At 33.2% G+C, this 72,089-nt stretch overlaps 2 protein-coding genes across 3 annotated transcripts in view; both read left to right on the top strand.

Moving 5' to 3' along the window:
- Positions 1-33,549, top strand: part of LOC132733000 (acyl-coenzyme A synthetase ACSM3, mitochondrial-like) — a 40,407-nt gene extending 6,858 nt beyond the window's left edge. The window contains exons 4-17 of one of the 2 annotated variants that reach the window (XM_060719558.1): positions 741-853; positions 1,584-1,702; positions 7,497-7,555; positions 9,963-10,017; positions 12,084-12,205; positions 12,901-13,057; positions 16,885-17,019; positions 22,754-22,828; positions 23,267-23,347; positions 24,233-24,334; positions 25,309-25,436; positions 28,435-28,534; positions 29,236-29,355; positions 30,633-33,549. In XM_060719558.1, the coding sequence (XP_060575541.1) occupies positions 741-853; positions 1,584-1,702; positions 7,497-7,555; positions 9,963-10,017; positions 12,084-12,205; positions 12,901-13,057; positions 16,885-17,019; positions 22,754-22,828; positions 23,267-23,347; positions 24,233-24,334; positions 25,309-25,436; positions 28,435-28,534; positions 29,236-29,355; positions 30,633-30,725 (1,459 nt within the window). In that variant the 3' untranslated portion in view covers positions 30,726-33,549. Of the gene's footprint in view, positions 1-740; positions 854-1,583; positions 1,703-7,496; positions 7,556-9,962; positions 10,018-12,083; positions 12,206-12,900; positions 13,058-15,376; positions 15,506-16,884; positions 17,020-22,753; positions 22,829-23,266; positions 23,348-24,232; positions 24,335-25,308; positions 25,437-28,434; positions 28,535-29,235; positions 29,356-30,632 lie in introns of both variants that reach the window. The other variant, XM_060719560.1, reaches the window with a different exon arrangement.
- A 4,354-nt stretch (positions 33,550-37,903) lies between these two features.
- Positions 37,904-55,530, top strand: LOC132733001 (melatonin receptor type 1B-A-like). The gene is made up of 8 exons (XM_060719561.1): positions 37,904-38,065; positions 44,190-44,490; positions 44,707-44,984; positions 45,867-46,030; positions 46,919-47,125; positions 48,149-48,350; positions 50,186-50,314; positions 52,951-55,530. Exons 2-7 carry the CDS (start codon positions 44,256-44,258, stop codon positions 50,282-50,284), a joined length of 1,185 nt encoding a protein of 394 aa, XP_060575544.1. The 5' UTR covers positions 37,904-38,065; positions 44,190-44,255; the 3' UTR covers positions 50,285-50,314; positions 52,951-55,530.
- Positions 55,531-72,089: the final 16,559 nt, after the last annotated feature.

Here is a 72,089-nt window from a genome sequence, read left to right as displayed (position 1 = left end):
GGGTTATATTTTATATACAGAACTACTTCTTTCCGTACACAATAATGGATAATTCCGGTACCCCTTTTGAGGCCTCATAACCAGGGGTTATACTATGTTTAGAACATAATGGAATTTCCATAATTTGTGTGACGAGCCGAATATTGATGTGTAACAATTAATTTTTTGGTGTGTGAGCGTCATAAGAAATAATTTTTAAGAAACTATGATTTTTGTACTGCTCGCATGCCAGTATGTTTTAATTTTTATGAAAGACAAATTTGGGGAGCATCCCTTGATGCTGTGTTGCCAGAAATCAATTTGCTTTGGATAAATGTTTTTAATTACGATAATATTAAAAACAAATCATCATGTGCCCTTCTCTATCCTATGTGTAAAAGGTGTCAAAATTGTGTGATTGTTATGGAAAATGGGACTATTACATAAGTGATTGGTTTTCTGAATAAAGTTGATTGAATTCTGTGAAAAAAATATGCAGTTGAGCATGAATACAGCTTTATGCAATCAACAAGAAAGATGCAGTCTATCAAAATAGCACACTGTTGTCATTTTCCTTTTATTGTAAACTGTGACTTTTTCAAATGCATGTAGAAAATCAAAGCAAATTTGAAAGAAAATAATATTTTTCATCTTTTTAGGAATGACAATGTTAGTCTGAAAACTTTTTGGCATTAAGTAAAGAAAGGTTCACTGTCATTTAAGTGACTGTACTTAATATTAGAACATGTTTTTTGTTTCAGTGTTGCCAATGTATTAAAGGAAGCATGTAAGCTGGAAACCAATGATGTTGTCATAGTGATATTACCCAGAATACCACAGTGGTGGGCCATAAATGTAGGAGCTATTCGAGCTGGTAAGAGTTTACTTGGCACTTACATGCTGATCGTAGTTATAGAGCAAGGCCAGCCTGCACATCCATGTTGTCTTGTCCACAAGTGCTTGATGTATAACACCCCCCAGCGTACCTCTATATGTAAAATAAACACTGTTTATTATAGATATAAGAAGGTAAGAAGGGTATATTAGACATCAGGCATCTGTGGACTGGTCAGGTTCTGTGTCGATGCTGTCAACTGCATAATCTTATTACTTTGCTATTGCAATCTTTTAAAGACTTACCTGTGAGTGTTTGAAATGAGTAGTTGTTGTAAATAGTTTATGACTATAATGATAATTAGTTATAATAGTTATGTTACTATTTATCAGTGGTTAGGTGGCATTTGAAACGGTATTTTGTGACAAAATGATTAGGCACTATAAATAGAATGGTTAAAAAATCATCTTAGAAGTAGAAATTTTCTGAGCATGTAGAAAAATTGATATTGTTCCTATTTTGAGCAGAAAGTGAGTAATTCCAATGCATATGCAAATCTTTTGTAGTATTTTGTTTACTTTTGCTCGTTATAAATAAATCCCTCCATTGACAAACCCATCCACTCCTATATATATTATAATATATATAAATCAGCAGAAAAAGTAGAAATTAAAAGGACTTGTGAATCTGTGCAAGATAAAAGTACAATTGCGACACATACATGTAGAATTATATGTTATAATGTTTTAACATGTATATACTATTTCAGGTATAATTCTAAGTCCAGGAACAACTCTACTGAGATCTAGTGACATAAAGTACAGAATAAATGCCTCTAATGCTAAATGTGTCATCACAAATGCTGAATGTGCAGGACATGTTGATGAGGTGAGTAAAATATCTGTATCTTGTTTTATTACATGGTATTTAACCCTTACTACCCTAAATAACTTAAATGGACAGATCCATCCTTCAGTCTGGACGAAACCGCCTCTGTGGTCCAGGGGTTAGAGTCGATGACTTCTAATCCAGTTACCTCTCTGGCGTGGGTTCGATCCCTGGGAGATGCTTTGGTGGTTTAGCGTGGAGGAAGGTTAGCTAGTACTGGTGTAACTCTCCAGGAATGATGGTTAGGAAACTACCCACCTTTATGACTGAAATACTGTTTGGAAAAAGGCGTAAAATGAAACAAACAGTCTGAACAAAACCATTTACCATTGTCAGAGAATATTAAAAAAACCCAGTGAACTCCACTTACGATATTGCTTATGACATTTTACCACTTATAACAATGCTATAGCACCCGACTCATGTTTTCAAATTGGTTACCTCTTGGATCCAGATTTAACAATATAAATTCAGCAGTCCTCTGAATATTGCAGGCAGAGTTTACTGTATATGCTAACTGAATAGCAAACAGTGCAGACCATGAGCAGACGGCACAAATAGGCTACATTTGTACGTCATTTTGCATTGGTTGCATATAATCAGTTGCCGTGAGTAGGCTAAAGTTTAAAGCAACATGCCTCTTGATTTGTGTTTATGTTTATGAAAACTTTGAAATTGTTCTTAGGAGTAAAAATGATATCAGGTGAAAAATCTAAGTGATTTAATCTAGGCGTAGCCACTATCTGCAAAAATTACTTCAAACATGTCTCTTGGACGCTTTTTATTCCTTTTGCTTAGGTGAGCAATTGAGGCCAATTTTAAGCTCCTCCTACTCCCACTTGATTTTTTTATCGATTTAGCATCCATGATTTGCTTGGCCATTAGTGGCATATGAACACATGTCTAATCTTTTATCATGGCTATTTTTTCTGTGTGTTTAGATTGGATATCAATTTGATAATGAATATAATTATTTGCTAAATTGCTATTGATGTCAGCACAGTAAGAATAGTTACCAGCAATTCTCCCCTGTTTGTCTGTAGTTAGTTATAATTATTATGCTAATTTCAGCAATTATTTCAGGCATCTTTATGTAAATTCTTTATTTTGAGGTAAAATTTGCTATGGTGACAAGCACTATTATAATAAAAAGCAATTTAAGAAAAATTTGCTAACATACCAGTTTGTATATACAAAGTGTGTATAGTAAAAGTACAATTAACAAACTCTTAGTTAATACTTGCCAAAATTTAAGTCACATGTTTAGCTTTTTTTTTAGCTCAACTGAGCTCATAACTGCTCTTGAAACCTTTTAGAATAGATGGCCATTGTCTGTTGTCTTCAATTTGTTTGTTGGTATAATAGCACCTTTATCTTTTATTAGTCCCCTACCGGTTTACCGGAGGGGACTTTAGGTTTACCCTCCGTCCGTCTGTCCGTCCGTCTGTCCGTCTGTCAGTCCGTCAGTCCGTCCGTCCACAAAACTGGATCCTGCGATAACTTCAAAAGTACTGAAAATATTTTTATGAAACTTGGTATATGGATAGATGGCAGTATGGAGATTATGCACGTCTTTTTCTTTTCTTCCTATGTTGAAAATTCTGGTTGCTATGGCAACAAATAGGCTGAAAATATGGCAAATTTTACACATAAACTGGATCCAGTGATAAAGCAAAAAGTACTGGAAATATTTTTATGAAACTTGACATATGGGTAGATGGCAGTCTTGAGATTATGCACGTCTTTTTCTTTTCTTCCTATGTTGAAAATTCTGGTTGCTATGGCAACAAATAGGCTGAAAATATGGCAAATTTTACACATAAACTGGATCCAGTGATAAAGCAAAAAGTACTGGAAATATTTTTATGAAACTTGACATATGGGTAGATGGCAGTCTTGAGATTATGCACGTCTTTTTCTTTTCTTCCTATGTTGAAAATTCTGGTTGCTATGGCAACACATAGACTGAAAATATGGCAAATTTTACACATAAACTGAATCCAGTGATAACTCAAAAAGTACTGGAAATATTTTTATGAAACTTGACATATGGGTAGATGGCAGTCTTGAGATTATGCACGTCTTTTTCTTTTCTTCCTATGTTGAAAATTCTGGTTGCTATGGCAACAAATAGGCTGAAAATATGGCAAATTTTACACATAAACTGGATCCAGTGATAAAGCAAAAAGTACTGGAAATATTTTTATGAAACTTGACATATGGGTAGATGGCAGTCTTGAGATTATGCACGTCTTTTTCTTTTCTTCCTATGTTGAAAATTCTGGTTGCTATGGCAACACATAGACTGAAAATATGGCAAATTTTACACATAAACTGAATCCAGTGATAACTCAAAAAGTACTGGAAATATTTTTATGAAACTTGACATATGGGTAGATGGCAGTCTTGAGGTTATGCATGTCTTATCTGTTCTTCCTATTTTGAAAAAATATCAGTTGCCTTGGGAACAAATAGGCTTAAAACATGGCAAATATAACAATATTTGTGATTAGTCAAAAAGAGCTGAAAATTTTTATGAAATTGCATCTTTAATTCAAGAGTTATCTCCTGTTTAAGAATTTTGCTTTTAAAATGTTATATTTTGGTAACAGGGATGTTTCAAATATTAACTTTAGAGTGTCCTTCAGTCCGTCTGTCTGTCTGTCTGTTCATAAAAGCTGTTTCCTGTGATCACTTTTAAAGAACTTTTCCAACAAATTTACTTAAAATAGAGAAAAATTGAAACATTAGTGAATGGCCCTTCAGAATGTTGATGGGGTTCTAACCGGTAGGGGACTTATGGATTGCTTGCAATACTATGATAATTGCTTGTTTCATTTTATTCATACATGTACATGATTCATTTCAATATTAGATCTAACGTCTTTTTGAAAACAGCCTGAAACCATCATATATAATAGATTCATGGACCCTTAGAGTTAGAAAAAAAAGCCTGTTGTTACTAAGGTGTTGCCGTTAATGGTTGAGGTATAAGAATTGCAACCGTTTAACAGTGCATGATCTTAAGAGCAAACTTAAAAGGTTGGAATTTCTGGAGTCTATGTATCCATTAGCTCAAGCAGGTGAGGTGGTTTTGACCCGCTGGTGTTGCTTTCAAGTTTGTAAGGCACAAGGTCTTGCCAAAATAATCTTTCCTGTTTCAGCGACATATGACTTACACTGTGTTGGTGCACCGTGAAACTAAACAAACAGATAGTTTGAAAACAAAAAACATGCTTAAACTTTTTTTTTGATACATGAAAGCAGTTTCTTCTTTTATTTGATCTGAAGAAGGTTTTCACACCAGTATATCTCACTTTCTAATTAAAAGAAGCTTTAGAGGGTTTTGAGCATATATTCCCTCGGTTTCATTTGAACTAAACTTGCACAGAACTTTTGTCACAAGTTAGTCATGGATTCTGACTTTAAAGGTCTAATTTTCATCATGCTGTAAAATAGCCGAAATAAATGCCATAATGATTATAAATGTGAAATATTTAAAAGTCGTCTTCGGCCTATAGTTTTGACGTTTGGCATAAAGCCCCATTTAATGTTTTTTTCAACCAAATTTGTTTAAAAGTGGATTGGTCTAAAATATAAGGTTTGTCCAAACTTTGTTGTTCAATAAATAATTATGTTGATAGTATTTTGTATCAGACATAACAAACCACAAATTAATAACATATGGATGTTGTTTACAAGTTTGAAATACATATATGTTGTAAGATACAGCATTGACTGCTACCATCTCCTTCCTCAGGTGGGTGCCATATTCATTGGACGTTTCGGCGCTTCCCACTATGCCCTCCTTTGGTGCGCAGACTAGAGTGATATCAAGCTCTAGCCAGGAGATGGTAGGCTTCAGCTTTCCGTGCTTCATCTGTCTTGAAGGGAGTACTGCCTAACTATTGGTTTTTCGACCCTCCATCCATGGCTCTTCTTTCTTGCGCCAGATCCACAATGAGGCTTACTCTACTTCATGTGCTATGTTAGATATGGCTTTGTTGCGCACTTGTCCTGTCTTACCAATGCAACCAAATACTCGCCATAGTGATCCCACTGGTAAGCCCCTACTTGTTTGCTCGCTGAAGACCATAAAACAATATCTGGTCTTGGTTTGGTCACAGTTATCTCTTCCGGGAATTTCAGTTTCTTCTTCAGGTCAACCTCCATCTGCCAGTCCTTAGCAGTACTTTGAATCCCCTTTCTAGGATTTCCTGCTCGTCCACATTGACCTTCTGTCACAAAAGGAATGAATAGAACACCTTTTTCCTTATTTTTCTTAAAACCTCTTGCATGTTCCAATGGCTCTGCTATTGATGCCAGAACTCTGTCATGACGCCAAGTGTACCTCCCATTTTTGTGTCGCCTCTACGGAGTAGTGGCGACATATAGGGATCACTTCTCCGTCGTCTGTCTGTCCGTCTGTCTGTCTGTCCGTCACAAAACTTGTCCGGACTACTCCTCATAAACTACTGGTGCAATTTCATCCAAACTTTACAGGAATGATCAGTACCAAGTCTAGTTGTGCATATTATCAGCATTTTCCGGTTCAATGATTTTTGTCAGAGTTATGGCCCTTTAATAATTTTTATTTTTAAAGTTTGTCCTGACCACTTCTCTTATACCACTAATGCAATTTCAATGAAACTTTACAGGATTGATCTGTAGCTCAAGTCCTTGCGCATATTGCAAGGGTTTTCCGGTTGAATGATTTTTGGCCGAGTTATGGCCCTGTGATAAAAAGGTGTTTTTTTCTGTGTGTTGCCAGATACGCAAAAGCTTGTCCGGACTACTCCTCATTAAACACTGGTGCAATTTTATCCAAACTTTACAGGAATGATCAGTACCAGGTCCAGTTGTGCACTGTCCGTCTATATGTCCGTCTGTCACAAACTTTGTCCCAACATGAAATTGGCCATCATGAGGCGACACATGTGATTATTGATCGCTCTTGTTCAAGAAGGTGTTGCACGAGCTGAGTATATCTATATACCAGATAGAAAATTATTCAGGACCAAAATAGTATTATTCATCATATAAATGTTCATTCTAAATCTCTTCAACTTTATTAAAAGTTTTTTTTTTTCAAACAGTTGTTAATATTAATATCAGCATGATACATTTCAATTGTTTTTATCAATATTTGAAATACTTTCGGAAATGTGCCCATTGTAGACCAATCCACTTTAAATATTTAATACATGGTCACGGGATCACCAAATTTATTTTAATTTATATAGTGAAATTTTTAAAAAAATTTTTTAGTCATTATCCATAAAGACAAGAAGCTTTATATTTAACATGTAGCATAAAGATAGTGGTCCTCTATACAGTTTTTGCATGTACATATTTTTCACACTTTGGTCAAAATAAGACCTATCTAAAGCTCCAAAATCTTCGTCAAGAACTGCTGGGTAAACTAAAGCTATACTTAATATTTTGACATTAGGTACATTTGCATGTGAATATACATTAGCCTTGATTAAATATAGCCTTGACCTTTTGACCTACTTATGCATCTTTCAGACTTTAGCCTTCGAATTTAACACAAATAGAGTTTTATTTGTGGAATGATACTTGGAATTTTATGTGACCTTGAACTTAATCCCATGTTAACCTACTTTTGAAATTTTTGGCTTTTGCTCTTAAATTAAGTTTCTCTATATAGATTTGCATGCAGTATTGAACTGTGACCTTGGACAATCCAGTTTCCTATAACAATAAACATCAAGTGAGCAATCCGTGGCCATTATGGCTCTCTTGGTTACATAAAGTTCTTTGTTTGTTTCAGGTAGCAGAGTATTGCCCATCACTGCAGTCAAAGATTATAGTTGGGGAAGGACAAGTCAGGTAAGCAATGATTTCTTACTGACAGGTCATTTGACTGCTAGGAAAATGAAGGTTAGCTTGGTTTCATTTCAGTATACCTATAGTGTTATATGGTGTATTTAAGTCCTTTTTTAACTCCACATTTTGAAGGGGGAAAAATTGGAGGTATTACAGTGATCGTTTCGTTGGCATTGGCATTGGTTTACCTTCTCTGTAAGATCCATTTTCTCAGAAAGTATAAAAGCTATTCCACGGCATACATGGTTCTTGTCATAAAAGGAAACTACTGTATGTGTATTTAAATTCGCGGAAGCAAATTTTCGCAGAAAGATCCACTTTGGGGGTCTATACAAATATTTGCGCTATTTTGAATTCAGGGAGGTGACTGCCGAAAATCATAAATTTGCGTTGACCACTCAGGTTAAAAAATAAGGAAAGTTACTGTGATCATCACGGGAGTTGACAGTTATTTTCAATACCAGGTGTCACAACAATACGCTATTGTACAAAAAAAAGACATTGTCTAGCGGACAGATTATAACAAAACAAAAGAATGCCAGTTTACTTGCATAATTTTTTCACAGTTTGCGTCATACACGTCTTGACAACTGATCAGATCATGTTTTGTTTTTTTCTGAACAAACGATACAAAAAACACAAACATACACGATTTTAAATGATAAATAACTTAAAAAACAAACACAATTACTCAGTAAACATTTAGATAAAAGTGTGAAAGCATATCACACATTGATATACATTGTTCTATAGAAGCGCGAAAATATGACTATTAAGAAATTATTGGTGTAGAAATATTCGCTCTAAACATGAATTCGTGGATCGAATGTCACCGTGGAGATCGCAAAAAATTGAAGCCCGCGAATATTTCTACACATACAGTATTTCAAAAGGGCAGATGATCCTAATATTAGTCTTGGCAAAGTAATGCCCTTTGATCATCTTAGAGTTTTAGCCCTGGTTCAACTTTTTGTTAAGATCCATTTTCTCAGAAACTATGAAAACTATTCACATCAAACATAGCTTCATTTCAGAAGGGCAGATAAAATTCATTTTTGCAATGGTATATCCTTTTCTTTTTTTTTGTTTGTTTCTAGGGTCAATTCATCAAAAAATGTCAAAGTAAATCACTTAAAGACCAAGTTTGTTCAAATTAATGCCCTGGGGTCAAAATTGGCCCTGCTCCAGGGGGTCATTGTTTTTCCCTTTATGTATATAGTAAAAACTTGTTCTTTAAAAACCCCAAAGAGCTAGATTTAAAAATCTTCTTATAAAAAACTCAAAGAGCTAGAGTGTAGATACTAAGCATGAAATATCTTTTAGTGAGTGTCTACCAAGTTTGTTAAAAAAAAAGCCCTTGGCTCAAAATTGGCCTCTCCCATTGGGAAGGGGGAGGGGGTCATTATATATGTATATAGTAAAAACTTAAAAATCTTCTTAATAAAAAATCCCAAAGAGCTAGAGCGAGATATTGATCATGAAACATTTCCTAATGGGTGTTCTACCAAGTTTGTTTTCAAACAAATGCCCCTGGTTTAAAATTGGCCTTGGCCCAGGGGGGCCTATTTACAGGTGAGTAATTTCAGGGCCATCATGACCATCTTATTTTTAAATATCCAGTACAGATAAGTCTATTCGCAGATAGGTCTTGTTTGTTTTTTGTGGTGGTTGTTTTTTTTGCTTATGTAACTTAGGAACTGTCTAGGGAGATGTTGTTATTCATCATACACACGCACAAGTCACAACCATGTATGTAACATGTTTACATAATTATTCATTTTTTTGTCTCAATTTGCAGATAAGTGGTAATGTTTCAGTCATACTTACCTTAAATTTTGATGTAATTACTATACTTAAGTTACAATTAACTATTTGGAAAAAGTACTTACGTGTTATCATTTGCAAAATAATTGAAAGATAATTGCACCTTAAAACGCAATGTTGCTCAATTATTTGAGGAATATTTCCCCAAGTATTATCTCCTCTATCATTTTGTGTTGTGTATTTTTCATAATTACCTGATAAATAGATAAATACATACATGTATATACTATGTTGCTGAAGGGAGAAGTTTTCTAAATGAGCCGTGTCACGACAAAACCAACATAATGGGTTTTCGACCAGCATGGATCCAGACCAGCCTGCGCATCTGCGCAGTCTGATCAGGATCCATGCTCTTTGCTTACCAACCCTATTACAAATAGAGAAACTGATAGCGAACAGCATGGATCCTGATCAGACTGTACAAATGCGCAGGCTGGTCTGGATCCATGCTGGTCGCAAACACATTATGTTGGTTTTGACGTGTCGCGGCTCATATATTCTTTTTATTGAAATGATTTTCATATAGGATGCTTAAGAACTACTATATACATGCAGTATATTTCATGATATGTATTTTTATTTTCAGATCTGGATGGCAGAATTATGAAGAACTGGTCAGAAAAAGCACAGACAACTTTCAGGTAAGTTCTTACAAAGGTGTAATAATGCAGAAATATATTCAAGCCTCATAAATGTTTCTTCACAGTTTCTTTTTATTGGTAACATATTGTGTCATTATTACAATCTCGAATTGCAATAACCTGTGTACAGTGACCATTCATGAAAAATGTGAATGGAAGTCTCTATTGAGAAGTGGTCTCACAAAAAGAGTAGTTTTCATACGAAGAAAACTGAAATGCTGGTCTTTGATGATAGGTTTATAGCTTGGGAGATGAGGAGAGCTGTTGTAACTCACCCAAGAATTTGGCACAAATTTTAAGCATGTTAAGACGATAATGGATTTTAAGAAATATTTTATTCTTTAAAAATCTGGCTGAACTTGAGTTATTTCATAGGTCTTGCTCCATGTACTTTGATATGGAAATTTGGCCAGTACCAAAAATGATTATTATGTAATGCGCGACACGCTATACCAAAAAAAGATAAAAGCATATTGTTTTCCAATAAGTTATAAGGGTCACAGGTATGATTGATTGATTGTTCAGGCTAAGAGCATGCAGGATGTCAAATTATGCTGCCCACTAATTAGCATATAGTTGTTTAATAGACATTATGTAAATGCCAAGTCATTTTCAGATGGTTTTGTAAACTTATAAGTGATATACAATGGGTTTTTTTTTATGTTTTTCGTTTGTCACAAAATCTTTGGCTGACATTTTTAGCTCGACTATACGAAGTATATGGAGAGCTGTCCTACTCGCCCCGGCGTCGGTGTCCGCGTCCAGATTTCAGATTAAAGTTTTGGTGCAGTAAAATATTTTCACTATAACTTTGTCATTTCTTAAGGTATCAACTTCAAACTTCAAACATATGTTCCTTATCATCATCCCCATCTTATGTGACAAGGTTCATAACTCTAGCACCAATATTTTTTATATTTATCTCCCCTTGAACTTAGAATTTTTCTCAAAAAATACTATTTTTTACTGTAACTTCTTTATTTTTTAGGGGATCAACTTCATACTTCAAATATATGTACCTTATCATCATCCCCATCTTATGAGACAAGGTTCATAACTCTAGCACCAATATTTTCAGATTTATCTCCCCTTGAACTTAGAATTTTCCTAAAAAAATACTATTTTTTACTGTTACTTCTTTATTTCTTAAGGGATGAACCTCATACTTCAAATATATGTACCTTATCATCATCTACATCTTATGTGACAAGGTTCATAACTCTAGCACCAATATTGCAAGAATTATCTGTCCATAAACTTAGATTTTTTTTACTAGAAAAATGTTATTTTTTACAATAACTTTTTTTAGTTTTAAAGGTATCTACCTCAAATTTCAAATACTTATTCCTTATAATCAATTACATTTTATGTGACAATGTTCATAACTCTTGAAGCAATATTTACAGATTTATCTCTCTTTGAACTTAGGATTTTCTTTAAGAAATATTATAACTTCTTTACTTTTTAAGGTATCTACTTTAAACTTCAAATATATATTTCTTATCATTACACACATGTTGTGTGACAAGGTTCATAACTCTAGCGTGACTATTTCTATAATTATTCTCCTTGATCTTAGAATTCATGTAAACAAATGTTATTTTTTTACTATAACTTAATACATAATTATACATAATTGATTTTTCTGTCATAGTTTTGTCCTCCATACTGCGTCCAGTATTTTATTAGTCGAGCTTCGCTGTCTCCTGTGACAGCTCTTGTTGTATTTTATGTAATTCACCTAGCATAAATGTGTGTAGAGGCTTTAATAATATAACTCTGTTAAGCTAGAATCTAGAATACTACAAAGTCATTATAATTCTTTGAACCCTAATTTCTGAAGTTTTTTTGTTTGTTTTTCGATAATTTAAGATCCAACAGAGTTTCATCCTGTCTGCTGTAAAATTATTTTGCATTTACATTACTTGCATTTTGATTTTTGCAAGAACACACAATCTGCCAATTTTTAGAATCCTGGACAGTGTCCTTTGTGTCGACAAACCTCGAAATTCATTCATGCTCATGAAATTAATTGAATTCACAGAACATGTATTTATATATTTCAGTGTGTAAATTCAAAATCAGATGATCCTATGACTGTATTTTTTACGAGCGGGACAACCGGTGCTCCGAAGATGACGGAACATTCACACAGTAGCTATGGTCTCGGACATCTAATTACTGCAAGGTTAAAATACAGCATTTTACCTTTGAATTGGTAGCAGTACTAATGATTAGTCTATGTTAAGAGAGAGAAGATCTGATGGTGAAAGTGTCTGCCTTTAACCCTTGACTTCTGAAAATGAAGTCCTATTTGATCAAAAGCATCTTGCATTAGGATACCAGTGCTGTCATGATAGTCCCAAGAAACAGACTTGACAATGGTTCAAATATCACATATGCTTCAAGTTGTTATCTAAATTTCTCGAGTTATAATGAACATGTTTAACTCTGAGCCTGCAGGCGAAAACAATTCTACCCATGCAACCAGTTCAGACCAAGATCTGTGTGCATCTCAGTTCTGTCTGTTCATGGTCTGCACTCTTCGCTTTTCAATCAGTACTAATGTTCAGTGCTGTCTGTTCATAGTCCACATTGTTCGCTATTCAATCAGTATCAATTTTAATATTTTCCCCAAAAATTGATGAATGGTTTTGTTTGAATTGATAGATGGACAAGTCAGTTTAATATACATGGTATTTAGCAAGGTTAGAATTAGACCTGGCTCTATTCTGTTGTCTGTTATTTTAAAGTTCTTTTATGGTTCCCTAAGTCTTAAGAAACCTTCGGACAAAAGTAAAGTGACTGGTTTGTCCTTTCACCCATCATTGGCTTCATTATCGTCTATTATAATGCTTTCATTTATATTATTTCTGGTTTTAGATATTTCCTTGAACTTTCAACAAATGATGTACTGTGGAATTTGTCAGACACAGGCTGGGCTAAATGTGCCTGGAGCAGCCTGTTTTCTCCCTGGATTGCTGGTGCCTGCGTGTTTGTACAGGACTCACCCAAGTTTGATCCCCAGCAGGCACTTCAGGTAATTTTTAGCTCGACTTTTTCGAAAAAAATTTGAGGTATTGCAACAGTCATGTTGTCCCTTCCTATTGCCATAAAAAACTTTAACATTTGCAATTATGTTTTTATTTCTTAACGAATTGTCTTTATACTTTGACTCAACAACTTTATTGACACAACTTTTAAGTATACCAGAATGAACTGGACCTTGACTAACAGATGGACCTTGACCTTCAAGGTCAAGTGCTTGAAATTTTTCTTGATTTTTGCTATAATTTGCTAAAACTTTGTTATTTATAAATGGATTGTCTTATACTTGAACACAATAATTCTTCAATGACCTTGACCTTGAAAGTCAATTTAATGAATTTTGTTCGATTTTGTTATAATTGGCTATAACTTTCTTACCGATGTATGGATTATCTTCATAATGATAATCCTTTGGACAAGGCCTTTATGTAGATCAAATTAATTCTGACCTTCACTCATCAATGACCTGGAACTTGTAGGTCAAGTTATTGTAATTTCACAGTTTTTTTTGCGATAATTGGCTATAACTTTGTATAATAATGAATGTGTTGACTTCAACAATCCTTGAGACAAGACATTAAAGAAGATTTAATTACTTTACCTTAATTTGACCTTGACACTTCAGGACATTAGGTCAAATTAGTGAATTTGTTTCATTTGGCCATAGATTTGTTATTTAGCACATGACAAAACCAACATGATTAGCTCAAATGTGATCTTGACCTTTCATTGACCTTAACCTAAATACTTTTCAATTCTCACAAAGGCGATCCTGAATGTATTCTCCAAAAACAAAAATCAATATTATTTTCATAGATAATAGTTATATTCAAGAAAATTACCTGTTTTTGTGCAGAATTATGATGAAAATACTGCAGAATGGGTCATAAATGGCACATAATGTGGAAATTATTCCTTTTATCTTGAATCTTTTTACTTTTATTTAAAATCTCGGATTTTGGCAATTATTTATGTCTGTCTTTATAATTATATATTACCTCTAAAGATAATTGATATTGATTTGCCTTTACCTTGAAGCCACAAATGCCTCCTGAAATAATGTATTATCCTTCAACAGAGAAATGAAATTGGTTTTGTTTTGAGGAGACTGAAAATATTATCTAAGTATACTTGTTGAATGAAACAGATGCAAATAAAATTTTCTCCACTCTTGAAAGTCTTGAAAGTTTTGTTATACAATTCATTTACAAAGATTTTTGACAGGTTATGTGGGTCAGTTAAAATGGTTATAAGCATATATGACCCAAACTGCTAGGCGAATGTAACATTGCAACCAAACATTAAACAAGATCATATAACCCAATGAAAATCTTTGATTGTATTGTTTAATTCAATAACTTATATTTGAACAAGGTATTAAGGGCTGCAGCTTCTAGATAAGTAAGAGTTATTCAAACATATTCTGTTTACAAACCAGAATAAAAAAAATTACAGGAAGAGACTGAAAATATTTTTTCAAGATTTTTGTATAAATGGATGTAGGTTTTGACCAATAACTCATGTACAAACTTTCTGATCATTCGCTCACTCATTTTCTCAGGAGTAATCAATTTTATTGTGCAAATTAACATAAAAAATGAATAGTTTTATCTCAAATTGTACAGAAAAACTCATAAAACTTGATTATCAATTTAATACTGGGTATGTTTATATATTATCCATTGCATAGTTGATTTTTGAAAGAATTTCAAATCTAAAGATTTTAGGCTATTGGACCTCAATTGATTTCCTTCAAGTCTTCACAAGCTAAGATTTAACACTGAATATACCAATATATCAACAACCAAAAAGTTTGCCTTCCAAATTTATGTACTTTTCTATGGATTTATTTTACTCATCTTAAAATTCCTATATAAAAGAACTTTTGAATTTATTACATTATGCTTTACAGAAATTGTTGAGAGGGATTAATTAGAGGGATGTGTTTAAGCATGGGGAAACAGTATGAGTTTTACCTTAGAGAGAATGCTATGTTTTTGGTTTCTAACTAACTCTTAACTTTAATTCCAAAAGAAAAACTTATATTGCATTTGAAAAAAAATATTGCATTTGAAAAAGAATAAAAAGAGGAGAAATATCTTCTCCTAACTTTAATATATTTCGAAATTATCAGAAACCAGGAACATTCATTTTAAATTATGTGTTATTTTATGCCAATATTATAGTAACTTTGTAGGCTTTTCATTAATTTTATTACATGATTTATATGTATATTTTTTTTTAAACTTAACGTTCTTCATTATATTATTAATATTTTATATGTAACATTGTATTTTCCGAATGTTTTAAGACATTGAACAGGTATCCAGTCAGTCATTTTTGTGCACCACCAACAGCTGTAAGATTTTTTGTGAAGTCTGACATGAGCCAGTTCCATTCAACAACTCTACGTCACTGTCTGAGTGCCGGAGAACCAGTGGTATACACATGACACTCTTTGTGTAGGATATATTTGTATATAACTAGAACTCTTGTTGTACCCAGGCCATGTGCTTTCACAGAATATGTGTTGTTTTGTTCTTGCTCTAAATCACTGATGACACAATGGAAAAATTCCAAGATTTTTTTTTTTTTTTTTTTTTTTTGGATAAAGACTTTTGTTATATCTCATTATATTGTCTAAGTCATAGACAGCTTTTTAGCTCACCTGTCACAAAGTGACATGGTGAGCTTTTGTGATCGTTTTTCGTCTGGCCCTCCTTCCTTCTGGTGTCTGTAAACTTTTACTTTAAACGACATCTCCTCATAAACCACTGAGCCAATTTCATCCAAACTTCACAGGAATGTTCCTTTGGTGGTCATCTTTAAAAATTGTTCAAAGTATTTAAGTCCATGCAGAACTCTGGTTGCCATAGCAAACAAAAGAAAAACTTAAAAATCTTCTTATAAAAAAACTAAAAGAGCTAGAGCTTAGGTATTTGGCATGAAACATCTTCCAGTGAGTCTTCTCTACCAATTGTTTGTTAGAAAAAAGCCCTGGGTCAAAATAGCTAGAGCTTAGATATTAAGCATGAAACATCTTCTGTTGAATTTCTACAAAGTTTATACAAATAAAAGCCCCAGTATCAAAATAGGCCCGCCCCGGGGGTACTGATTTTCCTTAAATGTCTATAACAAAACTTAAAAAAATCTGCTTTTAAATAACCCATAGAGCTAGAGCTTCGATATTAAGCATGAAACATGTTTTAGTGAGTTTCAACAAAATTTGTTCAAATTAAAGCCCAAGGGTTATATTGGCCCAACCCCTGAAGTCTGATTTTCCTTAAATGTCTATAATAAAAACTTAAAAAATCTTCATAAAAAAACAAACAACAAAGAGCAAGAGCTTAGATATTAAGCATGAAACATCAAAGTTAGCCCTGCCCCAGGGGGTCATTGATTTTCTGACCTGACTCTGCTTCAATCTTGCCATTCTGGACATTCTTTAAAATTTTTCTTCCCATTTTTTCTCTATTCTTTATTGGTAAGAATCCTGTCAGAGACTTTGGATTCTTTCTTTTAAGGAAGCTGTCCAGCTAGCTTACATTCGGTTGTCCTTTGATGCAAGGAATAATGTACAAATAGGTACCTGAGATCTGTCTCCACCATGAAAGTTGCCATAAGTTATGTACAGTGTCGGTATGAAATAAAAACCAAAATTTAGTTGTTAATGAATGTAGAGCCATCATTTGATAAGCTGGCATAAAATTCTGTAAAAGCACATGCTTGTTAAAACTGAGTCACAACATACTGTCCACCAACATTAACTAACATTTAGTTTCCTAATATGTTTGTGTTTGATTATTCATATATTTACAGATTCTACTTACCAAACCTATATCAAAATTCTGTGCCCCACCCACTGCTGTGAGGTTCCTTCAAGTAGAACCAAATTTTTCAGAGATTAGAAAGCAAAAGTGTCTTAATCACTGTGTATCCGGGGGAGAACCAGTGGTGAGAATGTAAAAAAAAAATAGTCCAGAAATGTATGTACATATTGCTTTTGCTTGTACCCTAAAATGTTAAGCTGGCATTAGATCTTACTTCACATAAAAACAAAGGGGAGTGGGGGCATAGTAGTAACACTGTCTGCCTCTGCTGGTGATTGGTATCACTTAATTGTCTCGTTAAAAATGATGCTTTACTTTATGTTTGATCAAGGAAAAGTTTTGTAGCCTTGCTTGCTTTTTAATACCCTTATATATGAATCTTTTTGTACTAGATAAAAAAAAGTGCTGTTCTAAAACCTGGGCATAAGTGATTTTATCTTTTGATCATTATCTAAAGTATATACTAGTACCTATCCTGTTCTGTCATAATCTGTTCTATCCTTGGCTATCCTGGTTTGACCAAGTCTGTCCTGTATTGACCTAGTATGTTCTGTCCCTTGTATGATATGTGCTGTCCTAGTGTATCCTCTCCAGGTCTTTTTTGTTTTGCATGTGTATGCTGTCATAGTCTATCTTGTAAATACTTAGTCTATCCTGTTGTAGTCTATCCTGTTCTGCCTAGTCTATCCTGTCCAAGTGTATTCTGTTCTGCCTAGTATATCCTGTCCTTATCTATCCTGTTCTGCCTAGTCTTTCCTGTTCTGTTTAGTCTTTCCTGTTCTGCCTAGTCTTTCCTGTCCTAGTCTATCCAGTTCTGCTTAGTCTATCCTGTCCTAGTCTATCCAGTTCTGCCTAGTCTATCCTGTCCTAGTCTATCCTGTTCTGCTTAGTCTATCTTGTCCTAGTGTATCCTGTTCTGCCTAGTCTATCCTGTCCTAGTCTATCCTGTAGTGTCTAGTCTTTCCTGTTCTGTCTTGTCTATCCTGTTCTGCCTAGTCTATCCTGTTCTGCCTAGTTTATCCTGTTCTGTCCTAGTCTATCCTGTTCTGCCTAGTCTATTCTGTTCTAGTCATCCTGTTCTACCTTGTTTATCCTATCCCGTTCTGCTTAGTCTATCCTATCCTAGTCTACTGTGTGTGTATTTGAATTGGGGGAAACAAATTTTTGTGGAAAGGTCCATTTTGGAGGTCTCTACAAATATTTGCGCTATTTAAAATTCATGGAGGATACTACCGAAAATAATAAATTTGCGTAGACTGCCCAGGTTAAAAAATAAGGGAATTAATACTCTTAGATTTTGGAAAGGTGTAAAATACAGAAGAATGCAGACGATGTTACGAATCAAAAATAAAATGTCTAGCATTGAGTACTAGTTATTATTTTGGTGGGAGTTCACAGTTATTTTCAATACCTGGTGTCCAACAATACGCTATTGTACAGAACATAGACATTGTCTAGCGAGGGGACAGATTATGTCAAACAAAAGAATGCTGCCTGTAAACTTGCATGATTTTTCACAGTTTAACAAAGTTTTACACTGCACTGAATGTACAATACCATTGCATCAAGCTTATTGTTTCATAGTCTGCGTCATAAACGTCTTGACATCTGATCAGATCATATTTTGTTTTTCTATACAAATAATACCAACAACACAAACATAAATGATTTTACCTGTTGAATAACATGGAAAACAAAAACATAATTACTCAGTGAACATTTTGATAAAACCGCATGTATTGAAAGCATACAACACACTGATTACATTGTTCTATAGAAGCGTGAAAATATGATTAGTAAGAAAATATTGGTGTAGAAATATTCGCTCTAAACAGTATTCTATTTAATATTTATTTATCATGTCTGAGTCATTCCTCTCCTGTCCTAGTCTGTCCTGGTCGGTCTGGTTTTAATTAGTCTTTCCTTTATAGTCTATCATGCTCTGTCCTAGTCTTTCCTGTCCTAACCTATCCTGTCCTAGTCTATCCTGTACCTGTCTATCATGTCCTAGTCTATCCTATACCCATCTATCCTGTCCTAATATATCCTGTCCTAGTCTATCTTGTCCTAGTCTTTCATGTCCTAATCTATTCTGTCCTAGTCTATACTGACCTAGTATATCATGTACCCATCTTTCCTATCCTAGTCTATCCTGTCCTAGTCTCATGTCTAAGTCTTTCCTGTCCTAATCTATCCTGCCCTAGTATATCCTGTCCTAATCTATCCAGTCCTAATCTATTCTGTCCTTGTCTATTCTGTCCTATTCTATCCTGTCCTCCTTTCCTGTCTTAATCTATCCTATCCTAGTCTATCCTGTTCTGGTCTACCTAGTCTACTCTGTCCTAGTCTTTCCTGTACTAGTCTATCCTGTTTTACCCTATTGTCTAGCCTGTCATGTCTTGAGCTATCCTGTTTATGTCTGTCCTGTTCTCTCCTAGTATGTCCTGGTTTGTCTGGTTCATTTAGACTATTCTTTCTAGTATATCATGCTCTGTAATAGTCTATCCTGTCATAGTCTATTCTGTTCTATTCTAATCTAGCCTATTTAAGTCTATCCCCTTTGGAACAAGTCTACCCTCTTCTGTACTTGCTTATCCTATTCTATTATCTTATCCTATCCTTTAAATGAATTGCCAGCTTGCATGTACAATTTGTCGCCCACCTACATAAAGTGTGGTTTCTTTTGTAAGTAAGATGTTTTATACAAGTGAAATTTGTTTAAGTAACAATAACTCCTTACCTTACAATCTTATTTCCAACACAAAAACCTTGATCCCAGCAAGTTACATACTAGTAACTTTGGTTTCTATTTGCCTTATTTATCTTCTCATGTGCACTTTAAACATAGGAATTTCTGCTAGTTGCATGCATTTCAACTTCAGCAATAGCAATGTATGGCCAAAAGGGGTAATTGTGTTCTTGCTCTTACTACAAAATTAATAATCCGTGAAAGAAACTAACATGAAAAATGTGAAGTGAAACTAACATGATTTCTGTAAAAAGGAACAAGCATGCTTATTTATAAGGGAAATAAAGGAACCAGCATTTTAAATTTACTGGGTAACCAGCTTAGTTGCTGTAAAGGAACCAGCTGTATTAGGCTTATAGGAAAGCACCTGCATAACCTAATTTGGAAACCAGAATAGTTGTCCTATTGGAACCAGCTTAATTACAGTATTCGTTGATATAAGTGGGAAACAGCATGTAAATTATATTAGAAAATGAACATTTAAAAAATGGGGAACATCAAAAATATATTTTTAATAACCTGTTTGTGTTTGCATGACATTGTGCTTTCTCAATCTATCTGCATTTTAATTGGAAATTCAATTTTAAGCTCACCTGACCACGAAGAGGTCAAGGTGAGGTATAGTGATGGGGCTATGACCGGCGTCGTGCATAGTGCGTCGTCAACAATTGGGTTGTTAACAGTCTAGCAGTCACAGTTTTTTTGGATCATTGTCAAACTTTGTCAGAATGTTTGTCTCAATGAAACACAGATCAAGTTCAAAGATGGGTTATCTCAAGTCAAAAACTAGGTCACAGGAAATAAAAATAAAAAGAGTTGTTAACACTCTAGTGGCTGCAGTTTTGATCCAAATATTATGGAAATTTGTCAGGAAGGTTGTTTTGATGATTTCTAGGTCAAGTTTAAAGAAGGGTCATGTCCGGTCAAAAACTAGGTCACAAGAGCTAAAAATAGAAAAAGCTTGTTAACACTCTAGTGGCTGCAGCTTTGATCCAAATATTCTGGAAATTTGTCAGGAAGGTTGTTTTGATGAATTCTAGGTCAAGTTCGACGATGGGTCATCTTCGGTCAAAAACTAGGTCACAGGATCTAAAAATAGAAAAAGCTTGTTAACACTCTAGTGGCTGCAGTTTTGATCCAAATATTCTGGAAATTTGTCAGGAAGGTTATTGTGATGATTTCTAGGTCAAGTGTAAAGATGGGTCATCTCCAGTCTAAAACTACGTCACAGGAGCTAAAAATAGAAAAAGCTTGTTAACACTCTAGTGGCTGCAGTTTTGATCCAAATATTCTGAAAATTTGTCAGGAAGGTTATTATGATGATTGCTAGGTCAAGTGTAAAGATGGGTCATCTCTGGTCAAAAACTAGGTCACAGGAGCTAAAAATCAAAAATGTTTGTTAACACATTAGTGGCTGCAGTTTTGATCTAAATATTCTAGAAATTTGTCAGGAAGGTTGTTTTGATGACTTCTAGGTCAAGTTCAAAGATGGGTTATCTACGGTCAAAAACTAGGTCACAGGAGCTAAAAATAGAAAAAGCTTGTTAACACTCTAGTGACTGCAGTTTTGATCCAGATATGCTTGAAATTTGTCAGAAAGGTTGTTTTGATGATTTCTAGGTCAAGTTCAAAGATGTGTCATCTCTGGTCAAAAACTAAGTCACAGGAGCTAAAAATAGAAAAAGCTTGTTAACACTCTAGTGGCTGCAGTTTTGATCCAAATATTCTGGAAATTTGTCAGCAAGGTTGTTTTGATGATTTCTAGGCCAAGTTAGATGATGGGTCATCTTTGGTCAAAAACTAGGTCACAGGAACTAAAAATAGAAAAAGCTTGTTAACACTCAAGTGGCTGCTGTTTTGATCCAAATATTCTGGAAATTTGTCAGCAAGGTTGTTTTGATGATTTTCTAGGTCAAGTTCAAAGATGGGTTATATCCTATCAAAAACTAGTTCACAGGAGCTAAAAATAGAAAAAGCTTGTTAACACTCTAGTGGCTGCAGTTTTGATCCAAATATTCTGGAAATTTGTCAGGAAGGTTGTTTTGATGATTTCTATGTCAAGTGTAAAGATGAGACATCTCCGGTCAAAAACTAGGTCACAGGAGCTAGAAATAGAAAAAGCTTGTTAACACTCAAGTGGCTGCAGTTTTGATCCAAATATACTGGAAATTTGTCAGAAAGTTTGTTTTGATGATTTCTAGGTCAAGTTTGAAGATGGGTCATCCCTGGTCAAAAACTAGGTCACAGAAGCTAAAACTAGAAAAATCTATTTAACACTCCAGTGGCTGCAGTTTTGATCCAAATATCCTGCAAATTTGTCAGCAAGGTTGTTTTGATGATTTCTAGGTCAAGTTTGAATATGGGTCGTCTCCAGTCAAAAATTAAGTCACATTGCCCAAATATGGAAAACCTTTTTAACACACTAGAGGTCACATTGTTGACTTAATTGTCATCAAACTTGGCCAGGGTGCTTGTCTAAGACATTGCTTTGATGTGGTTGATGGGTCAGGGGAGCGATCCAGGGCCATCATAGCCCTCTTGTTTATTTATTTTTTTACCTTAGTACTCTAATTCCATACATTTTTTTGCAAAAATAAAAGAAATCTTAATAGGTACTTTTTACTATTTTACTAAGAAAGAAAATTCCTATAAAAATTGATTTTTTTTATTCCTGTTAAAATTGCTTTTTACAATTTTAGACATTGAATTTGTTGAGGAATAATTATGATTACAATAAATCTTTGTTCTTGCATTCTAAGCTCATCAGAGCAAAAATCTTCTGTGATAGCCTGTCATTTTCTATCATTTCTTAAATGCTTAACCTGCTGAATTTATGTAATGGCTTTGCCCAGCTTAAAAATTGGAACAGTCAATTTAAATCTGAAGGGATTTTTCTTATCAAAATAGAATAATTGAGCTACCGACAATAAACAGCCTGGTTAGAGTGCACAGATGGTTTATCACTTATGGTTCAAGCAGAGTATGGTTTAGTTTAAGCATTTTCATATGCTAAACCCTCATTTTACCAGTGGACAGTTCCAAATTCAAAGCAGGACAAGTTCATTATGCTTATTTAGGTAATTATAACAGAACAGTTGATTTATTTCAGAATCCTGAGCTACTGGAAGAATGGGAAGAAGGAACTGGTCTAAAATTATACGAGGGATATGGACAAACAGAAACAGTGAGTAAAGATTTTTTTTCTTTCAAATTTTTATTTTCCATCTTGCATCAAGTTATATTTATTTAGATTGATAACTCTAGTTTAAACCCTAATCCTGCTGAATTTCTGAAATGGACTTGCCCAGTTTCCATTTTGGGACTGTCCATTATCAATTTTGGGGATATCAAGTAGAAAATTAAAAGTTTGCAGCATACTTCATACTTAAGCCAAGTGTAAATACTCACCCTAAGTTTTAACTAAGGTGAATGACTATTTTTCAAGATAAAGGCAGAAATATTCAAACTGTCAAATCAACCATCGTATTGTGGACTGTACCACTGCTTTTTGAAAGAAGAAACTTATGAGATTCTTTGAAATAGAAATCAGTAAATGTAGTGAAAATTTAGAAGGCAAATATGATATAATAATATATATGTTCTCATCTCATATATTATATAGACATTTCTGTGTGGCACATATAAAGGTATAGAGCAGAGACCAGGATCTATGGGTAAAGCTGCACCAGGTTATGAGCTTCAGGTAATATTATATATATAGAGGATATTGAATGAGTGTAAGTTCAATACTGAATTTATTGCACATGTTGAATAAAATTATATTATGCTAGCCTCTGGCGAGCATAATATTATTTTATTCAACGAGTGCAATAAATTCAGTAATGAACTTACATAAATTTAATATTCTATTTATCACATACCCAAAATAAAGACCATTTAAAGTGAAATAAGAGTCATTTTTTATTGACGTGCCTATAGTATAACGCTAACATTTAGCGTGTCTTTACACTGTGTTTGTATAACGCTGATGATGTCACGTCAAAATATATGCACGGCCGTGCAATACCATATTTACGGAGTCGCAAAATCGGCATGGGTGTGTGATAAACTGTATTATGAGTAACTTAAAAAAATTATTTTATTTTCCTCCTATTAAAGTATATATTGTTACACCTTGACTTTCCTTCTGTTGTTCAGTCATGTTTAATTTAGCATTTCTATTACTAGCATCTTTGATGTTAAATTTTAAGTTTTTTTCTTAAATATTGTCAGCCAAGAGCAATACAGTTATTCATTGATTGCTAGAATGTGCTTGTGGATAAAGAGACTTTGTCATGATTTATAGGTGAAGATAGGTGAACTGCTGATACTGGCCTGTTGATACTAAACTGTCTTGATAGCATTGGACTGTATCTAAGGATTTCACTGTAAGATGCCATAAGCTTTAAAGGAAAATATAAAATGCATTTCATCCTAAGTATGCACTTGTTGAAAAATATTATGATTGCTCCCCCATCCCTTTTCAAACTTGTGTGCATTACAAAATATATAGAAAAAGCAAGCAAAGTTTATTTATGGGAGACTGTGCAATCAAAATGATGAAAGTTTGATGTGATGTCTATTGTAGATAGTTAATGATGAGGGTAAAGTATTACCAAGGGGGAAAGAGGGCAACATTGGAATCTTGTGTAAACCTGAAAAACCTTGTGGACTTTTTACAAAATATATTGTAAGTACTGAATAAGATTTATTTATATTGTATATTTACACAGAAAGTTGAATAAATTTTTAAACACAAGATTTTGTCTTGCATATTTTTAACTTTATTCTGTAATATTAAAAAAAATGTTTTTGAAGAAGCATAGGTTGTGATTGTTTTGTTTATGTTTAAAATGATGGAATTCTAATTCCTGCCTCCTAATAATGTTCGAAGTTCCATGAATTAAACTCACAAAACAGATTGCTAAAGTCAAATGTTATATAGAACTTCTTCAGCTGTCCCAAGTTTTATTATAATGTTGGTGTCTGCTTATGCCTAAAATAATGCACAGGGGAACCTTAGGCCTTCCTCTACAAGTTTAGCTGGAAACTCACCATATGACCTGAACATTGTTGTTGTGCAATGAATTTTAATATGATAACTTAAATTTTTAATTTTTTGGCAAGAATTTATCCTTAAGTCATGTTTGAGATTGATCAGATTGTGCTGCCATCTACTGGACAAAAGTTAAGTCATTTTGCCACCAAAGGCAAAACTGTAGCTTGCATGTATCCTCACTTTGTGTCAGAGCTTATTAGTTTATGTCAGTAACTTATTGGCAAATACCTGAAACATCATTTTCTTCTGTTACTGTTTGACCTTTAGTATATTTAAAGCAATTTAGTATTTTGTATAGAAGTGAAAATACTACTTTGTTTACGTTATGCTACCTTTATGACAAATCTATTTCACATTTAGCATTACTTTCTTCAGGTTACATGCATCTGCTCCAATACCATTATTCTAACATTATGAAATTAATGTTTGCTTTTTATACAATGTAAAAATTGTGCTTGTTTCTGAAGCATAATGTGCCTTTAAGTTCACAGAGACATTAATGAATAGTTGTCAAGAGCTTGCATCTCTATAAACAAAAACAAGGTCCTTTCTAGAGTGACTCTCTTTTTCTGTGATAAACATATATTATAAATTGTATATACTAGGATGATGAAGAGAGGATGCGGAGTGTGTTTGTCGGAGATTATTACCTGACTGGAGATCGTGCCTACATGGATGATGACGACTATGTGTGGTTTGTAGGTCGCGCTGATGACGTCATAATCTCATCTGGGTAAGTCATATATCAGTAATCAATATTTGCAATGTGAATATTTCTAATACAACTTTGTTAATGACAGCTAATGACAGTGACTTTTCATCTTATATAACTGAGGCCTATAAAAGACTTCTTCCTAATGGAAATTTTCTTTAAAATCATGCAGTTTTCCCAAAAATTTGAACTTACAGATTTATTACTTCCTAAATTAGCAGTTTTAGTTATAATTTTCCCAAAATCAAGAGGCTTTGGCCTTTTCTAAATAAGGTGAGAAAAGCCTGTCTACAATCAGCAAGGGCGTTCATTATAGAGAATATATTAACTCTTAAACCTGCTTAAGTGATGGGTTTGCCCATTTTTAGCTCGACTATACGAAGTATATGGAGAGCTGTCCTACTCGCCCCGGCGTCGGCGTCCGCGTCCAGATTTCAGATTAAAGTTTTGGTGCAGTAAAATATTTTTCACTACAACTTTGTCATTTCTTAAGGTATCAACTTCAAACTTCAAATTTATGTTCCTTATCATCAACCACATCTTATGTGACAAGGTTCATAACTCTAGCTCCAATATTTTCAGATTTATCTCCCCCTGAACTTAGAATTTTCCTTAAAAAATACTATTTTTTACTGTAACTTCTTTATTTCTTAAGGGATCAACCTCATACTTCAAATATATGTACCTTATAATCATCCCCATCTTATGTGACAAGGTTCATAACTCTAGCACCAATATTTTCAGATTTATCTCCCCTTGAACTTAGAATTTTCCTTAAAAAATACTATTTTTTACTGTTACTTCTTTATTTCTTAAGGGATCAACCTCATACTTCAAATATATGTACCTTATCATCATCCTCATCTTATGTGACAAGGTTCATAACTTTAGCACCAATATTTTTAGATTCATCTCCCCTTGAACTTAGAATTTTCTTTAAAAATATTATTTTTTACTGTAACTTATTTATTTCTCAAGGGATCAACTTCATACTTCAAATAAATGTACCTTATCATCATCCACATCTTATGTGACAAGGTTCATAACTCTAGCACGAGATAATTGCAAGAATTATCTCTTCATCAACTTAAATTTTTTTTACTAGAAAAATGTTATTTTTTCTATAACTTTTTAACCAGGTTTTCAATTTTGAAAATCCTGGTTATTAGATTGGGGTATGGCGGGCGGATGGGCGGATGGGCGGCTGGGCGGATGGGCGGGCGGGCGTCAAACGAAATTGTGTCCGCTCTGTAACTCTTCAACCCTTTGAAGAATTTTGATGAAACTTCAGACAAATGTTTACCACATCAAGATGACGTGCAGAACGCATGTTCCGCATGGCTGGCTCCAAGGTCAAGGTCACAGTGACATTAACATTGAAAATCCTGTCCGCTCTGTAACTCTTCAACCCTTTGAAGAATTTTGATGAAACTTCAGACAAATGTTTACCACATCAAGATGACGTGCAGAACGCATGTTCCGCATGGCTGGCTCCAAGGTCAAGGTCACAGTGACATTAACATTGAAAATCCTGTTTACATGATTTTAACTTGATTTGGCAGTCAAAGGTCATATCATCTTTGGAGGTAATTTAAAAAAGATATGATATATTATTTCATGTCTACTTTGTAACTTGTTTTTCATTATACAGAATTATCAATATAATTATAGTGAACAAATTCTTCTGTGCTGAACTCGTCCTACATTTCTCAACGGATTTTGTTCAAACTTTCACAGAAGCTTTGTCATCAAGCCCCCTGGCACATATTGTCGGGGTTTTGTGATTGGATAGTTTTTGACCTAATTATGGCCCTTTGTTTTTTTCCTTATACATAATATTATAGTGAACACTTCTTCAGTGGCAATTCCTCCTACATTATTCATGTTTTACATTGCACATAGTTACATTGTTTGTTGCTTGTATTTGTATTTCAAATACAACATATTTATCTACAATGGTGATAATTGAAAACCTGGTTTCATGGCATTGCCATGTTTCTTGTTTAGTTTTAAAGGTATCTACCTCAAACTTCAAATACTTATTCCTTATAATCAATTATATTTTATGTGACAATGTTCATAACTCTTGAATTAATTTTTACAGATTTATTTCTCTTTGAACTTAGGATTTTCTTTAAGAAATATTATAACTTTGTTACTTTTTAAGGTATCTACTTCAAACTTCAAATATATACTTCTTATCATTACATACATGTTGTGTGACAAGGTTCATAACTCTAGCGTGACTATTTCTAGAATTATTTCCCTTTATCTTGGAATTTATTTTAACAAATGTTATTTTTTTACTATAACTTAATACATAATTATACATAATTGATTTTTCTTTCATAGTTTTGTCCTCCTTACTGCGTCCAGTATTTTATTAGTCAAGCTTGGCTGTCTCCTGTGACAGCTCTTGTTGGATTTGGAGCAGTCCTTTAGAAAATTTAAGGGTTTCAGTATCAAAATACAAAAATTGAGCTCCCAGCAGATTAGAGCAAGATCATAAGACCTTGAAGTTTTGCTTTGATCATATTGGTGGCAAGGGCTAATGACTTTAGTTTCCAGCAGAAAAGGGTTAGAGTTTGAGGAGAACAGAATGATGGTATAGTTTTACTAAATTGTAAGGGCGTCCATGGTGTAGTGGTTAAGGTTGTTAACTTCCAACCACTTGCACTTGACCACTGTGGGTTAAAATTTTCCGACAGCGACTTCAGATTCTCACATGTGAGAAAACTTTCCAGCTGCCTTACAAAACCTCGGACGTGCCTGAAATACTGCACAGAATGGCACCGTAGGTCTTCCTTCACTAGAAAGCTGGAAAATCCCCTATACTGTGCTGGTGCAACGTTAAACCCAACAATGAAAATTTTTAATACAAAGTGCATTATGGAATATTATGCATAATCATATTCTTTGATTTTTCACATAGGTACAGAATAGGACTAATCAAAGTAGAAATGGCATTATAAAATATTATAGTTTAATATACATCTGTATTCTTTGATTCATCACATAGGTACAGAATAGGACCATTCGAAGTAGAAAGTGCATTATTAGAGCATCCAGCCGTACTGGAATCAGCAGTTGTCAGCAGTCCTGATTATAATAGAGGAGAGGTTTGTTCTGTTTTAATAGAAAATATTTTTCCTCTCTCCTATCTGAATAGAAGTGCACCAGATTTGAAATCTAGGGGTCTTTGTTTGATCCTCAGATGAGGTGAAATTTCTGTTCAGCAATTTATTTGGACATTGATTCTAATATAATGCTCATTTGTGTCTCACACCTGACTAAGAAATCATGTGGAATTATTAATTTTGCACATCAGCAAAGAAAATAGTAATTACTGGTTAGTTTTCCCCGAGATATGGTAAACAAAGATTTTATGATCTATGTAAACACTTGATAAACAAATAAAAAATTTTTTTTGTTTGGTAAAGGGATTCATTTTTAGCCACCATTTGATTTGCTGCTGAAGTGATCCCAAAATTAAAGTAGTTTCTTTAAACAGAATAGAGCTGAGTGTATCATTTTCTATACACAAAGATGACAATATACATACATGTCATTGTATGCTTTTTGCATGCAAAAAAACTCTCTTTATTTGAATTAAACAGTTTTAGTGCTATAAGAGGAGGACTCGAACTACGATATCTTGGTTAAGAGACAGACCCACCTCCCAACTGTACTGGTAGATAAGACTGCTGAGATATGATCAAAACCAGATGTTAAGATTGGGTTAGAAAAAGAAAAAAGAAAAACAGATAAAAACCGCCAATACAAAACTGTAATCATAATTCATTTCATCTAACTTTTACAGGTTGTTAAAGCTTTTGTCACTCTAACTGAACCATTCAAGATGGCCGACAAAGAACAGCTTGCTAAAGAGTTACAAGAACATGCAAAACAAGTCACTGCTCCATATAAATATCCTAGAAAAGTTAGACTTTTTATTGCATTTTATTTTGAGAATATATTTTTTTTTGGATGTTTTTAGTGTCATGAAATTTGAATTTGGGAATATAGAATTTTGTTACTTACTTCATGCCAATAAAACAGAAATTGGGCATTGTCTGTCTGGTGAGCTTTTGTGATCACAATTCGTTCTGTGTCTGTTCGTAAACTTTTACTTTATACAACATCTCATAAATTGCTTCAAAACTTTACAGGAATCCCTTGGGTGGTCACCTTTGAAAATTGTTCAAAGAACTGAATTCCATGCAGAACTCTTGTTGCCATGGCAACAGAAAAAAAACTGAAAAAATCTTCTTTTATAAATCCAAAGAGCTTGAGCTGATATATAATTATGTACATAGTAAAAATAAAAAAATCACAAACTTTTACTACAAAAGACATCTCCTCATAAACTGCCTAGCCAATTTCATCCAAACTTTACAAGAATGTTTCATGGGTGGTCACCGTTGAAAATTTATCAAAAAATTGAATACCATGAATAACTCTGGTGGCCAGGGCCATGGAAAGAAAAAACTTATCTTTCTAAATCACCGAGCTGGATTTAAAAAGGACCAAGTTGAGTCCCTTTAATGTTAAGGGTTGTTTTATTTTTTAGTTTGACTATTCAATAAGAATAAGAAGAGCTATTGTCACCCAAGTGTCGGCGCCGGCGTAACCACTTATGTTAAAGTTTTTGTAAAACCTCAAATATTTTGCACACTTGTTCACCATCATGACCTCGACCTTTAGACAGGAGGAGGTAAATGTGTCAAGCATTTTGTCAGAATTATGCCCCTTTTTTGACTTAGAATTTTCGTAAAAGTTTTTGTAATACCTCAAGTATTTTCAAAGTCCATTGACTTATGGCTTTGAAACTTTGCACACTTGTTAACTAACATGGCCCTAACCTGTAGGCAGGAGGAAGTAACTGTTTCAAACATTTTGATAGAATTATGCCCCTTTTTTGACTTAAAATTTAAGTTTAAGTTTGCATACTACCTCAGATATTTTTATATTCTATTGACACCTGGCTTTGAAAAAAGTTGAAATTTTAAACTCTTTTAGAGAATAATAGGACTCTCTTCAAGACCTATAAATGTAACATGGTTTGAAAAAAAAAAATTGCCCTTTTGTTAACTTAAATTTTTTTACATTATCAAGGCTTTTTTACTGTCAAGCACTAAGAATAGTCGAGCGTTGCTGTCCTACCGACAGCTCTCGTTTAAGTTAATCATAATTTTATAGATTATTATTGCATTACAGATTGAGTTTGTGGATACATTGCCAAAGACTGTTAGTGGAAAGATACGGCGTGTGGAGCTGCGTAATAAAGAATGGGGCAGAATTGAAGAATAGTTCTGCTCACAGAAAATAAAATAACTCCATTTTTACAAAGACTATGTGAATGGTATTATGCATAATTTGACATAATTTGGTATAATTGCAAAAGATTTTGAAGTGAAAATTTGAAATGATAAAAAAAAAAATCACAAAAAAAACAAAGCCATTATGTGATTCGTGCCTTTAACGCGTGTTCCATATGACGTCACTACAGGTAAAAATGATTATGTTTGGCACTGATGTTGACATCAAGCCAAAACATCTGCAAGAAATAATTACCAGATGTTTGTGGTTGTGTGGCTTGATATTAATGTAAGTGTTAAAATGATGAATTGAATATGGCTGCCTAAAATTGTGGTTTTGTGAAAAGTTATTATTATATTGTTTATATAGTTTATATAAATGAATTTTTTTTACAACTGTTGAAAAAATTTGTTGTTAGACTTTTATTAGACTTAGTTTTTGTAAGCATTGATTATTTTGTCTAGATTGACATTTTAATGACTAAGTCACTTTCTATAACTGTGTTGAAATTTAAAATGCTGTTATTCATGTAGGAAATACTAACATGTTACAAAAAGTGCCTTACCCCTTGTTCTGCTGATAAGCCTATGCTACCAGTGTTGATATATGCATAAAAAATCTTTACATTATATTAATAGATTTATTTTTGTACAAATTTTATTGGAGGTTGTAATGCTTTTGAAATACATTCACATTTTCAAATGTATTTTTACAATTTATAAATTAATCAATAGATGTTAACTATGAAATCCGTGATTCAGAAAATTTGTCTGTGATTTTGTAACCTTTTTGTATCAAATCAGGTTTTTATTCTCCCATTATTGTTAATGATACAGTATGCATACACATGTTAACATATTTTCAAGTATAAAATTTTAATGTTTTTATATAAAATGAAAAAACCTATTGTACTTATATGGTTTTTGTTAGTTGATTTTTCCATAATTAATAATAATGAATCCTGTATAAAACTATGGACATCCTTGGCATTCTGTTTTTTTTCCCAGTATTATGTGGCTCTTTTCATTTTCATGTTGTCAACATTTGTTTTTATCCTTTACAGAGTTTTTACTAAAAAATTAAGTTAATAGTTCTTTTAAAAAGATTTTCACTAGAAAATAGGTTAATTATTATTGTTTCATGTCCTTATAATTGGATGATTGATGAAAATTTCTTGAATGCACCCTATAATTCAAGGACCAAGCCATTGTTTCTTTGTGCAAAAAACTTTACATTTATTGATCAGTACTAGTTGGTTTCAGGAACAGATTTGAGAGTGTGTCTATGAGCTTATAGCTTTCTACACAATCAAACTAAAATAATTCCTGAATAGATTTAAGAAATATATGCCTATTTGTGATTTAAAGGTTTTAAAGCTATATCAAATGAAATATTTTTATAGACTTTATTAACAATAACATTTTTACAACTTCCATAATGCTCAAAAGAGTTTTAAAATAGAATGTCCCTATTATAACAGAATCTTATGACCTTGAACAAAATGTTATGCTTGCATTTTCACTGCTTAGCAGAGATTTCCTGAGTGATTTACTCACTTTCAAAGAAAATATACAACCATATTTCTTTCATATAAGCATTTTGGAAGTATTCTTTAATCTAAATTCAAATCAGTATTTTTGGCAGAAAGTATATAGGTTTATATGCTATAATATATTCCTTTTATGTAATCTTGGAAAGTTGCCAAATTAATTTTAACAACAGTCAACCAATGAAATTTGGACTCGAATTAGAATATGACTTAGACTTATTCAAACAACACAAAATTTTAGAAAATAGATAAATCATGGAGACATTTTTAGCTTGAGAACTAGGATGCTGATTTAGGTTTAACATTTTGATATCTTTTATTTTATCCAAATAGCAATCTTGTTTTTTAACAGTATTTATAACAAATTTTGACCTGCATACTTGGTCCTGAATTTTGATCCAAATTTTTAGCCTAGTTATTGGACCAAAATATTTATCCGATTTTATTATATCAAAATTATTGATCCTAATTACCAGTTTTAGAATATGATCCTTATTTTTATCTAGAGTATTTATATTAAATTTGATCTTATTCTTGATCCCTACTCTGCCTTTTATTCTCAATAATGACTTAAACATTTTAAAGCAGCACGCCTCCAGATTCATCCTAATTTTCATGAAAATTATGAAAATGTATTTAAAGGTAAAATATTGTGAAATGAACAAAGAAAGTACTTGACACTTTACAATCGGCACTTAAAATTCACTTTAATTACCAAAAAGAGGTCAAAATATGCATAAATAGCCCCTACTGTGTTAGTAACGCAGTAGAAATATGGTGATAAATACTACAAAATACAGTCATTAATTGCACATAAGATATAAATTATCACTTGAATCTTTAATTCGTTAATTTTCTCAAAGTTTTAGTATGTTTTTTCCAAGTTTAATTTTCTTTAATTATTTTGGGTCATCTGGAGGCATTCAGCTTTAAAGGCACATTACGCCTCAGAAATCCAAATTTATTACATTCTTTAGAAATGTCAAACATGTATTTAAATTTTAATAATGTTTTAATTATGGACTTAAAGTATGTGAGATGTAAAACAGTTGAAGAAAGTAGCACTGAATATGCAGTAATGTGTAGTAAAGTTTGCAAAATGTAAACAAAGTAGTATTTTGACTTCCATACAAAATACTTATTCACTATAATTATACCAATTGCCAACAAAACAATAAAAACAAAGATAGTCCATGCATATGGCAAATGATTTTTTTTTTTTTAACTAAAATATAGCAAAATTTAAAGTTTTTGTGGAATAAAATGACAGCAAAAGGATAATGTGCCTAGATGAAATAACTGTTATTTAACTTTTTGTTCTGAAACTTTACACAGAATTATATATATTCTTTAAACATATTTATATTATAACTAGGAAATATTCATTCAAGAATTCATTTTTGCTCCCATAATCATAATAATTAATTGCTGTTATTTTGCAAATATGAAGGAATTTTTACTAAACTAATATGGTATTATGTAGATGCATTACTTTGAGATTAACCCTTCTTTTACTAATTTTGTCAAATGGACTTTCCTTGTTTGGAATTTGGACTATTCCATTTGTAGTTTAAGAAATTTCAGAAATCAAAACTCTTCAATGTAACAAACAATATTATATTTTGTCAGATGCACATATTTCCACTGCCCAGGTGATATATATTTTTATCTTATGAAAAAAAGTTCTGAAACTGTAGAATTTTTTTTTGTAAAATTATTTAAAGTCATAAGATATTGAAATTTTCCAACGTTGGTTACACGATATTTCTAGAAATATATCTAAAAGTAAATGATTTAATACTTGAAGGACAGATATATATATATATATTAAAAAAACTCCATTTATGAATATGTTTCACATCTCCTCAATATCGTTATTTTTGAGCTAGAAATGACCTTGACGGTAAGTAAGGTAACTCGACAAAATCTAGGAGGTTTATATTAAACATGCAAGACTTAAGTACCAAGATCAAGATCAAATTCACTGAGTAATCTCTTACCCTGTTTTAACTTTAGGTCAAGGTCAAACATTGTTTGGATAAACACTTGTACAAAGGTAATAACTTGAGGTTGAGGTAATATATGTTGGACGTAAAATATTTTTCCAAGGTCATAACTCAAAGTCAATTTAAAACCAATTTTGCATGTTACTTTTGCCTAGGTAATAATAACTAAAGGCTTAGGTCAAACACTTTGGACTTGAACTCTTGTCAAGGTCAAAACTGTGATCCAAGGTCATAATTCAAGGTCAAACATTGGAAACTCTTGCCAAAGTCATAATTTTGTTGGCAGCAACTAGCATGGTTGCAGTTGGTACAGTTGGTATTAATACTTGTAGTAATTATAACAATAGGTTGTGATTTTCAGAACATCAATTTTGTGCAACATTACTTGGTAGTTTATCTAATATAATAACAAAAATAAATATATACAAAGATAATCTAAGTTAGTTTGTTTTTATTTAATTAAAATATCATAGAATTATTTACTCTGTGATGTGTCCTATCTTGTGATTATTAACAGTGTAAATACATTTCAAAAGATTTGTCTTTAAAAAAGAATATTTTTCAACTTTTCAAAGAAAAAAGGTGTTGGCATAGTCATGACCAAATACTTGACCTTTGCTAACCATTTTGATTAAGTTTCCATTTATGGCGATTAATTTCAATACTAACAAAGGTATAAGGCTTAATTTTTATATATTGTTGCACCTTGATGAGTCCATCCCTGTCCGTCTGTCCGTTTTTCTTGGTTAGAACTGCAATGCTAAAGAACTTTAACACAGCCTTGTCTTATTTTAGAGTTATTGACCTTTGTTCATTTTTACACTTTGAATTTTACCCAGGACAGAACTCAGAAACTATAAGAGATATCATCACAAAACTTTATAGATGGATTGATCTCATTGAATTGAAGTGCAGTGCAAAAAACAATTACTATGCATTGCCTTATTTGGATTTTTTGCCCTTTGTTCATTTTTTATACTTTCCTGTGTCCAAAACCTCGGGGAGCATCAACCAGTTCTTGTTTACTTTTGTTGACCTTTTTGTAAAGGTTAATTTCTCAAAAACAATTTTCACTTTAAACTTAGAATACCTATTCACTTTTAAATAGTATGCATTTCTAAAGGTTGGACATAACTTATGTCCTTTCTATATTTTTTGTAATTTTCTCAAAACCATCATATACATGTATATTCAGGAAGATTTTCAGAAGCACTCCCCGCCCCCTTTCTATACGTTGCTTTCGTGGAGAACGCTACTCTTCGGATAGCACTCGTTTACTTTTTTTATCTCGCCTGGCATGAAGTTCAAGTGTGAGCTGCATAGATTTCTCAGTGCGCCGCGTATTTTACGTCGAAAGTTGTTCTTATTTCCATTTTAATTATCACTTCCGATACTAATGCACACATTTAATAAAGTTTGGCAGAAATGAGCATTTAATAGAGTTTTTTTTCATAATTACACTCCATGTGTAACTTTGGTATTCATTTGAAAATATTTTTTTCGCAGAAAAAGGAAGGCATAGAGACTTTGCATTGGCTCACTTTTATGATTTTTCTTTAAAAAGATATGAGCCGCGTCACGACAAAACCGACGTAGTGCGTTTGCCACCAGCATAGATCCAGACCAGCCTGCACATCCGCGAAGTCTGGTCAGAATCCATGCTGATCGCTTACCAATCCTTTTACGAGTAGAGAAATTGATAGCGAGCAGCATGGATCCTGATCAGACTGCGTGGATGCGCAGGCTGGTCTGGATCCATGCTTGTCGCAAACGCACAATTTTGGTTTTGTCATGACGTGGATCTTTATAAACTTTTGGTCAAAATGACTTACCCAGATGTCTGATAATTTGAAAAAAATCCCAACTATTGATTTAATGATTACGGTTGGTGATTCAACCAGAGGTTTTATGAAATTTATCTCCATTATTCCACTCACATGCTGGATCTGGCAAAAAAAGTATGACTTTTAAGCTGAGATATTTTCAATGCTTAGTTGTTGTCAAGTAATTTTGAAGTTGCCTTCATTCCAGAAATAAATGGTCTAAGTTAAATATTCAACAGAGATGAAGAAATATATGTTTTACATGTATACGGCCTAACCATGGCTCTTGATAGAAGGGAACTTTTCGATTGATTTATATGAGTAATATTTGAAAATATTTTAACAAAAAGGTAAACCCTTAGAGCAAAATCGAGCTTATAATAACATATCCTTGCTAATTCAAACCAAAAGGAAATGTCTTAAATCAAACAAAAGTAAATCCGATAATGTGTATGTTATTAAGAATAAGCCGTCAAGAAGCATTATCTCTTTCAAAAAGAACGTAATATGCGCTCAATTCAAGATTAAGCATACTGTATTTTGGTAAATAAAAATTATAATGAAATTGAAAATAATTGGAAGTGTGCCAAACTGCTTTTGAAAATGCAGTTTTATGTTCTAATGCTCCGCTTTGCTTCTTTCTTGGGAAATTTATCAGAGGTGATTATTTTTATCGCTTCTGAAGTCTTACTCATAAAAACATTATGAGAGCTCAATTCATCCTTTTTTCTGATTTAATTTGATTGGTATGGATAATGAAATATAATTAAATTTATCCGGCCTATAACTCTGACTGAAATTGACGTATTGATGCGTTTTTGATGCTTAGAACGTGGAAACAAAACATAATCTGCCGGTGATAGCTAATGATACAGCACCGAAGATCGGCTATTAATTTGCTGATTAGTTGTTAAATACCAGAATGATTTGATCTCGTTAATTAATTATGCGCTTTAATTTTGGACTTTGCCTTTAATTAGAAACTTGGAGTTGATAAAATAACAAAATTGTGTGACTTACAGCGGTCTTTTTTTACATACATATATAAAATTTTGATTATAAAAGGTTAAAGGCAAGAAATGAAGGCCTTTGGAATAAATTAATTTCTAAATCTTAAATGTAATTAAAGACATTTTCATGTTTTAGTGTTGAGCTCTTCTTAAGCCGGTGCTGGGGTGGGGTATTAACATATACCTTTTCTGATCATGAACAGGTTCAAACAAGCCAGCATTTTTCCCGTCTTCGGAGGATTCCATTTTGACTATTTTACTGAGATGATAAAATTGTGGTACATGTAATAAGATTAAATTTTATATGTAAATTGGGCTTGATTACAGTTTAGTTGTTTTTCTTCATTTTTTTTAAAGTTTAATGCAAATTTCAAACTTGACAGAAACGATTCTAAAATAAGCTAGTCTGAAATCGTATATTTTCTTCACAGTTACTTTTTGTTATATTTGTTTTTTTTATATTCTGCAACGGTTTTTATCAATGTGTTTATAACAGAAATTACCGTTGTCAACAAAACCAGTACCATTCTTAACAAATTTTAGTACGTTCAGCAAACAAACATATACTTTATGTTATTTTCAGAACAGAACTGTACGTTTAAGTAGTTAATAATGATCAAGAAATGACGAAGTTAAGTCTCTAATAATGCGATAAATGGCGATGATGTGATAAAATGAGTTTCGAAAATTCGGCTTTTCTATTGGCTACTAACTCGCGTGACGAAGATTACTGCGCGCATGCCAAATTGAATTTTTCAATCCGATAACACATTTATTTGAAATATAACGGAAATTGGTTTAACTATTCATTGTTTTAGTTTTGATAAAACGTGTTTGTAGATTTTTTAAGTATTTGGATTTGTTGACTACACGATTTTCAAGATGACTATGCTTGATCGAAAGCCTGGAGTTCGTTGAAGAAGTAATCGGCTGCCTGAGCGAGGTAAAAACACCAAAAACTTTTTTTTTTCCGCCATCGGCAAATTCTTATGTAATAACAAAATACTATTCGTTCTAAAAATGCCTAAAAGATAAAAAAATAATTTTTAGAAAGGTGTCATTTTTTTTATCTATTGCATCTGCAAACATTCAGATGTTTTATTTGCTTTTTTTTTTTTTTTTTTTGTTATTTTTAAATGCATAAATTTTATTAATATATAATATCTCATCTATGTAAAGTACACTTATATATTTCAACAATGCCATGCGCACATTTATTCTATATGAAAAATATAAAAGACAAATGAATCACAAGACACTACTTGTCATTTTCCTAAAAAATCTAGTCATTTTTGTGATGAAATATAAATATTATCTATAGTACCTGTAAATACCGACATTGCTAAACTATTCTTGGGAAAGAATAATTTGCTTAAAACGAAACAGATACAGCTAAAAAGTTAACCTTCCTCAATTTAATTAATCAAATGGGTTAATAAGTGCTACTTAAGTTTTACAAAATGCAAGTTTGATTTGCATGGTCCGATGTTTTATATCTAGCTGAATTACGATCTACCACAAAATAATATTATCCATAACTTAACAAAATATGTTTATGATTATTAATTAAATCTAATTGTTGAACGATGTAACGTAAAAAAATTTCTGTTACCTACATTTTCCTTTTCTATCGTTTATGTTTACAAAAAGAAACGAATGTTTTGGGTTTTGGGATTTTTTCTGTTGTTTTTTTTATTGATATTTTTGTTGTTTTGTTTTTATTTTTAAATATATTATTATACATACAATCATTCTCCGTTTGCCGGCATTTATAATTTTTTACACAGGGCCTTATATATTTTAATGATAATAGCATATGTCGCGAAAACAATATTGTTGTTGGTGATATTGGAGAATTATTATACAACTTTCAAAATGCAGTTTTTTTCTATATTCTAAGAAAATCAAACGATAGATATTATACAATCTTGAATCAAATCAATACATTTCTAAAAAAAAGGGTCTAAAAACGTGTTCTAGCTAAAACACATTTGTACATCAATGTTTTCTATTTACTTCCAAAATAAAGACCACCTTTCTTTAACGACTACTTTGTTACAATTTGAGTGGTCTTTCCTAATACTTAATAAAGACTTGCTTTCCTACTTTATATCTACAAAAAATCTGCAATGAAATGACGTTGCGTTTAACATTGGTGTCAATAAAATAGTAAATTCCAACTCGCGTGACAATCATGAAAGTATACGCTGTTTACAGATGTCAAAGATTCATTCTCCAGAATAACACAGTATAGAATCGCGGTTTTTATTTACAACATCTTTATTACCCTAACAGCTAAAACATTCTCTTTTGAGGAAACTAATACAGAAATCGTTTTAAAGCCCACTTGCGGCTTGATAGAGCGAACTCCATTAAATATAAAGTGCAAAATTACCTTGTTAAAAAGTTCATGGAGGTCATTCGTCTATTTTATCCTCAAGCACGAACAATCTAAGTGTGTCCTGATTTTTTTTCTTGACATAAAAAAATAAATTGTTTTACTACGATCTCAAAAACCACTTTGCAATAAAAGTATTCGCTTTTTCTTCCATCTCTTTATTAAAGATAATATTCTCGTTATGCGAATATATTTTGAATGTTAATCATTAGACTTCATTTTAACAATACATGTGTATGAACAATAAAACATTTTCAGGTAAGCTGGGTGTAAGGTCTTTTAATTTGAAAGGCATTGCTTGAACATACAGATTCCCAAGTGTATATACATGTAAATACAGTTGTACATATTCAACACTCTATTTCTGTCAGAAATTATGAATGAGAGATATGTTTTATAGAATTTTTCAACTTTTTGCCAACTGTAAGTTCGTTACGCAATAATCATTATACCTTAATACCTTAATGTTTATAACAAATCTCGTGGGAAATCAAAATGCCGCCTTGTGTACAGTATGCTACCTTACTTATAAAATCAAAGGGCTGCAAGCTCTGTGGTATTTTCTGATCTTTGCAATCAAAATCATACTGTATATATGTATGTATTTTCCTGTATAAGTTTATTTTTATGTACTATAATTCATCTTGCAAGGCAACAGAGTTTGATACATACGGAATTTTGCATAACTACTGTAGAGTTGCATCAAAAAATCATTTACGTTCATTTTTTATGACAGCCACACTTTATCATTGCATATCATGGCTACTTTCTTAACAAAGACATTTAAAAAAGAATTAAAAAAAGTTGCTTCGACTGGGATTTGAACTCCAGACCTATCATACACTAGACGAGCGCGTTACCCCTGCACCACGGAGAAGTTATATAGACGATGCCTGAATAAAATCTAGTTATTCTAAGTTTAGAACTTCCATTGCATTCCGGGTTTGTAATCCTTACTAATTTCGAGGTATTTTGTTTAAAATTGAAGTAAATAGTTAAGCGAAAATCTTCTCGCCAAAAACAGTCCGACATTTCGAATCTATATATTCCACTACTCTGCAGTCAGATTTATTTGTGTAGTATTCGGTAATCGACATCACTAAAAATAGCATTTTCATTGATTAAAATAAATTCATCCGCGTAATTTGTGATTGTGCATTTATTGACAATTCTATAAGACAATGCTACTTTTAAACTTTGAATGCGTTGTAATTTGTTGGATACTTGTAACAAAATAAAGATATTTCTTTCTTTTAAATCGCTAGTTTTAAGCTGTTTTGAGAACTACTTGTTGTTAGGTTTGTCGTGAAATTCTGTGTCAGAGATTGAATGTCAGCTTTGTATTTACTGACCTTCGGTCAGAAAATACAAAAATTAGATTTGGTGCTATCTCTTTTGTCGAAAATCATCTGAAATGTCCAATTATGTTCATAATTACAACATCTGTTTGTCCTTTATATTAAGATTTAACAATATCAGTATATAAAAAACAATCAATTATTCGTTCTATCTAATACATTAATTTTGCGACGTAGATATACTTTGATAATCTCTTAACAATTCCATGCTTTTCATTGAAAATATGCATTTATTTTAAGAACGCCGAGAGCAATAATATATTGGTAAATGTTCTTTCCTTAATTCCTTATAAAAAGAAAACATATTTAGTTCTGAGGCTTCATGGATCTTTAAATGAATATTAGAGACGAAAGATGACGAAGTTTCGCGATTTTGCACGGATCTATCGAGTTCGTGAAAATTAAATTGATATGATAAATCATATCATCTCAAACATAGCCTTGTTGCCTTTCAATATCGTTTAATAATAAATTATCTGATACTGTTTAAAACATCTAGTTCACACAATCAGCAGTAGACATAATATCTGACGGGGTTGGGGCTTTTGCCGCATTGTCATTTTTGGACGGGAGGGATTTTGTACGGGAGGGCTTTTGTCCGTTTCCCTGTCTGACGTGCCAACCAACACCAACTTCTTTAGAATGTCTTTTTTGACGACCGCTATTCTACACGAATAAGTAGTTTATTTTTTCTTTAGAGATACAATGAATACAAAATTCAGACTAGGTAAGCCGTGGTAAAAAGTAGATTTTAATGAATATTTTTTGTGCAAATTCAAACAATTACGAAATTAAAGTGAAATAAAGACAGAAATAAAGTAATTAAAAAAATCTATAACAAATTAAATTTACTTTTATGATTACAAAATTTACGAAGACAAAATAAAACAATGTAAGCCATAAACAAAAACAACCGGAATTGCAAAGGAACATTAATTTTGCAACAATTACAACAACGGAAACCACTTGGTTTACTAATATTGTAATTTTATAATTTTATATTTAGTAATATTATAATGTACATACTTATACAATAGGGTTGTGCCACAATTACAGAATACGAATATTATCTGAGGCCGTTCCCTAAATCATTTCTTTGATGGAAAAACAATTTTCGACATTATACAATGATTATATTGGAATTGTCAGTTAATTATCGATCATTTCCGACAGTTGTTCACAATGCACGTAATCTATCAAAACAACCCTGATAATGGACATGTATATATGAAATTCCAATAAAAGTATACATATTTGTAGTTAAATATCCGTTGGGTTGTATAATATTACTAAAGGCACATGCCCCAGAAATCCACTTTTTTATTATTTAAAAATGTCAAACATGTGTTTAATGATTTTTAAGTAATGGATTAAGTGCATGCTAGATGTTTTACAACTGAAAAATATGCGCTCAACATGCGGTTATGTGTCGTAAAAGTAGCAAAATGTAAACAAAGTAGTATTTTGTTTTCCATACAAATACTATAAATTTACTTTATTTACACCAATTACAAATAACTAAAAAGATGCAAGATAGTTCACGTATATAGCAAATAATTATGATTTTGAAAACTGTTACTAGATACTGAAAATAAACAGTTTTTGAGAATTAAGAATGATAGCATTTCTGAGGGAAAATATGGGCCTTTAAAACTGAAAGATGAAAATAACGTTTAAACAAAATCGTGACCATAATGATGATGATGGTGATACTTTCTATATGTAAACATATGCACGGACCTTAACCGCCTCCGTGGTCGAGGGGTTAGAGTCGATGACTTCTAATCCGTGGTCGAGGGGTTAGAGTCGATGACTTCTAATCCAGTTACCTCTCTGGCGTGGGTTCGATCCCCGGTAGATGCTTTGGTAGTTTAGCGTCTAGTACTGGTGTAACTCTCCAGGAACGATGGTTAGGAAACTACCCGCCTATATGACTGAAATACTGTTGGAAAAAGGCGTAAAATGAAACAAACAAACAAACAAACAATAATTGGCAGTCAATAAAGGTCCCTGACATATGTCATCTTAACGGTTGCCCATGGAATAACGATTATCGGTCGTTTAGTACTATGTGTATTAAAGATAATTAGTCACGACTACTTGTGAATCAGTCTCCTTGAATAGCAATATTTTACACAAATAATACACATGCTAATGTTCGAGATTTTCAAGACATTGCTCTAAATCACGCAGTCAAGGCATTGCTATCATTACGCATAATTGGAAGTTTCGCGTTTTTGCAAACTTTGTGATATAATTATAATACAGCTAGTTTAAATTATTTTAAATTTTGCAAGAATCGCTAAGTTTGAAAAAAAATCAGAACGGGTGTTTTGCCATCAGGTTTTCTGTTGCACAAATTATGCCAGAGATTTCTTAAATACACACATTTTAATGTACATGTACACTTTTATATAGAGATGTTTAATGACCAATTTTTGTAATTATCGGAGAATCTGAAGAGAATCAGACAAATAAAATGAAATAGCCAATTGCAAGCAAGCTTGAGTTACATACACTTTCCATCAATAGTGTCCAGCTTTATTTGTCATCCAATGAAAACGCTGTATTTCTTAAAAATTATGTGTGTTAATTTTCATAGAAGAAAAAAGTAGATACAATATTAAAATCAGTTCATAGTCGCCTTCTATTTTTCATAGTGCTTCATAGTACCGCGTAATGACGTAATCAAGGGCCAAATAAAGCTTGACACTAAATATGTTAGTGTTCATCCTTAGCTGTTCTACAGAAATAAGAAACATTCTCCTGTCGCTATCGCTCCCGTCGAAGTTTCTAATTTCTGTAGAACAGCACGGATGAACACTAACATATACAAAATGTTTACTATGATTAATTTGACAAATTACGTCATTGTTCGTACATGTATTAGAAACGTATTCGTAGTTTAGTAATATTTAGTGTCCAGTTTTATTTGTCATCCAATGAAAACGCTGTATTTCTTAAAATGTGTGTTAATTTTCATAGAAGAAAAAAAGTCGATACTATATTGAAATCCGTTCATAGTCGCCTTCTATTTTTCATAGTGCTTCATAGTACCGCGTAGTGACGTAATCAAGGGCCAAATAAAGCTTGACACTAAATATGTTAGTGTTCATCCTTAGCTGTTCTACAGAAATTAGAAACATTCTCCTGTCGCTATCGCTCCCGTCGAAGTTGACGGATGAACACTAACATATACATAGTTTTTAAAGATCTGCGCACTAAAAAAACAACACGGAATGATAGTTTTTTTGCCTTTTTTGCGTGTGCATTACCTCACGAATTTTCTTTTTATATTTATAAAATTTCAGTCTGTCTTTTCTGGCTTAAATACAACAATTTCTTCAACCATTCAGACCATTTGCAATGAAACTACAATGGAAAAGGTTGAGGCCTATGTGAGACCATTATGGGAGGTTGACTTTGTAATGGCTCTGATTTACTGCTGTTTAGTCGGCGTTGCTCTCTCCGTCGGCACGGTCGGAAACATCCTGATTCTGATTGTTACAGCCGGTACCAGGACAATGAACAGAGTCGGGCGGGATTTTGTGATAAACCTAGCACTTGCTGACCTCTGCGTGGCGGCCGTAGCGGACCCGATGTGCATTCTAGGTCGGTATTCTCTTAGATTATTGTTACATTATAATTTTACCTTCTATTTAATATCTTGTTTGTAATACTCGTACATATTTATATCAATTACAACAATACGGCATTTACGTGTATTTTATCTGATCTACGTAAAATGAGAAGTTAACTCAACACCATGTCGGCGAAATCTCTCATTAATTTTAAAGCTGTTTGTTTTATTTTGCCGTTTTCTTAAAGGTGTTATAAAAGGTGAAAAATGGTTCCAAAGCCGTTGGATTTTGTGTGAACTGGTTGCCAGCATGTGCCTTACAGCCTGCTTCTGCGCGTTCCTCAGCCTCACTCTGATGTCAGTCAATCGATACGTTTTCGTCTGCCAAAACAAGTGGTACCAAAAGATATTTCGACGACCAGTTTGTATCGGATTGTGCATGTTGTGCTGGATATCGGCGTTTCTATTTGAGTTTCCGAACTTTATTGGCTGGGGAGGCCATTATTTCGACGAGAAGAACCAGCAGGTAGGCACAAACAATTTTCGTCTGGCTAATATTTTCGACCTTTATCGAGTTCTGAATTACTGCTTATTGTTTGTTTATTTGGATGAACTATAATAAAAACACAATAAAACAAAATACCGTGAGTAAAAGCTATGTCATTTTATAGAATTTTGATGGATTTGCCAGTTAGGGGTTTAAAGCCAGAAGCAGACCTAATTTGAACCACACCATTATCTATATGTTCTAAATTGTTTTTATACTCAGACGGAATTTGTTAACTATTTCTTTATTATTCTTTATATGCAAGATACATGAGATTTTATTTCAATATTTATGTACATCTATTTCCTCAGGTATCCACGTCCTAAAAAGCGCTAGCTATTGCTAATTATTACATTAAAGATTTTTTTATCTCAGTCCTTTTTAGCGGTAAATATGTATAATTTTTAACGCAACTTTGAAGCAATGTACATAATGCAACTTTCAATAAATTTTCTTACCCACAAGATCGTAACGCAATCGTTAAAAGTGAATATTAATCATTTTTAGTCCGAGTTCATTTTTCAGACTTGGACTCTTAAAGCGGAGAACTGTAGACTATAGGGACATTACCAGTTATATTGAAATACCAAGATTTGAATGAACTTTTCTGCATTCTGTTTGTGAAACAGCATACAATAACGTTTAATTTAACCTTCAAACAGATTGCCTTCTTTACTGTTAACTTAGACTGCTTGGTGTGAAAGGTTTGTAACTTCATCTTCATGTTATTTGGGTTACAACCCTCTTACACTAAGCCCTCGATCTGGAATGAGGCTTTGGTTTCTATTGTCTGTAATGATGTGGTTGGTAGAACATGTGAAAGATCTTAAGACAAATTAAAGGATTGTGGTATATTTTCAGTGTATTTGGGACAGGACTGCAAGTTTCTCGTACACGGTGTTTGTTTCGGCTGGGTTGATCGGAGGCCCTCTGCTACTTATGGGTCTCTGCTTCATCCTAGTGTTCCGGAAGATTTGGTTGACAAAGAAAAACGTGTTCTCACTGGACCAGGAAGATCCTCTCAGGTATACAAAGTTCATGTTAAAATGATGAGCCGCGCCATGACAAAACCAACATAGTGCGTTTGCGACCAGCATGGATCCAGACCAGCCTGCGCATCCGCGCAGTCTAATCAGGATCCATGCTGTTCGCTATCAGTTTCTCTACTTGTAATATGGTTTGTAAGAGAACAGCATGGATCCTGATCAGACTGCGCGGATGCACAGGCTGGTCTGGAGCAATGCTGGTCGCAAACGCACTGTTTGTTTTGTCATGTCGCGGCTCATATTCTTTAATTAGATCCGAGAGCTTTTCCTAGAGCATTCAACCAATAGATCTGTGTTGAGCTAATTGTATAAAGTATAATAATTATTGATGAATTGATAGGTCATCTCATTAAAAAGAGTCCTTTGAACTATCACTTTATCATTCTTTGTATAATATACTACACGTTTGTAAGACGCTTTTCGCTAGATATACTTTTTATATTATCTTTATCAACATTTTTTGAAGAGTTATTTTATTAGTTATAAATATTTTTGATAGGTTATATGGCGTATATAAACAGTTGTTTACGTTTATATACGGCCATATAACCTGTCAAAAAATCTTAATAACGAATTTATATACCAGAAAAAAGTGAAATACATTGATTGAACTTAATTTTAGTGAAATCTCTAGATTAAATCTCATTGCAGGCATGTTTTTTTCGTGTAAGCTGTTTGTTTTCATCTTACTTCCGATTAATTAACATGTTATTTACCAGTTACTTACCGGTATTTACCGGACAAGTTGTATTTAATGTTATGGATTAATCATTATTAAACGTAAACTCCAACCATGTGTCTTTTTGTTATATTGTTTAGTTATCTTAGCTATCGTGAAATGACTCTTAAAATTACTTTGTGTTATAGAATGCGCCGTGTGTGGCAAGAAGCACTGCGATCTTCACGTACGCTGGTAATCATCTTTGCGGCCTTCGTCATCTGCTGGACACCGTACGCTATCCTCACGGCACTGGATGTAAATGACACGTTCTCTACAGAAGTTCACTTGTTTGCCACCATGCTGGCCCATCTACATTCAAGCCTGAATTTCACTATCTACATGCTTACAAACAAGTAGGAATTATAGAATAAGAATAGTACGGTGTTCCGTTTGGACAATCGTGATTTTTTATTTCGTCCTAACCCGCGATGCACGATGGTACGATGGTGAAAAGGCGATGGAACGACGACACGATGATGTTAACACGATGGTACGTTGCATAATCGCGATGTCAGGATGGTGAAAACGCGATGTTACATTGCGTTTTCACAATCGTACCATCGCGTCTCCACCATCGTACCATTGCATTTTTACCATCGTGCATCGCGAATAAGGACGAAATAAAAACTCACGATTGTCCACCGTAGATTAGAGATACTTTAAGAATATTTTTCACAGAATGATATAAGGCAGTGGTTAGCCGTTCGGGCTAGTATTGCATGTCAAAAGTTCTAGCCATACGGGAGTCACGCACGGCTAGTCTATATACGCTTCTTCAAAAATATAAAGTAAATTACTATAATTATAACATTGAAAGATTTTGCATGACAGTGACGGTAGACGTGGAGTATCAATGTATCAAGTTACGTAATTTATAAACCTCAAGTTACGTACTTTATATACCTAATATTTCCAACGCATTCTTAGAAAATAATTTCTGAAAAAAAAAACGGAAAATACATAAGTTTACCGCATATCGTACAAGTATTTTTCAGGAGGGAGTATTTACATGCTCACACGAGCTGTTTAAACCGGTTGGACTGTATTTTCTGGCTCCGATGGACGGGTGGTTAAGGTTGCTGACTTTGAATCACTTGTATCTCAACATTATGTGTTTAAATCCCGACAAATATTTTAGATTCGTTCATGCGATGAAGCTATTCAGATAGCCGACGGAAGGTCGGTGGTTCTATCAAGACGCCCATTTCGAGGCTGAAATAATGTACTGTGGCTTCCTTCACCTATGAAGCTTAAACCTCGGCATGTGATAACTAAAATGTTGGTCTGACTTAAAACCGAACACACACACACACAAAAAAAAAAAAAAAAAAAAAAAAAAAACTGATGGAATTTTTTACTTTTTTTTTATTTAACAGGAGGTTCCGACAATCCGTGTTCTCCCTATTCCGCTGCAGCCTCACCACATTTACCTACAGAAGTTCAACCGACAACGACAAGACTTTGGAAACAGCTTCTTCGAAGAGCGACAGGACTGTCAGTGAACTGCCAAGGAAATATTACATCAACGCAGCACTTCAGCCCGAGAAATCCCTCAAAAACGGATTCTCTGACATCGGGGTATTTTTTTACAGTTAATCATAGCGCGGGTTTTGTGTGTGCTTTATTATTATTTTTTTGTCATCATTATCATCATCATCATTATTATTATTATCAACAACATCATCGTCGTCGTCATCATTAATATTGTTATTATTATTATTATTATTATTATTATTATTATTATCATTATCATCATCATCATCATCAGCATCAACAACAACATCATCATCATCATCATTATTAGTAGTAGTACTTTTATCATCATCAGCAGCAGCAACAACATCATCATCATCGCCATTATCATCATTATTGCATCATCACCATCAATCACCACCACCATCATCATTTTTATTTTTTTCATACCGAATCGTTCCTGCTCTAAAAATAACATATATCAACGATATTATTAAAAGAAATGAAAAATCACTTGGCAGTGTGAAATTAGTTACTGTCTGGAATTTACATATAACTATTAATTCTTATTAGGTTCAGCAAAAACGAAATATGACGAACATTTGTTTAAGCTGTCTTGACATATGAATTTCTTTATTCTCTGTTAACACATAATTATTGATTCAGGAATAATACATTGTTTTATCAATAAAAAATCCTCGTATATCAATAATGATTTTATAACAAATATTTCTTCTTCATACAGATTTTTTTATAAAAAAATCCCCGTTTATCATTAAGGATTATCAACAAATATTTCCTCTTCAAACAGATTTAAAGAAGACAATTTGATGATAAATATAGGCTAGTTCAAGCTTTACAGCGACTAACGAGGGTAACCATCAATTGCCTAGACCTTTTACAGGGAAAAATCATCCCCCGGGTTAATATTGTTTTCTGTACTATAATTGCGCGTTTATTGAAGGTATATGCATGCAGTACAAGAAAATTTACCTGCATTGTATAATTCTTATTGATCACTTGAAAATTGCATTACCACTCTAAAAGCCACTCTAAGAACCATTCTAAGAGCCGCTCTAACAACCACTCCTAGCACCACTTTAAGAGCCACTCTAACAACTACTCCTAGCACCACTCTAAGGGGCCACTCTAACAACTACTCCTAGCACCACTCTAAGAGCCGCTCTAACAACCACTCCTAGCACCACTTTAAGAGCCACTCTAACAACTACTCCTAGCACCACTCTAAGAGCCACTCTAACAATTACTCCTAGCACCACTCTAAGAGCCACTCTAACAACCACTCCTAGCACCACTCTAAGAGCCACTCTAACAACTACTCCTAGCACCACTCTAAGAGCCGCTCTAACAATCACTCCTAGCACCACTTTAAGAGCCACTCTAACAACTACTCCTAGCACCACTCTAAGAGCCACTCTAACAATTACTCCTAGCACCACTCTAAGAGCCACTCTAACAACCACTCCTAGCACCACTCTAAGAGCCACTCTAACAACTACTCCTAGCACCACTCTAAGAGCCACTCTAACAACCACTCCTAGCACCACTCTAAGAGCCACTCTTAACAATTACTCCTAGCACCACTCTAAGAGCCACTCTAACAACCACTCCTAGCACCACTCTAAGAGCCACTCTAACAACTACTCCTAGAACCACTCTAAGAGCCACTCTAACAACTACTCCTAGCACCACTCTAAGAGCCACTCTAACAATTACTCCTAGCACCACTCTAAGAGCCACTCTAACAACTACTCCTAGCACCACTCAAAGAGCCACTCTAACAACTACTCCTAGCACCACTCTAAAAGCCACTCTTACAACTACTCTAAGCACCACTCTAACAACCACTCTAGAACTACTCTAAGATAACACTAGAATTACACTGTTATGTGATATTCACTATATGTCTATATTTGCAGTTTGTTGAGAAGGGAAGTGAAGATGGCACGATAAACAATGACATGATGAACGAGAAGAACTGTATTAATGGGACATATGACGACGTCCAGAAATACTAGCATTCTCCCTTTTATAAAAAAAATATACAAGTATGTATGTACTAATTGCTATGACTTGCGTGTATAACACCAACCTGTTTAAAATACCAATTTATTCAGGCCTACATGGAATTCCGGTCAGCATTAGATCCCTATCAGATATTTTCATTTAGAATAACCACTGTTCAGTATTTGTGCAATGTATTTTCCATCAATACCATGATTTCTCGATCTGATGTGTCATACCATGTTATCCCAATTAAATACTTCATAACATGATATGCCAATAATTCTATGAAATTATGGTTATTATATAATTATTAATGAAATATTGAGAAATATTGACGAAATGAAATGCGTTTTTATTTTCATTTTCCGTATTTTCACTGTAAATTTTTTTTCTCACAGCAGTGAAAATATTTTCCGTATTTTCACTGTACATGTATTCTTGCCGGACTACTTTCTTCTAAATTCAGCTATTACACAAATTTTAAGGGGAATTCAACAGATTTATTTTTCTATTTCTGCCGCCACTCATGAAATATTTACGAGTATTTTCATACCACTCGATAAAAATAAATACTGTATTTATAGAAAAAAAAACTTAAATATCTTTTATATATTTTTTTATGGAATGAAATCCTGATAATGTGTATTTTGTACCTATGATCTCGGTGTTTTTATACCTTGTAATCCTAATTATATAATATATACTTTTATACCATGACATTTAACAAAATCCCCACTAGATATTTCGTGCTATGAAAATTAATCTTAAAGGAACTCCACTGAGGTCCAAAAGTCTAAAAGCATAAAATTTGAAATCCTTACATAGATCAGATTGGGCTCTAAAAACAAACAAAAATATGTAACAGATAATTGAGAAATATATTCAGAAATAATTTAAAATCGTAGTTTTTTTTTTTGTTATTCTTAGTTCTATTTTTCAATGTTAGGTAATTTTTTACAATTAGAATAATCATTCTGGAATCGAATGATCTGAAGTTTTGCACACAAGTTATTTGCCTAGTTTTACATCAATGGAATATTTATCTCGAAAAGTTATTTCAGCACCATCATGTCATAAAAGCTCAATTATGTAACGCCGTGACTGTCTTATGCTATCAATATTTTTGCTATCTTCTGAAAAGATGATATTATTTTGTCATTTAAGCATATAAACATGTGAAATTTACATCATATCTTGTCTAAAGACAATGCTGACTTGTTCAAACAGCATGTTAACTTGTCAAATAATGATTATGACATGTGCAGACAACATGTTAACTTGTCAAAATATCATGATGACTTGTGCAAACGACATGTTAACTTGTCAAAATTTCATGATGACATGTGCAAACAGCATGTTAACTTGTCGAATTATCGTGGTGACATGCTAATAATACCTTAACAAGTTAACATGTGTTTTGCACAAGTCATCACGATTCTTTGACAAATTAACATGTTGTTTGCACAAGTCATCATGATAATTTGACAAGTTAACATGGCATTTTCACAAGTCATCACGATACCTTGACAAGTTAACATGCTGTTTGCACTTGTCATCATGCAATTTTGACAAGTTAACATGTCGCTTTCACAAGTCACCATGATACTTGGACAAGTTAGCATGTTGTTTGCACATGTTATCACGATGGTTTGACAAGTTAACATACTGTTTGCACATGTCATCATGAAATTTTGACAAGTTAGCATGGCATTTGCACAAGTCATCATTATACTTGGACAAGTTAACATGCTGTATGCACATGCCATAACGATAATTCGACAAGTTAACATGCTGTTTACACATGTCATCATGGAATTTTGACATGTTAGCATGGTATTTGCACAAGTTATCATAATACTTTGACAAGTTAACAGTACGTTTTGACATGTCAGCATGATACAAGTTAACATGTCATTTGCACAAGTCATCACGATTCTTTGACAAGTTCACATGTTGTCTTCACAAATCATCATGGTAATTTGACATGTTAACATGCTGTTTGCACAAGTCATCATGATACTTTGACAAGTTAACATGCTGTTTGCACATGTCATCACGATAATTCGACAAGTTAACATGGCGTTTGCACAAGTCATCATGACACTTTGACAAGTTAACATGCTGTTTGCACATGTCATCACAATAATTCGACAAGTTAACATGTCGTTTGCACAAGTCATCATTACGTTTTGACAAGTTACCATGTCATTTGCACAAGTCATCATTATACTTTGACAAGTTAACATGTTGTTTGCACAAGTCATCACGATACTTTGACAAGTTAGCATGTTGTCTGCACATGTCATCATAATAATTTGACAAGTTAACATGATGTTTGTACAAATCAGCATGTTCCTTTGACAAGACATGATGTAAATTGCACATGTTAACACGCTCAAACGACAAAAAATATCATCGTTTCACAAGATAACAAAAACATTGATTACATAAGACAGTCACGGCGTTCCATACTCAATGGTGTCCCTTTCAATGTACATGTATTTACATATCATGAATTACCAGTAAGTAACTCAAAATGTTGGACACACAAAAATGCTAAGAACTGAATAATATAAAAGTAAAATAATACTGGGTCATAATAAGCATTTAATTTGCTTACACTGATGCAGGTGTTTGAACCAGAAAATGAACACAAATATATTATATATCATTTCAGATGAGCAAGAAAAAGACAGTGCAGTCAATATGAAATAAAGGGCTGGAAGAAAAACATTTTCTCCAATCAATCAATTTCAATAAAACAGTTGTATAAAAATAGTAATATTCATTCAATGCTGGAAAAAAACATAACATTAGATATTCAAGTCATAATTATCGTGTTTACTTAATTAAGGAAATCCACGTGTAATTAACTCATATAAACACGTTATTTCACATTTCGTAGGTCTTGGCGAAGGCTTATTCGATCTTGATAAGACACGAAGAGTGGCGAAATTTACCGGACTTTACGGAGCTTTTAATGGCTGTTTTACTTTTCTCGTTGTTTACGTTATTTGATACAACATTGTCTACATTATGTAAGGCATGACGTAGAATGGACCTTTACCTGTCATTTATGTCTGGTGCATTGTTACAATTTTAATAAGCATAAAGGCAAAACAACAAAACAACTTTAATGAAATGATTGGCTTGTTTTATGTGAAAGTGATGAATCGTATTTTTAAAGTCCTTCCCAGTGCGATACAGTTTTGTACTTACAATGACTTTTCATTTATATATTTATTATGCGCACGTGATATTCTGGGGAAAATTCCCGCGTAATATGTTTCGTGTTGTATTCATACGCAATATTAGATTTTGCCCCAACCCCTACTTAATTTGTAGTAACAAGATGTTCAGCGTTTCCTTCTGCGGCCCGGATGGTTTGTATTTTATTTTGAAGTCTTGGAAATGTGTATACACAAAATGATTAAATGATATAAGAAATCCCTGTATACTTCCGTCCATTTAATACATTCAGTTATATTAGTAGTACTAGTGTTTTTCTCTGAATGTTTGAGTATGCGGTATCCTTTCACGATTTTAATCGTCCGATCTAATATGTTCTCAAATAGAACTTTTGAATGTACAGCGAGCAATAACATATATTTTACATGTACGGCGGCTGATTTACAATGTATTCAAATAATAATTATTTTTAAAAGTAAAGCGACCGATAAATAGAAGTTAGTTTTCATGAACAGGACCGATCTACTATGAATTCATGTACAGCGATCGATCTACAATTTAATGTATTCAATAGTAGTTAGTTTTCTGGTAAAGCGACCGATCTGCTATATATATATATGAATTCATGTTGAGCGATCGATCTACAATTTAATGTATTCAATAGTAGTTAGTTTTCTGGTAAAGCGACCGATCTGCTATATATATATATGAATTCATGTTGAGCGATCGATCTACAATTTAATGTATTCAATAGTAGAAAGAGGCCGATCTACTAAAACATTGAATAATTCAGGTACAGCAATCGATCTACAATGTTTTCAAATAGTAGTTAGTTTTCATGTACAAAGACCGACCTACAATATATCTACATACATGTAGTAGTTATTTTCCGTATTACAAATTACTGATCGATTTACAAGGTATTAAAATAATACTTATTTTTTCATTGTTTTCAAATAGTAGTGCAAACTTGACAGACCCTGATGAAAGTGCAAAAAATTGAATGCGGATAAAATTATTCCCTCAGCATCAATTGTGCTTAAACCACATCAACTTGTGATGTTTGTTTGTGTTTTTGTAAATACATTCATTGTAATTATTATGCATGCTAGTTGTAAATGAAAGATTTTCTGTACTGAGAAAATGTTCACAAAGAATATCCATGCTTAAGAATTCTTCATTATTTACCATGTATATTTTTAGTTATCAAGATTTTGACAGGTTATATGTGCCAGTATAAACGTTTGTTATATGGGAAACAACTTACATGTCCATATAACCCTGTGTATATTCGGCCATATAACCCTTTGCGAATTTATAATGCAGCACAATTGCAATAATTGCCTTTACATCATTTCCCATTACATCATATATTTATATCAGCAGTTTAGAATATATAAACATCGCGATTATCGAATGAAAACCGATGTTACATAAGGAAAATGTTATTAAGCTGTTTTAGTGATATCGGCACATTAAAAAAGGTTGATTTTGTGACGGTAGATTAACACTCCGTGCAAATGCTTTATTTGGTGTATTCCTTCCTTTGATTGTTAAAAAAGTCAGTCTTTCAGGAGCCGTGTATAATGATAATATGAACAGTAAAATTGTCCAATGAAAGTCGATTTTTACAAACGGGCAGTTTGAAATCATAGCAGGGCTACAATATACAAATAATATTCTTGATTATTCTTTGTGAACATTTACAAATGTACACTTATGTCAAATTTATATGATTGTTTATTATATGTTTATTTCATAGATATCTTATAAGGAACATTCCAATATGTACATAATATAGAAAGAATAATGTAACTTTTTACTGCTTTTTTCATATTGATAAATAAGTGTGAGGTTTAAAATCTGACAAATAATCACATTATATATGATGATATCAATAATTTATAAGGTTAAAGAAAAAAAATTACTTCTTGCAATATGTGTTCGTTATCTAGACATTACTTGATACTACTTTACACCACAATGCGGGACATTAGACATATTCCTCCTTTATAATGTAGAAAAAAAACTACAATACTGGTATTTCTGTAAAATGGGTGAATTCCTTTTACGGATCGACCCTTAAGCATTCATCCAATAACGTTATTTCTGATGCTTTATGTAAGGCATTTAGGATTCCTTCTACTTTCAGAAGAAATAAAAATTGACAATTGACATATAAAGTGCTGTTATGACGTCACAGCTTTGCATGCGCATTGTCACCCCTCAGCGCATCCCTTGAACATCTTTGTCCGGTAATGAGAAAAATTTTGGAGTATCATAAAACATGATTTTTGTGCATTTTGTTACTGCTACTGACTTTTTGAGAGACAGAAAAGTATTTTATGTTGTGTACCGCTAAATTCATCAAGATTTATTACATATTTACTGCAAAATACTGTTAGTGTATTACATATATATGTTATGAACATTGTTAAGTTGAAAGAATAAATTTTGTTTGTTATAGTTTTCTTTGTGTTTCCCTTCTTTAGACGGCTGTATACTCCACAACAAATAACAACATGATGCAATAGCTTTAGAACTATTATTGACTAATTAACCTATATAATGTTGCTCTGCCAGAGAAAACACGAAAATACACAAAGTGACCACTTTTTGTCATACCATCACTCCGTATGACATCAGGCGAAAACACGAAAATACAACAAAGTGACCACTTTTTGTCATACATCAGGCGAAAACACGAAAATACAACAAAGTAACCCACTTTGTGGTATTTTCACGTTTTCGTCTGGCGCCTCGCAGAGAAAGTGATCTATACTACAAAGTAGTCACTTTGTAATAATTTCATGTTTTTCCCTGGCGCCATACGAAGCGAAAGCACAAAAAAAAAAAAAAAAAAAAAAAAAAATGGTCACTTTGTAGTACTTTCGTGTTGTTGTTTTTTTCGTCTGGCGCACCGCGGAGCGAAATGCGATAACACGAAAATACGACAGTGGTAGTGGTTTTCTATAAACCACTGGGGCATATTACAGACACAATTACATTAAGCTCAGCCATATTAATAAGTTAATATCTTAAAATATTTTCTTTGGCTAACTTTGATGAAATCTACTATTGTCTAGATTTTATTGCCAGGTGTCTTGCATTTTCTTTCGATCATTGATTTAACCACATAATCGTGTTGGAAATTGAAAATTGCTCTGATCAAACTGAACCTTCAATTTTCAATTGCATGTATAAAATTTGTTAAAATAAAAATTCAATTCTGGAAAAAATAAAACAAAATAATAATTAAGCCGGTGCTAGGGGACCTAGAAGTAAGATGTTGTACCTTTCCTTTTCACTCATGAACAGATTCAATAAAACCAAGTCTTCATTTTATTTCCATTCCTCTCGAAGTTTCTTGGCGTCATTAATGCTGCATTTATCACCCCTTAATACTGTATATATCACCCATTAATGCCTTATTTATTAGGAAAATATGAGCTCGGATATATTTTATATTCAAAAGCAAGCAACGGTAAGAAATTGCATGGCGTTCAATGTATTAAAATTGTATTTAAAGACTTGAAATGATAATATAGAATTGAAATATTTTGAAATATTAAGCTAGGTGCAAAAGCATTGTGGTTTGTCCCGTTTTCCAGGAATATTACAGTGGAATCAAGTACAAGTATGTGATATAACCAGGATATAATTAATATTGGTTCAGGTAGAAATGATTCTGATGAAAGCACCTGCTCGTGATACCAAAACCATGACGTATAAAACAAGGTGATAGGTTTGGTGCCGGTTTTCGATGTAACCATCGGCAAAAAAGGGAAAATATGGCCTTGGCATATTTTGACTTTAGGTGATAAACATTTCATAAATTATCATCCAAGTGCAAAAAAGGGTTAACTATCATTATTTTATAATAAGAGTAAGCCGCTATCATTATTTTATAATAAGTGTACAGTAAGCCGGTTACTGCAATAAAGTGATGAAATGTGTTCCATACGAGCAATGTTCATGTATATACAATGTATGTTTATCTTTCTAGCGTTTACCAAAACTGGTGTTTAAAAACCTAAATTTGAACATCAGAACAATAAATTTCATAACACGATGTCCCGTTATTCTAGACACATAACTAACCCTTATCACCCTAAATATCTTATATGGACTTGTCCATCTTGCATTTTGAACAAAACCATTAATCATTTTAGGGAAGTTTCAAAATATATGCCGACTGAATAGCGGCCAGTGCAGACCATGATCAGACAGCACGGGTATGCCGGCTAAATTGGTATGCACTGGTGGCATGGGAGTATTCACTTGCAGTCAGTTGCTTAAAGATTAAATAGCCTTTTACTAGAACTCATACACATATGTGGCACTTTATGTGATCCATGAACAAAAAATATTCCGATGAGAAACCTTTCCTAAATTTGTCCAGAAGTTCAAATGAAAATTACAACATTAACCCATTACTTCATGAGCATTTTGTGAAAAATGGCTGTTTTCATTGAAAAGTCTCCCGTTACAAGTTCAAATTGCTATAATACTATAAAAACTGCTTCAACACTAATCAAACTTGGCTAAAATGTTGACTGGACCATTGCCCTTGCAACAACATGCTCAGACTTAAATTTTTCTGTTACCATGGCAACGAGGGGACATCTCAAAATTGCCAAAAATCACTATTTTGCGTTGATTTTTTCCATCAAAATTGATTTCAAAGTGCTGCAACTTATCAATGGATTGAGATAGAGTCAAATGCTTTTCAGCGTTGGTTACACGTTACCTTATGATCAATCTGGGGTCATTTACAGCCTCTCACAAGTCCAAAATTTTCTTGGCGATGAGGGGGACTCCGCCCACCTTCAAACCCCCCAAACAGAAGGGGGCACATCCCCCTTCTGGCAACCCCCTGATGTATCTTTTGGTTGGGGGGCCGCGCCGAAAAAGAGGTCACTTTTTTAACAACATTTCTCAAACAAAAACAAGTGTTTGGGGCCTAAATAAGGCATTTTTTCATCATTTGAGACAACATAAAGGGGGGGGGGGGTGAAAAAGGCGTTAAAAGGCGTGTATATGAAGTAATGGGTTAACAGAAAATGATGAAAATACTTGAAATTACCCTAAATCGCGTTTTTTCATGTTTAAACATGGCCTGTCATATAAATTTGAAGAAAAATTGTTGTTTTGTAGATTTTTTTATTTTTTCATTAACCCATTACTTCATGAGCATTTTGGGAAAAATGGCTGTTTTCATTGAAAAGTCTCCCGTTACAAGTTCAAATTGCTATAATACTATAAAAACTGCTTCAACACTAATCAAACTTGGCTAAAATGTTGACTGGACCATTGCCCTTGCAACAACATGCTCAGACTTAAATTTTTCTGTTACCATGGCAACGAGGGGACATCTCAAAATTGCCAAAAATCACTATTTTGCGTTGATTTTTTCCATCAAAATTGATTTCAAAGTGCTGCAACTTCTCAATGGATTGAGATAGAGTCAAATGCTTTTCAGCGTTGGTTACACGTTACCTTATGATCAATCTGGGGTCATTTACAGCCTCTCACAAGTCCAAAATTTTCTTGGCGATGAGGGGGACTCCGCCCCCTTCAAACCCCCCAAACAGAAGGGGGCACATCCCCCTTCTGGCAACCCCCTGATGTATCTTTTGGTTGGGGGGCCGCGCCGAAAAAGAGGTCACTTTTTTTAACAACATTTCTCAAACAAAAACAAGTGTTTGGGGCCTAAATAAGGCATTTTTTCATCATTTGAGACAACATAAAGGGGGGGGGGTGAAAAAGGCGTTAAAAGGCGTGTATATGAAGTAATGGGTTAACAGAAAATGATGAAAATACTTGAAATTACCCTAAATCGCGTTTTTTCATGTTTAAACATGGCCTGTCATATAAATTTGAAGAAAAATTGTTGTTTTGTAGATTTTTTTTTTTTTTTCATTAACCCATTACTTCATGAGCATTTTGGGAAAAATGGCTGTTTTCATTGAAAAGTCTCCCGTTACAAGTTCAAATTGCTATAATACTATAAAAACTGCTTCAACACTAATCAAACTTGGCTAAAATGTTGACTGGACCATTGCCCTTGCAACAACATGCTCAGACTTAAATTTTCTGTTACCATGGCAACGAGGGGACATCTCAAAATTGCCAAAAATCACTATTTTGCGTTGATTTTTTCCATCAAAATTGATTTCAAAGTGCTGCAACTTCTCAATGGATTGAGATAGAGTCAAATGCTTTTCAGCGTTGGTTACACGTTACCTTATGATCAATCTGGGGTCATTTACAGCCTCTCACAAGTCCAAAATTTTCTTGGCGATGAGGGGGACTCCGCCCACCTTCAAACCCCCCAAACAGAAGGGGGCACATCCCCCTTCTGGCAACCCCCTGATGTATCTTTTGGTTGGGGGGCCGCGCCGAAAAAGGGGTCACTTTTTTTAACAACATTTCTCAAACAAAAACAAGTGTTTGGGGCCTAATTAAGGCATTTTTTTCATCATTTGAGACAACATAAAAGGGGGGTGGGGTGAAAAAGGCGTTAAAAGGCGTGTATATGAAGTAATGGGTTAAACAAAGTAAAGTAACTATTTTATATAAATTTTTTACTGTTTTACCCATGCTATGGCATTGAAATATAAACAGCAGATCAGCTAAATCCAAAGATATTTACATCTCTATCATTTAATTAACGGCCAAAGTTTTGATTGATCGGGGGTGGCTGCAAATACCCCATGGGCCCAGTGCAGGCCAAGATAACCTGGCAGTCATCCTAAATTGCCATTTGATCTTGGTCTGCACTGTTTGCTATTTCAGTCATTACTTACTTTGAAATTTTCCCATAAAGTGATAAATAGTTATGTCCAGACTTTAAGTCAAATCCATTAAGATTTTTAGCACGCTAGTGTGCTAAGGTGCTATGGGTTAAAGACCCATACATTCAGTTTAAAGGAAGAATAACAATTCTGTCAACGTTTGCAATTTATTAAGTATGCAAGTACATGTAAACTAAATGGACAATGGAAGGATTACTTTAAATTATAAAACAAAACAAGATGAGTGCTTTTAAATATGTGACATTTTCAGTTTCTGATATAATATTCAATGATAGGCCATTTTAAAAATTACCATTTTATATTTAAAAAGTAAAATAAACAATAATATATAATCATAATAAATGTGGCAAAAATAGACATAGGAATAGATCTGTACTCCAACCAAATAATGTAACGTTAATCAATAAAGTAATATCAAAGGTACTTTTTTAAGAAATACAAAATTGTAGGTTTTTTTATAACTTATTATATAATAAGTTTATTAAAATTTGTCTAAAGGCAGAATTTCTTCAGGAAAGAGCATAAAAATTCATTTTCTCTGACATGATATACTCTTTTATCTGTCAATATTCAAAACTTGATTTCTTGTTTTCAAATTAAAGAATTTTACAAAAATACCTGTTTAATTCTAAATTTTAAACATATTAAATTGATGTAATGTAGCTCAAACTGTTACTTTAAAAACACTTGGTGAATGTGCATTATGTGCAAATCTCTGCAGTATTCCTTTCAATAAAGAAACATAAATTTGAGATGTTCAATTGAAAAATAAATTAAGGACTTTTAGCATTGATAACTTACAACAGGGCTTAGTTTACCATCACATTTTCTTATAGCTTAGGCTTACTGTTCCTTGTGAAGTTTAAATTTCATACATAAAACTTTCATACCATAGGATTGCAAAGAGTTTTATTTAAGATAAGATATATAATAGACCATGAATCTAGAATTTAAAACTGGCCAAAACTTTGTATATAAAAACAATCGGTTCAGGCAGTTTGGTTCTTTTTTAGTAAAATCTCGGTGTTCTTGGGAACATAATCCAAGATGACAGATATCTGTCGCTCGATGCATTACATTCATTGAAAACTTTAAACACACTGAAAACTAAAGAAAGTGCATGCATTGCACCTTTTTTTTCTAAAATCTCTACAAATCTAAGTGTTAGTAGGAGTCAAAATAATGTAGTTAGTCTCAAGTGCAATTAGTCCAAGGCCCATGTTAACTTTGATCAATAAGGCCAAGGCTACATTAAATTTGATCACTAAGTCCAATTTAAGGGTATGCTAATTTTGATCAATCAGTCCAGGGCTAAGTAAATTTTAATCACTAAATTAAAGGCTAAGTTGATATTTCATAAGGATTAAAGAGCAATAAGTCCAATGCTTAGTTTATTTTTTACCATTACGTCCAAGGCTAACTTTAGTGTTATAATAAATGCTTCAAGAACAATACATCTGAGATTGAATTTTCTTAAAAAAAGTTTCAAGTGCAGTAAGTCCAACTTTTGATTGACATTTAATAGAATTATCATATGAGGTTAAACACTAAATCTTACAGTAATATATAATGAATAAATAAATAGTTATAAAAGCAGCTCAAATAGTTATAATCTATGAAATAAATAAATATTCTCTTAATATTCTGTAATTTTTCAAATAGTTTCACGATAAAAAAATATCACCAAGTTATTTAATCTATTAGCAGTGTGAAAAAACACTGCATTTTTAATTTTTTTTAAATTTCATTCTGGCCCTTTCTATTATTAGGGACTTGACACTTGGAACTTACTACAATATAGAGACAAGTTATATACAATGCAGAAATCTTATCATAATTTTACATGAAAAATATAATGTACTATCACAGACAATAAAAGAAAATAACCGCCATTTTAGCACAACTATAATATCTAATATATGAGGCCTCTCATCTTATCCAGTATCAATATCCCAGAATGCATCATTTCCTGTATTCACTTTCTCAAAACCCTGAATTTCTTCAGTCATAGGTATAAACCTTTGTTCAAACTCACACTGTGTACTTCGAACCTTGAAGCTTGATTCAAGCCATGTTTTCTATGCCAATCTTAAATTCACATTTATCTGAAAACACCATTTCTTCTGTTGTATACAAAGTAGTCTGCATTTTCATCATTGTACTCAGAAGCTTGTTTCACTGATAAAATCCATCTCCAAGATCCAGATAGTGTGTCAGTATCACATGAAAGCTTGGAATTCTGAATTCACTAAAAACCACCACTGTACCATTCATTTTCACATGTCTACAGTATAAAATGACACTGTTTGGCAATTTGGCACATACTGTCATGTTTGTCAGTAAATAAAAATATTAAGAAGTTTTTGTTTTGTCCAACAGCATTCACAGAATGTCCATTTTGAATATATATCTTTTTATAAAAAAAAAGAAAAAAATGTACCGGTATATGTTTAAGTTATAGATTATTGTCAAATGATGAAGTGTTCATGATCGTACTAAAGAACTCATTTGCCGACCTCTGCGATAATATGGGTTATTATGACTAGGTGTCGAAGGAGCTGAAATAGAAAAAGAAAGATATTTAGCATTACTACATTGTTTGCGATCTATTAAAGATGACAGGAATGAATATGTTTTTACGGGAATGAATATGTTTTTACGGGAATGAATATGTTTTTACTTAAGAAACAAAATACATGTACAGTTTAACCTCTTCTAAGAACACCCTTTGAAATAAGACCTAAGATTTTGGTTGTTAGAGAGAGGTGCTGCTATAAAGAAATAAAAATTATTGTAAAGTTGTGAATGAAATTAAATGACATTATATGAGAGCCTCAAATTATATGCACTTCCTGTCCTTATTGTTTTCTCCATAGTCAAAAAATGTGAACAATAAGTTAAAAAGAAATATGTAATAAAATCTTTTAATATACGTGTACTTAAAAAGTAATGTCATGTGATGAAATATATAATTTAAGTTCATTTCTGATAATACAAAAAACATGCCGCAATCTATAATTTTTAGGTCAAACTTTTGGGTCAAGCTTTTTTTCCGGTTGTCCTGAAATCAATGGTAAACAAGTTAAAAGGAAGGACTGATGTTAATGTGAAGATGGGGAGTGAATGTAGAAAAACAAAACAGAGTGCATTTTGATAATGAGTTAACATAAAGCAAACAGGATAATATGTATTATATATGAGGGAGTATGAGGGAGAACTCAATATGTGTAAAAATGAAATTATTATGTAAGGCGTCAAAATGATAAGAGCCGCGCCATGACAAAACCAACATAATGGGTTTGCGACCAGCATGGATCCAGACCAGCCTGCGCATCCGGGCAGTCTGATCAGGATCCATGCTGTTCACTTACAAACCCTATAACAAGTAGAGAATCTGATAGCAAACAGCATGGATCCTGATCAGACTGCGCGGATGCGCAGGCTGGTCTGGATCCATGCTGGTCGCAAACCCATTATGTTGGTTTTGTCATTGCGCGGCTCATATTATGATGGGGGTAAAATCAAAATAATAACTTTCAATCTTCAAGTTTCATTTAAGCATGATTTCTAACAAGAAAAACCTATGTCTTTATTTGAAGAGAAAATTCAAATAAAAAAATATTTGTTAATATTTTTTCATATCATTAAATCTTCAATTCTTTCTTATAAAGAAAAGGAGAAAAACTAACTGCTTTGTTTTTACTTTTTTCCAGTGTAAGAAATGGTAAAATAAAAGGAATTTCTGAAAACATGGAGAGAAATAAAACCTGCCATGTATTTGACGAAAGAGTATGAAGCTGAGTTAAGCATAAAATATCCAGACTAAATAATGATTTGATATTATATGGAAAATATGTAATTACAAAAACTTTGGTTAGTTATTAACATTTGAGAAGCATGTCTACGTAAATTTATCCTCAAAAACCAACTATTATTTAACAGAACATTCTTTAATTCCATTATAGACTTAGAACCCTGTAATTGTAATGTAATTCTAGAGAATCTTTGTTCGTAAATGCGAATTCTGTACAAGAGCTCTCAAAAGACATGGGGCTCTACTCTGTTCATTTTTTAGCTCCACTTTTCGAAGAAAATACATGAACCTCTTGCTGGTGTTGGCATTGGTTAACATTTTTGTTTCATTAAGGTCTATTTTTACATGAACTTTGGTATATAAGGTATCTGCTTCAAACTTGGTATATATGTTTATTGTCATAAAAGGATGCCATTTCAAAAAGGCGGAATAACTTAAAATTATTTTTAAATTTTTGCAAAATTATGCCCCTTTTTCTTTCTTGCTTTTATAAAATTATCCTATATAAACAATATTTATCATGATTCAGTCATGTAAAAACTTTCATATCAATATCTTTAGTTGAAGTGGATGTAGAATAAACTTTCAATGCCAGACCTGACCTAGAATTTTTTTTTCTGACTACAAACAAAGAGATATATTTCAATGAAAATCCATACTAGAGTTATGGGTCTTGGACAATGACCTACAATTACTGCCCTGAAGACATGATTGTATGATGATTCAAATGAATCATTTTAGTTGTTAATGAAATATGAAGATTAACACGCCAAATCTATAAATGAGTGTAATGCCAATACTGAAGTATATTTGTGTGAAACAGGCTAACACCACTATTCTTTTAATCAATGAGCAAAAAATATACTGTATCCATGCTTCTCTGTACAAAATGCAACTTGGGATTTTTGTTTTCAAGCTTGGTTTACAAAGAAAGGGTTGGGGGGAAATCACACGTAAAAACCATTTACCGCTGTTTGTAATACAAGAACTGGGGAGCACTTGTATATCGAATTGGTGTAATTATATAACCTTTACCTGAAGACAAAACTACTGTGTTTAAAATGAATGTTTTTATAATGGTATACACTAGTAACATATACTACAGAATAAATAATAATAATCACATAAAAATTCCAAAAAAACAAAGGAAAGAAAAGAAAACAGAAAATAAAGAGGACAGTTTCCTTCTCTGCAACTCCAAGCAGTGACATTTTTGTATAAAAGAGAGGCCAATTATAAATAAAGGCCCTTTTTGCAATAGAAATTTTTTTGAAAATTCCATATAAGTCTAAAATAAATCCCAAAATTTGTGAAAAAAAAATTATTTTTTTTCCTATCACATTTTTCAGGGATTATATAATCACCTTAGTGCAGTAACGGTTTAAGTCCTTCAAAATTTAATAGGAGTTAACCAGTTATTGCACTAAGGAGATGAATTATGGCTTTTTATGAAACAGACTATTGATAAACACATGTACATATCATATTATCTGAAAAAAAGTTAATATTTTAACCCCTATCCTGCTGGAACAGGAAGTCACAGTTCAGCCTTTGCCACCAATATAGAATCAAGCCAGCCTATATAACCATGCACAGTCTGACCAGGCTCTATATTGTTTGGCTGACTAACTTAATTTTTCCATCTTGATATCCCAAAAATTGAAAATGAACAGTTCCAAAATAGGAAATGGACAACTATATTTAAGTTAACCAACAAACTAAGGGTTTAATCAGTTTATTAAATTTTCCCAACTTTAGGTTGGCTATCATTCTAAATTTTCCCAAGGTCGAGACACTACTACAAAAAATTGCGGCTTATTTTAATTCCCTAAGATGACCCAGGTTAATTTGTTCAATGAATACAAGTTTCACTCGGAATTAATTTTGTAACTATCGAATGTGAATTTTATTGAATTTTACCTGAATGAGATACTGAAAAATTCTTGTAATAATTACAAGACAAAATAATTATCAAATAAGGCTTAGGATAGGAGTGTTGGCTAAATAGAGATTCAAATACTGTGGGAAACCAGTACATTATTGAATACTCTCATCATCTATAATTTGTTCATTTTTAATGACACAGATGTATCAGACAACATTTTTTTAAGAATTGATTTTGGTTCGGAAATAGAGCTATTTCTCTGTGATTTAGTTCAGTTAATGTAACTTTTATACGTCTCTGAACAGCTTTTATTTGCTTATTGCAGCAACAGCAGTGACCTTTCGATGTTTATTTATTCACAGCACCACTAACCAAGAGGAACATTTAACAAGAGGGCCATGATGGCCCTAGATCGCTCACCTGAATTATCAAACTCATCTAAACAATTACCTAGACAAGCATTCTGACCAAGTCTCATGACAGGTGAGTCAAAAATGTGACCACTACAGTGTTAACAAGGATTATCCATATTTGAGCAGTGCGACCTAGTTTTTTACCCAGGTGACACATATTCAAACTTGACCTAGAAATCATCAAAACAAACTTTCAGACCAATTTCCAGGATACTTGGATCAAAACAGTAGCAACTAGAGTGTTAACAAGATTTTTCTATTTTTAGCTCCGGTGACCTAGTTTCACATGCGATTTCGAACTCATCCAAGCAATTACCTAGACAAACATCCTGACCAAGTTTGATGATAATTGAGTCGAAAATGTGACCACTAGAATGTTAACAAGGTTTTTCCATATTTGGGCGGTGTGACCTAGTTTTTCATCCAAGATGACCCATGTTAGAACTTGACTTAGAAATCATCAAAACAAACTTTCAGACCAATTAACAGAATATTTGGATCACAACAGTAGCCACTAGAGTGTTAACAAGATTTTTTCTATTTTTAGCTCCTGTGACCTAGTTTTTCATCCGAAATGTCCCATGTTCGATTTATTCCCAGCAATGACCTAGACAAGTTTCCTGACCAAGTTTGATGACAATTGAGTCAAAATTGTGACCACTAGAGTGTTAACAAGGTTTTTCTATTTTTTAGCTCCTGTGACCTAGTTTTTCATCCGAGATGACCCATGTTCGAACTCATCCGAGCTATCACCTAGACAAGCATCTTGATCAAGTTTGATGATGATTGATGCAAAAATGTGACCGCTAAAGTGTTAACAAGGTTTTTCTATTTTAGCTCTGGTGACCTACTTTTTCATCCGAGATGACCCATGTTCGAACTCATCCAAGCTATCAACTAGATAAGCATCCTGACCAAGTTTGATGATGATTGATGCAAAAATGTGACCACTAGAGTGTTCACAAGGTTTTTCTATTTATAGCTCCGGTGACCTAGTTTTTCATCCGAGATGACCCATATTCGAACTCATCCGAGCTATTATCTAAACAAGCATCCTGACAAAGTTTGATGATGATTGGGTCAAAAATGTGACCACTAGAGTGTTCACAAGGTTTTTCTATTTTTAGCTCCTGTGACCTAGTTTTTCATCAGAGATGACCCATGTTCGAACTCATCCAAGCAATTGACTAGACAAGCATTCTGACCAAGTTTGATGATGATTGGTTCAAAAATGTGACCACTAGAGTGTTCACAAGGTTTTTCTATTTTATAGCTCCTGTGACCTACTTTTTCATCCGAGATGACCCATGTTCGAACTCATCCAAGCTATCACCTAGACAAACATCCTGACCAAGTTTGATGATGATTGGGTCAAAAATGTGACCTCTAGAGTGTTCACAAGGTTTTTCTATTTTTAGCTCTTGTGACCTAGTTTTTCATCCGAGATGACCCATGTTCGAACTCATCCGAGCTTTCAACTAGATAAGCATCCTGACCAAGTTTGATGATGATTGAGGCAAAAATGCGACCGCTAGAGTGTTCACAAGTAATTGTGGACGGCCGGACGGACGACGGACGACGGACGACGGACGACGGACATTCACCGATCCTAAAAGCTCACTGAGCAAGCTCAGGTGAGCTAAAAATCCTGTTACTTTCCAATTTTCTCTATATATAGTAAAAACTATGCAATCTTATCTATTTTTAGAACATTTGCAGAAAATGACAGCTTACGAAACACAGAAATGACACAATAAAGACTGGCCTTGGTAGGACGGCAGGAGATTAATATCTCTCTTTTTATATTAATTATTTTATTCAATTAACCCGCTCCCTGCCGGAGTTGTATTTAAGTAATTACAGTAAATATGCCAGTGACATTTCTCAAATGACAGGAATAAACTATAGAAGATGGTACTAATTTTTTTCACTTTATGTTTATCAAATATGTAAAACCTTATACTTTCATAGCAGAAAATGAAACAAAATTGAGATAAAATAAGTATTTTCCAATTTCAAAACCAACATATAAATGATTTTTTCCCTATTTTAAAACAAAAATCTGCTAAACATGACAAAATTGAGAAAAAATAAGTAGTTTTCCAATTTTCAAAAAAAGTTCTGTTAAAAATGACAAAATATAAAAAACATTTGAGTATTTTTACACAAATCTGATAAAATAAGTATTTTCCCAATTTCAAAACAAAAAAATCTGATAAAAATGGAGAAAAAAATGAGTATTTTTCCAATTTCATAACAAAAATCTGATAAAAATGATATTACAAATCAAATAATAATTTACAGATTTCTGGCTGTGCTGTGATCATTGCAAGCACTGTCCACTATTGAGTCAGAAACATAATTTTAAACTAAAATTTACCTAAAAATAAAACATGGTATTTATTGTTCAAATTAAAGATGGACAGTCAGTTAATGATGTTTAAAGGGCTAAGGGTTTACTGTATTATGTCATAATGTGGGAAATCACAGAATTTAACAAGAGGGCCATGATGGCCCTGAAGTCGCTCACCTGTATATAGGCCCCCAGAGCAGGGCCAGTTTAAACCCCAGGGCTTTTATTTGAACAAACTTGGTAGACACCCATTAGAAGATGTTTCATGCTAAACATCTAAGGTCTAGCTCGTTGAGATTTTTTTAAAAAATGATTTTTTAATTTTTAACTATACACATATAGTTAAAAGCAATGACACCCCTAGGGCGGGGCCAGTTTTGACCCCAGGGCTTTTATTTGAACAAACTTTGAAGACACTCACTAGAAGATGTTTCATGCTTAATATCTAAACTCTAGCTTTTTGTTTTTTTCAAAGAAGATTTTTAAGTTTTTGCTAAACACATATAAGGAAAATTAATGTCCCCGGGGCAGGGCCAATTTTGACCCTAGGGCTTTTATTTTAATAAACTTTGAAGACACTAACTGGAAGATGTTTCATGCTTAATATCTAAACTTTAGCTATTTGGGTTTTTTCAAAGAAGATTTTTTAAGTTTTTGCTATACACATAAATAAAATCAATGACCCCCGGGGCGGGGCCAATTTTGACCCAATGGCTTTTATTTGAACAAACTTTGTAGACACTCACTAGAAGATGTTTCATGCTTAGTATCTAAACTCTAGCTATTTGGGTTTTTTCAAAGAAGATTTTTTCTTTAAAGTTTTTGCAATACACATATAAGGAAAATCAATGACCCCCGGGGCAGGGCCAATTTTGACCCCAGGGCTCTTATTTGAACAAATTTGGTAGACACCCATTAGAACATCTTTCATGCTAAATATCTTAGCTCTAGCTCTTTGGGTTCTTTAAAAGGAGATTTTATAAGTTTTTACTATATGCATATAGGGAAAATCAATAACCCCCTGGGGCAGGGCCAATTTTGACCCCAGGGCTTTTATTTGAACAAACTTGATAGACACTCATTAGAAGATGTTTCATGCTATATATCTTAGCTCTAGCTCTTTGGGTTCTTTAAAAGAGGATTTTATAAGTTTTTACTATATGGACGATAGGATAGGACGCCGGACGAAAAGCGATCACAAAAGCTCACCCTGTCACTCTGTGACAGGTGAGCTAAAAATTGCAATTATAATGTTGGTGGTTTTTTTTAACCTAAAACAATAAAAAACATTATTAATCACTTTAATTGAAGCTTCAAATTGGAAACTGTCATTCAGTTATGCAGATGATCAAAAACAACAATGAAGACACTTTCAAGCAAAAACTAGGAAATAGAAGTGACAAGAACAAAAAGAAAGAAATTTTAAAATAAATTTTAAGATTGAGAAAACTAATCTAACAGGAGGGCCATGATGGCCCTGAGGTCGCTCACCTGTATATAGGCCCCCTCCCCCAATGTTGCAGGGCCAATTTAACCCAGGGGCTTTTATTGCACAAACTTGGTAGACACCCATAAGAAAATGTTTCATGCTAAACATCTAAGCTCTAGCTCATTGGGCTTTTTAAAAGAAGATTTTTTTTAAGTTTTTACTATACACATATAGTTAAAAACAATGACACCCCTGGGGCGGGGCCAGTTTTGACCCCAGGGCTTTTATTTGAACAAACTTTGTAGATACTTACTAGAAGATGTTTCATGCTTAATATCTAAACTCTAGCTATTTGGGTTTTTTCAAAGAAGATTTTAAGTTTTTGCTATACACATATAAAGAAAATCAATGACCCCCGGGGCAGGGCCAATTTTGACCCCAGGTCTTTTATTTGAACAAACTTTGTAGACACTCACTAAAAGATGTTTCATGCTTAATATCTTAACTCTAGCTATTTGGGTTTTTTCAAAGAAGATTTTTTAAGTTTTTGTTATACACATATAAGGATAATCAATGACCCCCGGGGCGGTGCCAATTTTGACCCCAGGGCTTTTATTTGAACAAACTTGGTAGACACCTTTTAAAACATGTTTGATGCTAAATATCTTAGCCATAGCTCTATGAGTTCTTTAAAAGAAGATTTTTAAGTTTTTACTATATGCATAAAGGGAAAATCAATGACCCCCCGGGGCGGGGCCAATTTTGACCCCAGGGCTTTTATTTGAACAAACTTGGTAGACAGCCATTAGAACATGTTTGATGCTCAATATCTTAGCCATAGCTCTTTGAGTTCTTTAAAAGAAGATTTTTTAAGTTTTTACTATATGCATATAGGGAAAATCAATGACACCCCGGGGCGGGGCCAATTTTGACCCCAGGGCTTTTATTTGAACAAACTTGGTAGACACCCATTAGAACATGTTTCATGCTAAATATCTTAGCTCTAGCTCTTTGGGTTCTTTAAAAGAAATTTTTTTCAGTTATTACTATATGCATATAGGGAAAATCAATGACCCCCCGGGGCGGGGCCAATTTTGACCCCAGGGCTTTTATTTGAACAAACTTGGTAGACACTTACTAGAAGATGTTTCATGCCAAATATCTAAGCTCTAGCTCTTATGGTTTTTTAAAAGAAGATATTTAAAGTTTTTTCTTTCGGTTGCCATGGCAACCAGAGTTCTGCATAGAATTAAATTCTTTGAACAATTTTTAAAGGTGACCACCAAAGGAACATTCCTGTGAAGTTTGGATGAAATTGGCTCAGTGGTTTATGGGGAGATGTCATTTAAAGTAAAAGTTTACGGCCGGACGCCGGACGGCCGGATGAAAAGCGATCACAAAAGCTCACCCTGTCACTTTGTGACAGGTGAGCTAAAGAGATGCAGAATAAAGAGAAATGAGTAATTGTAATCAATTACAATAACAAATTAGTAATGAAAATTGAAAGAAATATAATTGTAGTTACAAGTTATTGCTTTCTCATTCAGCATTACACTGTAATCACACAATTTTCGCACACTATTATCTCCCTTATTCATATTCCACTTAATTTGTGTAATGGGCTAGTCCATGTGGATCAATTTATTATCAATGAGAGTGATTTTCATATCAAAACTTGTAAAATTAAGCAGGCAATAGCACAAAGTCAAGTGGAACTGTATAAGAAAGAATAATTAGGGCATTACTTCTGTGAATATTTTAACCTTTAGGTTGCCGACGGGACTGAATTACAAGTGACTTTGGGAAAAAAAAAGATCTTCACCACCTGCAGGATGATTGGCTGCCCCGTTCCTATTCAATTAGGGAATTTTTAAATTTTTCCTTAAATGATGAATGGTTTTTTTCCCAAATTTAA

The sequence above is a fragment of the Ruditapes philippinarum genome, unplaced genomic scaffold, assembly GCF_026571515.1.
Source record: "Ruditapes philippinarum isolate M1 unplaced genomic scaffold, ASM2657151v2 ctg3544_1_1_1_1, whole genome shotgun sequence".
Taxonomy (NCBI): Eukaryota; Metazoa; Mollusca; class Bivalvia; order Venerida; family Veneridae; genus Ruditapes; species Ruditapes philippinarum.
The sequence above is the reverse complement of the archived record's forward strand: the minus strand, read 5'-3'. Positions and strand labels throughout refer to the sequence as shown.

Bases quoted from the DNA above. Each gene is read 5' to 3' on its own strand.
- LOC132733001 (XM_060719561.1), top strand. From the start codon at position 44,256: ATGGAAAAGGTTGAGGCCTATGTGAGACCATTATGGGAGGTTGACTTT. The intron at 47,126-48,148 runs GTAGGAATTATA...TTTATTTAACAG, and splicing joins ATCTACATGCTTACAAACAA to GAGGTTCCGACAATCCGTGT. The intron at 48,351-50,185 runs GTATTTTTTTAC...CTATATTTGCAG, and splicing joins ACGGATTCTCTGACATCGGG to TTTGTTGAGAAGGGAAGTGA.